We start from the raw sequence: 71,586 nt of genomic DNA, 5'->3' as shown, positions 1-71,586 counted from the left end.
GTGCTGGCTCTGAATGAGGTCAGCAGGAGCAGATGTGGCTGAGTGAGCACACAAAGGCACAGAGAACAACACGAAACCTGCAGGAATAACAAAGGTGCCACTCCAGCAATCCAACTGCTGAACAGATTGTGTTTGGGGAGGGTGGAAGGTCTGAACCCTCCTAAGTCAACAGCAGAGATAACATCACCAGAGAGTGGTGAATTCACAGAACATCACACAGAGATTTCTCTTCTTTGTTCCAGGAAGAAAATAGATTGTGCCAAGGGACTGTCCCATGGTAACTCTGGGCATCTCAGGCGTGTCATGTGGATGATGTGACCAAAACCTGGTTTGTCACTGCTAGTCAACAAAAGCCTCTGAGGGACATAAGGATGTTCATGGCTGGAGCCCCTCTGCTCTGGAGCCAGGCTGGCAGAGCTGGGGGTGTTGACCTGGAGAGGAGAAGGCTCCAGGGAGAGCTCAGAGCCCCTTGCAGGGCCTGAAGGGGCTCCAGGAGAGCTGGAGAGGGACTGGGGACAGGGGATGGAGGCACAGGACACAGGGAATGGCTCCCACTGCCAGAGAGCAGGGATGGATGGGATATTGGGAAGGAATTGTTCCCTGTGAGGGTGGGCAGGCCCTGGCACAGGGTGCCCAGAGCAGCTGTGGCTGGCCCTGGATGTAGCCATGATATTTTCTGAAAAATCCTTTCCTTAGGATTTTTTCTCCTGAGGAGCTGAGAGGCCTCAGGAACAAAATGTAACCAATGGTTATCTGCTGCTGTGGAATGCAACAGGTGCAGCTGGGATTGGGCTCATGTGGTTGTTTCTAATTAATGTCCAATCACAGCCAGCTGGCTCAGACTCTCTGTCCGAGACAGAAGCTTTTGTTATCATTCTTTCTTTTTCTATTCTTAGCCAGCCTTCTGATGAAATCCTTTCTTCTGTTCTTTTAGTATAGTTTTAATGTAATATATATATAATAAAATAATAAATCAATCCTTCTGAAACATGGAGTCAGATCCTCATCTCTTCCCTCATTCTAAGACCCCTGTAAACACAGTCACACCTGGATCCCTGGCAGTGCCCAAGGCCAGGCTGGATGTGGCTTGGAGCAGCCTGGGACAGTGGGCCTGTGGCAGGGGTGGAATGGGATGAGCTTTAAGATCCTTTGGACAGTGCTCTCAGGCACAGGGTGGGATTGCTGGGGGGTCTGTGCAGGACCAGGAGCTGGCCTGGATGGTCCTTGTAGGTCCCTTCCAGCTTAGGATATTCCACTATTCTGTAATCCAGGTGTGAAATCCATCACCATGAGTCCAACAGAATTTTCTCTCTTCTCTCTCTCCCTGTGTAGGGATGTAGGAAATATTCTGAAGTTCATGGGAAGGCAAGTTCAGGATCCCATTTGATTTACTGGAGAATGTTCAGGGAAGGAAGCAAAGGTGGGGAAATGGAATTTGGAGAGAAACAAAAACAGGGAAGAAAAATAAGGCCAAGGGGACAAGAGTGGCCAGTGCTGTGTAAAGAGCTTACTGGGTAGTGTGATCCTGATCCTGATCAGCCACTGTGACGTGGCTTCTCATTAACCTCCATTCCTAAATCCTTCCCTGGGTCAGGGGCTGTTTATTCCCTCTGCAGAGAAGTCTGAGAGCCCCCTGGAGTGGGACTGTGGCTGCAGGGCTGGTGTGCCAGGGGCTGGAGCTGTGTGGGTGTGTGGGGATGTGATCCCAGGGAGTGACCAGCTGGGTAAGAGCCCTGGGGGCCAGGAGTCTGCATGTGTGTGAGGGTGTGAAAACCAGGGGATTTGGCTACCAGAGGCTCAGAGGGCTCTGGCCAATTGCTGGAGAGGTCTTGGAGTCTGGAGGGGTCAGTGGGAAGATCCAGGAGCAGCTACTGGGTTCATGTGCAGCTACTGGAGATACACGCTCAGTGTTGCTGAGCCTGGTGGGCCTGTGGCAGCCTTGCCTCTGTTGGGGTACCAGATTTGCAGCTCCCCATGAGAAGCAGCATCAGAAAAGAGCCCTCAATTAAATTAGTCAGGGACTGTCTCTGAGAGTCACTTGTGGGGTTTGTGAGTACAGGATGTCAGGAACTGGCTTGGAAAAGAGCCTGGGCAAATGAATACAAATGAAACAGGAGCCCTGCCTCAAAGAGTTTATGGCAGGAATGATGTTTGTTCTCTGTGAAATAGGGGCAATTGCAGATCCTGGTTACTGAGACTGTGTCATTCAAAACCAACATAGGGCCAGGTTCAAAACACTCTCCTTTGTGGTGAAGTTTTATGGGTGTACAGTCAGGTGGTATCCAGGTAATTGGGGCCTTCTCTCCCACCAGCCTTTCATCTTCTCCTTCATAAAAATAACAGATCCATCCCAGCAATACTCTGGCAGTTGGGCTGGGGATTGTTAATGTTTATTACCTGATAAAGCTCTGCACAGGACTGTGACATGGCTGTTCCAGAAGCTGCCTACAGCAGCTGTGCCTGCTGTCCCCAGGTGGGTCACAGCAGTCCATGGACACCATCCCTCCCTGTGGGGATCCTCTGGGGCCCTGCTGTGGGAGGGCATGGCCCTCAGCTGGGTCACAGGGGTCTCTCCAGGACACAAGTCAGGGGAGGATCAGAAGAGCCTCCAGCTAGAGGGAGTCTTGGGAGAGAGAAAATCCCTGGGCTGGTGGCAGAGGCACCTAAGGCAGAGGAAAGTGAAGGAAGAGATTTGTACAGTGAGATTAAAGAGTGGAGTGTGGAGAGGGACAGCTCCAATCTCTGCTCTGTGACCAGGGACAGGACCCAGGCAAGGCTGGAGCTCTGTCAGGGGGTTTAGGCTGGATATCAGGGAAAGGTTCTTCCCCCAGAGGGTGCAGGCACTGCCCAGACTCCCCAGGGAATGGGCACAGCCCCGAGGCTGCCAGAGCTCCAGGAGCATTTGGACAGCGCTGTCAGGCACAGAGGGGACTGTTGGGGTGTCTGTGCAGGGCCAGGAGCTGGACTGGATGATCCTGGTGGGTCCCTTCCAGCTCAGGATGTTCTGTGATTCTTTGTACACCGGACACAGAGACAGAATCATGGAATGCTTTGGGTTGGAAGGGATCTCACAGACCATCTCATTCCTGCCCCTGCTGTGGACTGGGATCCTCTGCTCTGACTCCAGAGCTCACATTTGGAATGTGCAGCTCTGTGGGTGGGTTTTGCTTTCTTGGTTCAGTGCATTAGGAGTGGAAGGGCAGAAACAGAGGGTGCAAGTGCCACCAGGAGCCACAGGAGATGGGTCCCTATGAAACCAGAGCAGCTCACACGGCTGCTGGGCCACAGATCTGATCCAGACAGATCCATAGTGAGCTGCAAATCTATTGATCCAAGCAGATTTATAGTGAGATAAAGGTCTAATGATTCACATTTGGTGAGCTGCAGATCTATTGATCCAGATTTGTGGTGATCTACAGATCTATCTATGGATAGGTAGGTCCATCCATCGATAGGTCTGTGTGCTCTTTTGATCCACACAGATTTACATTGAACTACAGATGTACATTTTCTACAAAAGCAGAAGTAATTCTTTCCAGGTCATTCCTGGGAGGTGCTTGTCTGACTCATTCTTAAGCCTGACAGACCTGGGAAATTCTGCAATTTCCTCATAAATGTCCAAAGCTTCATCATGTCTGTTGTTGAAACCTTTTCTCTTTGAATCAACCCTTTACTGCAGTTCATAGAATCCCAGAATGTGTGGGTAGAAAGGAACACCTTAAAGCCCATCTTGTTCTACCCCTGTCCTGGGCAGGGACACCTTCATTGTCCCAGGCTGCTCCAAGCCCTGTCCAACCTGGCCCTGGACACCCTCAGGGATGGGGCAGCTGTGTCATCTTTTATCAACTCCCTACAAACCCAAGGACTGTTTTCATCCTTACCTCAATCATATCTATTTTCTGCTTTTTTTTTTTGGTCCTCTCTTATTTGTCTGTCCCTCCAGGGACACTTGTCCTCTCTGGAATCACAGCAGCTGTTGCATGTCTTCCCTGAGGTGCAGCTCTCTTGATGAATACAAAAGGATAAGATGATGGAAGGGGTAATGACTGTGAGAAGGACAGCAGGAACCAGAGTTTGACAAACTATTTAATTTAATTTAATAAATATTTTATTTTATTTTATTTTATTTTATATTAATTTGATTTAATTTTTTTTCCTGCCTTTATTTTTCTTGTAAGCCACACGAGGGCAATATTATCCTGTCATTTGTGGGAAATGAGCTGAAATTCCCTGATAAAGGTTAAAGAGGCTCTCAAGAGCTATTTCCTACCAGAGAGTGCAATCAGAAACATTCCTCTTGGACTGAAGATGCATTTAAGGGCAGAACTGAACGCAAAATTGAAAGGAAAATAATAAAAAAAGCTTTTTTTTACACTTTCCCTTGTTTCCTTAACAAAGCCCTGCTGGCTGCCCCAGTCACCTTCTTTTCCTGTATATGGCTATAAAATGCTTCCATGGGGATCCTTTTCCAGGACTTTCCCAGGGACTGAGCTGAGGCTGACTTGTTCGTATTTCCCAAACTTCCTCTTGAGTTTCCTCTGGAAGATGGGTGAGATGCTGAGGTTTATTTTTCAGGAGATTCCTTTTTCACCATGACCTTTCAGAAATGACAGAAAAGATTCCTGCAATGATTCCAACTGGTTCTCCCTGTGCCTTGGGATGCGTCCGTCCCATCCCATGGAGCTGTGTGTCCATCACACTCTGTCCCATCCCATGGAGCTGTGTGTCCATCCCACAGAGCTGTGTGTCCATCCCATGGAGCTGTGTGTCCATCACACTCTGTCCCATCCCATGGAGCTGTGTGTCCATCCCACAGAGCTGTGTGTCCATCTCACCCCATGGAGCTGTGTGTCCATCCCATCCCATCCATACCATCCCATGGAGCTGTGTGTCCATCCCACAGAGCTGTGTGTCCATCCCATCCCATCCCATGGAGCTGTGTGTCCATCCCACAGAGCTGTGTCCCCATCCCATGGAGCTGTGTGTCCATCCCATCCCATCCCATGGAGCTGTGTGTCCATCCCACAGAGCTGTGTGTCCATCCCATGGAGCTGTGTTTCCATCCCATCCCATCCCATCCCATCCCATCCCATCCCATCCCATCCCATCCCATCCCATCCCATCCCATCCCATCCCATCCCATGGAGCTGTGTGTCCATCCCATGGAGCTGTGTGTCCATCCCATGGAGCTGTGTGTCCATCCCACAGAGCTGTGTGTCCATCCCATGGAGCTGTGTGTCCATCCCATCCCATCCCATCCCATCCCACAGAGCTGTGTGTCCATCCCATGGAGCTGTGTGTCCATCCCATCCCATCCCATGGAGCTCTGTGTCCATCCCATCCCATCCCATGGAGCTGTGTGTCCATCCCACAGAGCTGTGTGTCCATCCCATCCCATCCCATCCCACAGAGCTGTGTGTCCCACAGACACCAGAGATCCCCAGCTGTGCCTCCCCCGCTGTGGGATGCACTCCCACAGATCCTGCCAGGAGTGTTTCAGGGCAGGCTCAGCAGCAAAGCTGGGGTGGGCACAGGGAGCACCTCACCCTTCCCATGTCTTCTGACACTGTGGAATAAGTGGTTTCACACACAGGTTCATTTTCTTTCCAGAGGCCACTGGATGATGCAGCACAATGATTCCATGCCCAGAGGAAGGTGCCAATGGAGCCTAAATCTGCTGGGATCTGAGTATGAAGGAGCCTCACTTCTGGTCTGGATTTAGAAAGGGATTTTTCAGTGCCTCCTCCTCTGTCAATTAGGTTATCTTTTATTAGAGCAGCCTTAGAATGCATTTTCCCTGGAAGTGTCCAAGGCCAGGGTGGAGCAACTTGGTTTAGTGGAAGGTGTCCCTAGGGTGGAACTGGATGAGCTTTAAGGTCCCTCCCAGCCCAAACCATTCCATAGTTCCATGGTTCCATGATTCCGTGAGGTGCTGCACTTGCGTTGTTCTTCAGCACATCCTTTCCTGGGACCAGATTTGTTCACAGGAGTGAAAGGGGTGAACAATCCTTTAACAAATGAAACTTTCCAGCCTCTGTGACAGCAAATGCAGCCCAAAATAGTTCACTGCCAGCAAGAAAATGCAGTCAATGGCTTCCTTCATTCCACAAACCTCACTGAGGAGCAGCTGGATAAACCTTTTCAGGTGTAAGCACTGAATTGGCCAGTGCATCCTTCTCCCCATGTGCAGTGAATGTGGGAAAGCAGCAGAATTCCCCTCATGGAAAAGAATCAGAATCGTGGAATATCCTGAGCTGGAAGGGACCCACAAGGATCAGAGCCCAGCTCCTGGCCCTGCACAGACACCCCACCAATCCCACCTGTGCATCCCTGGGAGCATTGTCTGAGCACTCCTGGAGCTCTGGCAGCCTCGGGGCTGTGCCCATTCCCTGGGGAGCCTGGGCAGTGCCTGCCCAGCACCCAGTGCCCACAGGAGGATTTTTTTGGCCTGTTGCAGCCCAGACTGAACAGTGCCATATCGAGCTGTGTGACTGAAGTAAGGTCTGCTTGCACTGGAGATTGACAGTCAAGTGCCAGTCCCAGCCACTGCTGAGAAAGCAGCTCAGGCAGGCAGAACTGCTGGGATAAAGAAGGAAACTGGGATATGATACCAGGGATCTAAAGCAGAAGCTCAGCACAGGCTCTCGAGGCCATCAAAGCACTCAAGAAACAGCTCAGGGGCTGATGTTAAACACCTGCAGATGTAAAACCTCCAGGAGCACTTGAGCACCTGGCTCTGAGCACCCACAGCTTAAACTGCTGTTCAGGGAGCCTTGGGCACTGATATCATTTGAGGGGCTCTAATTAATATCACTACAAAAATATTCCAGACATCACTGAATTGTTAGAGCAGCAAGGAGGGCTCAGCTCCCACATGCAGGGGAGGCAGGGCTGGGGCGTTGCTCTTTCTGTAGGAGGGATCCCACAGGGAAAGAAGGAGCTGTGTCCTCATAATGTAGCTCCAGGCTTTTAAAAAGATATTCTGCCAGATCTCTGGTCCCAGAGGGAAAATCAGCTCAGTGAGGAACCGCCCCTCCTGATCCAGAGTCCCTTCAGAAAGTGTGGGAAATTAGTTAAGACCTAGTTTTGGTGGGATAAGAAAAAGAAACACCACTAGAAGAGGGGGAAAAAACTACAGCTGTTTAGAAAGGATTTTGCTGCTTAGATTCCTGAGCACGAGGTAACTGTGCTGTGCATGGAATCGTGGAATCACTGAGGTTGGAAAAGACCTCTCAGATCATTGAGTCCAGCCATTAACCCAGAAGTGCTGAGAGAACAGAGGAACCAGGGATCACAAAACAAGCAGGAGATGAAACACTGACAGCTGAAATGGCATTTTTGTGTGGGGCTTTGGGCAGGCACAAACTCACTGGAACAGAGAAGGCCAAAGGGTCTGGGAAAGAGGCAGGAAAATCAGTTTGGGGAAGGTTGATGGGATGTAATGTCTCAATTCTAACACAAGAATGGGAGAGCACCCCACAAACCTGTGTTCAGAACACACCAAAGGATTTGTCTCTTCCCACAAATGATAATTAGCTGTGGATCTGTCATGTGCAGGGTCAGATGGCAGATATTTATAGGGGTTTAAAAAAGGAATGGAAAAGCTCATGGAAGACCAGCCCATGAAAGTCCACTGAGAAAAATACACATTCCATGGTCAGAACGATCACAGGATCAACTCTATAAATTTATCCTGTTCTTTATCTTTTCTTGATGCATCAGGACATTTTCCAAATGCCCTGACTAAACCCAGCCTCACCTCAATAATGTTTTCCAACATGCTGGACCCTCACAAACCATATTTCTACCAGCTGAGACATCAGCCACCACCATTCCAATGGCACTGAATGGGGACTGATGCCAGGGAATAGGGAACAGAAAAGCAGTATCAGAAAAACAGCTCATCCTGCAGAGTGCAGGGCCCAAGGATGAGAGTTTCTGCCCATTAGTGCAGAGGTTGAGAGGAAGTTACAAGAAAATAAATTATTATATATAACTTTATATATATATAAAAAATATATATAATATACATATAATAACTTTATATATGTATGTGTGTGCATATATACACACATGCGCACACACACATTTTTTATGTATATATGAGTACACTGAAAGCAAAAGCTTTAGATCCATAAGTGATTCTGGCACAAAAAAAACTTTTCCACAAAACAAAACCTTCAACAACAACAACAAGACAAAACCCAAACCCCAAAACAAAAATAAAAACCTCCAACCCCCCAAAAAACCCAAAAGAGCAAAAAGGACAGAAGCCTCAAACTAAAAGCCCACCCACACAAGCAAAAAAACCCTGGGGACTAAACTGGTAACCAAAAATCACCATCTAATAACCTAAAACAGGAGACTTTCCCACTAAATGAAGTTTTACACAGAATAAACTAAACACACAAGGGCCAATGATGAACCAACTTCTAAGAAGAATCTTTTAAAACACTTCTGTTAGAGTCCTAGATACTGAGAATTTTAGACTTTCTATACTGAAAGGTACAGACTCTCAAAAACCCACTACATTTAACTTGAGGTTGTGGAGAAAACATTTAAAACTAAATAATAAAATTAAATTATAAGTATAAATATGTAATCTAATTTAAAATGTGTAATATTGCATAATAAAAAACCTTAAAATTTAAAGTTTTAAAATATAGTCATATACGTAGGACACTTAGAAAGATTTTTAGTCTTAACTGGGCAAAGACTAAAGAGCAGAACACCCCCCCCATAAATACCTGACAGTTTTCCTGACAAGCCAGGGAAGAAACCTCAGGAGCAAAAGTACATGGTGGGTGTGGGGCCTCATAGTGCTCTGCCCATGCTGGAGAACACTTTGTGTCCAAAATGTCTCTCTATATGTCTGAATATCTTAGGAAAAGTTCCTGTTCCATTCAGGGGGTGGCTGAGTCAGTACAAGCCCAAGGACACTGCACAGTGATGTGGGAACAGGAGCAGAAGCTGCTGTGGGTGGTGGGAAACACAAACCTTATGCTTTAGGTTGTTTTAACTCCACCAGAATTTTCCCTTGTGAGAGCAGGGAACATTGTTAAAATCGTCCTGTAAGCTCAGCTGCTCTGAGAGGTTTGCTTGACACATTGTCTTTCTCTCATTTGGAGGGAACCTGAATTGATAGGAAAAACCCTTCAGTTGTGTTCTGAAGTCATCAATAGTTCCCAATCCCTTCAGATGATGCTCCTGGAGTGCCAGGCTGCCTTCCCTGCAGGCAGAGGACACTTTCAGCCGGGCAGGGCTCCACCTGTGCCATGTCAGGGCCACCTGGGCTGCAGCAGCTCCACTGGGATTCACTCCAGTCGCTGCCTTTCCACCAGGAGCCCCACAAGAGCTGCCTGAGATCCTTCAGCTGGGGACATTTTGCTGTCACTGCAAGGGAACAGGATGGTCACTACAGCTGAGTTCCAGCTTCTCCTCACACTCAGCCCTGATTTCAGCTGGGGTAGTGTTTAAATCCTCTCCTGAGCAGCTGGTACAGGGCAGTGCTCTGGGATTTGGGAGCAGTGACCCTGCATTTGGCAGCAGCTTGGACCAGGGGATCTTTAAGGTTCCTTCAAGCCCAGTCTGGGACTCTCTAATAGTGTTGGTCACACACAGATGTGTCAGTGGGTGCTGAGCTGTGCTCCCTAAATTTAAGGATTTTTCAGGGTCCCATGCTCTGCACAAGAGGCTGGGAAGGGGCATGGCCAGGACAGCTGACCTGAACTGCCATAGGATGTTCCAGACCAAGAATGTCATGTCCAGTACATAAACTGGGAAGAGTGGGCTGGAATCCACTGATCCATTGAATCCATTGTTGCTTGAGGATTAGCTGGGCAACAGTTAATGGGTGGTGAGCAACTTTATTGGGCTGAAATTACATCTAATTTGGGGCTTATTTATCTGTCTCTTGTTGCTGTTGTTATTATTGTTATTATTATTATTTCTACCAGATATTGAACTGCTCTCATCTCAGCCCATGAGATTTACCCTTTTTTTCCTGATTCTCTCCCCCATCTCACCAGGGAGAGGAGTGAGTGAATGTGTGTGTCGTGCTTGGTTGTCACCTGGGCTTTTCCATGCCCCTTCAGCTGTCACTCTGCAGCAATCTGCATGTGAGGGGGTGTTGGGATGGCCTGCCTGGGTTTGGGTACCAGGGGAGTGGTAGAGGTGGCTCCTGTGAGCAGCTGCCAGAAGCTCCCCCCGTGCCTGGCAGAGCCAATTCCAGCTGTGTCCAGGACAGAGTCACCACCGGCCAAGGCAGAGGCCAGCACAAATGGTGGGGACACCCTGGGGATAACTGAGTGGAGAAGAAAAAGCCCCCAGGTTATTGCACAGCTGGAACTGTGGCCAGAGAAGAGCAGGGTGAGACCATGGGAGGGGAACAGCTCTGCAGACTCCAGGGCAGGGCAGGAGGAGGGGCAGGAGCTGCTCCAGGCAGAGATTGCTCTGGGATTCCCTGGGGAAGCCCATGGGGAGCCAGCTGTGCCCCTGCAGCCATGGAGGGCTTGTGGGGAGCAGAGATGCACCTGCAGCCACTGGAGGAGCCCAAGCCCGAGCAGGGGGTGCCTGAGAGGGGCTGTGAGCCTGTGGGAAACCTGAGCTGGGTCCTGGCACAGACCCATGGAGAGGGCAGCCCACGCTGGAGCAGGCTCCTGGTAGTACCTGTGGTCCTGGTACCTGGTACCAGGGTTTCTGTGACCCCACAGGGGACCCAGAGTGCAGCAGCTCCTGAAGGACTGACCCTGTGCCAGAGTGACCCACTTTGCAGCAGCTTGTGGAGAGCTGCTGGGATGGACTCAAGCTGGAGGAGTCCATGGAGAGCTGTGTCCCGTGGGAGGGCCCTTGTGGTGGAGCAGCAGCAGGAATAACATGCAGTGAACTGAACAGAACCCCCATTCCCTGTGCTGATGGAGGGAGGAGGCAGAACTGGGAAGGAGGGAGGGGTGGGAGAAAGGTGTTTTTAAGGTCAGCTTTTCCTTGTCATTATCTTGCTCTGATTTTGTTAGCAATACATTCAGATAATGTCCCTGATTCCAGCCTGTTTTGCCCATGAGGGTGTTTGTTGAGGGATCTCTCCTGGCCCTTCTCTCAACCCAGGAATCCTCCATCCTATTTTCTCTGTCCTGTCCAGCTGTGGAGGGCAATGATGGAGAGGCTTTGGGTGGGTGCCTGGAATGCAGCCAGAGTCACCCTACTACAGCTGGGCACAGAGAGATAATGAATTAATTTGACTCTTTTTGTCCTTCCTGAGGAGAAGGTTCCCATTGCACCCAGCCACTGTTGTCATGGGGACCCTGGGGCTGCTGGGGAGCTGGACAGTGGTGCCTGCTCTGCTTTCCCATCCACAACTGCTCGTGCTGGAGGCAGAGCTTGTTGTTATTCACATGATAAAATAATTTTAAACATATCTTGTCAGCTCACTGTTTTTTTACTTCCGTGACATCATTACCATCCCCAGTAGACTCTTCTTATTAAAGAAGAAAAAAAAAAAAGACATCTGTGTACATTTTCAGAAATGCTGAGAACTCAGAATCTGTTCTCACCTTCGGAGACCTTGACAAATGGTTTGTCATAAAATCAGTGGGTTGAATATGCACAACCTGGCGATGGGCTGTTGATGAACCCATTACCAGGGCTTGGAGTAACTCTTAATTTGGGGGGAGCTGCCACTCCAAACTGTCAGGTTACACTTACATGAAGCAGATGTGCTGCACATTGATTTATTCATGTGCCCAGAGTGGAACATCTTTCTAAATAAAAGTGAAATGTAATTTTAGCCCAAGGTCATTATTAGTATTCCTTATTTTGTGCTTGTTATAAAAAGCCCATCGACTGCATCTCAGTGATCCCCAAACCTGCTTTGGGACTGTCTAACCTAGTCCACACCTTAAATTTCTTTGCCTTATTCCAATTGTTAAATTTCTAATTTTTTTCCCTTATGTTTCATGAGATGAAGCATTTTTTTAGGGTTCAGAGCACAGTGATCTATGCCATTACAGCAGATTTTAATATTCTGACTGGATAATCCTTTTTTCCCCTGGCTTTTGAGGTTAATGGGCAGCGCGGTGGATTTTTGCTGACGTGTCCCCCAAAGGATTTCTGGAAACATTCAGTGTAACCTGAGGTTTGGGCTGAGCAAACTTAAACGCAGGCATCTCCCTTATCCTCTGGGATGACAGGTTAGGGTTAGGAGTGACAGGTTAAGGTTATGGTTAGGAGTGGAGTTAAGGTTATGGTTAGGAGTAGAGTTAAGGTTATGGTTAGGAGTAGAGCTAGGCTTGGTATTAGGGTTGTGCTTCTGCCGAGGTCTGGGCTATGTTTGGGTTGGGGTTAGTTTCATGGGTAATATTACATTATGGGTTTTTTTTCTGGTGAGGGTCAACATTAGGTTTAGGGTTAGTGTTTCTTTTGTGTTAATGTTAGGGTTACAGAAGTATCAGAATGTTCTGCAGGTGCATTCAAGGTGATCTCCTTGCACCTAGCAGATTTGGCAGCTGAAATCTGTACAAAGCTCTTTTATTCATCACTGGGGTCAGTTTTCACATTTAGCCAGGATTCCTTTATTTGTGTTTTATTTTTTTACCTTTAGGTGAGTCTTGCCTAGGTCTTCTCCAGCCTGATCACATTCAGAAGCTGCTGCATCAAGTTCACAGCTTTTTATGTTCCTTTTCAAAATTTGGGATCAACCCCTTTGCATTCCAACAATCACTGGACAGGGGGTTTGAGCCTTCTATTTACCCTGTAGAGTTCTGGCAGCTTTGGAATAAAGGGGAGACACCTTTCCCTCCCCCTCAGCAGTGGTGGGACCTTTGCTGCAGCCCCCCAGGGCACAATTACAGTCACTCCCTCAGCAGGTTTGGGGTCCCTGCTGTGGCATTTCCCTGTCTTCTCTCAGTTTCTGCAGTGGCTTTTTCCTTCCTGGCCAAACATTTCCTCTCCAGCCGTGTCCTGCACACCCTGGGCAGCCTCTCCAGGGGAGCAGCCCTTGTCATGGAAGGGACAGGATGGCATCCTTCCTACCTGGGGATGAAGGATGGTGGGAAAGGGCAAACCCATGGCTGAGGCTGGGGGAGAGGAGCTGTGGCTGGAGAGGTGACTCCCCAGACAGGTGGGAATATTCCCAGACTGCCGGGAGTTTGGCAAACAAAAGCTGAAGGCTGGGCTGGGACTGCAGGGGATGATCCATGTGGCTTCCCTGGGCATGGAGAAGGGGCAGCAGCAGCTCCAGAGCCAGGCAGGGTTTCCATCTCTGGCAGGGAAGAGTGAGGAACTCACCTGGCATTGTTTGTACCCTCACACCAACCAGGTTAGTCCACAGAAGTGTGTTTATCACAGAATCATGGAATCATTTAGGCAGGAAAACCTCTCAGATCATGTCCAACCATCACCCAGCAGCACTGCCATGTTCACCCTAACCCCTGTCCCCAGGTGCCACATCCACATGTTTTATGAACACTTCCAGGGATGGTGACTCCACCACTGCCCTGGGCAGCCTCTGCCAGTGCCTGAGCAGCTGTTCTGTGATGAAATTTTCCCAACACCCAACCTGAACCTCCCCTGGCACAGCTTGAGGATGTTTCCTCTCATCCCCCTTGTTCCCTGGAAGCAGAGCCTGTCAGGAAGTTGGGGAGTTATTATTTAATAAACCATTAAACATCTTCTTATCTGGGCCCAGGGTAAAGATTTCCTATCACAGAGCAAATGAATGCCAAACAACCCCTGAAATGTTATTTTAGCCCCTTTTAAAGAACATTCCCCAGACAGCCCTGTGGATGTGCCAGAAAGGGGTCCTGTGACATGTTCAGAGCTTCCCAGATGCTGCCTTGAGCTCTGGATTAATCATTTCCCTTTCCTCCCCTAATTTGACTCGATTTTCCTGCTCCTGTTCAATGCAACTGTAGCATCCAGGAGGGGAACTCGATCCATGGGGGCCCCTTCAGCTCAGGATATTCCATGAATCTGTGATTCCATAAATGGGTGCTCACACCTGACTCTTCTCCTGCAAGCTCAGTGCCCCAGAATTCCTTCAGAGACCCTCTGGCATTCAATAATATTTAGCAATGGATCATATAGAAGGTGTTTAATGATTAATGGTATTTGGAAAAATATCATATACCCTGAGAAGTTTTACACTTTCTTTATTCCTATGCCAGCAAGTGAAGATTTGCAGAGTGAGGTAATTTTATTAAACCAACTGATAAAACTGGAAAAAAGAAGAGAAATGCTTTGGAAATTCACCATCTTCTTTGAGTCTTAACCAGAAACTGCAAATTTCTTGCCAAGTTCTGGCTGAAAATAGCTGTGCTGAGTTTCACCTAATTTTTTTAATCAGTTTGGAATTAAAGGATGGTTGGTGAAAATGTGGAATGTGATAATTATTGTGGAGTAAAAGATATTGCTGGAGCCAGGAGCAAAGAGTGGGAATCCAGAGTTGGTCTCTGAATTAGCTGCAGGTTGACCCTGGGGATCCATTGCCCATCAGCAGCTCTAGCCCACACCTCCTTTCACTTCCATCCCACATTAATTGTCCGTGCTCTGAAAGGAGCATCTCTGCTGCAGCTATCCTGGGCTCCAGAAGATTTTCTGGAGCTTGGAGAAGCTCTGTGAGTGCTACAGGATGCTTCACTGCCTGTGAACCCATGAACAAACTCCCTTTCCACACATTAATTATAGGTTTTGCTGAAGAAAGTCTACAGAAAGGCAGAAGCAGATGGGAAGAGATATTTAGACATTTTAACGATCTCTTCCTGTGTCTAATGGAAGGGGGTTAAATGTTGAATTCCATAACTCTTCAAACCCTTTGGGTAAGCACTGACTGAGGCAGTTACAAGTTGCTGCATTAACTGTGAAATTGTCCAGTCCCTGCTGGAAAGCCCTGACTTTACCAGGGCTGGAAATTCCCAGGGAGATGCTCCTTTGGTTGAAACACCTCTGGAAAATGACACCCATGACCAGGCAGGTTTTTATCTGTGGGTTCCACACAGAGCTCAGTCACCCAGATGGATGTGAGGGTACAGATGGGCAGTTAGTCAGATTAATAAAGCAAATACAATTTAAAGCCATTAAAAATTAACAGTGCTGTGCTCAGGATGTCCCAGACATTCCCTATGTGTGTCCCTGCTATCTAAGGAATATTTGCACCTCTCTTTGCTTAGGGACTGTCTGAAGTTTGGGGACTGGGTATGATGGAGTTTTCTTTGCTGCAGCAGCCCCTGAGCTCACAAACTCCTAGACTGGGATATCACTGATCAAAGCCCTTTGGCTTAAATAAACTCCACTTCCATCAGCCTTTTTGTTTCCGTTCTGCACTTTATAAACATGGAAACACATCCCAAAATCCTTGGTTTGCAAGTGCTGTGACCACCACATTTTTATCCTATGGACCATAGATAGAAGCCCTGTGAGGAATGACTGAGGGAGCTGGGGGTGCTCAGCCTGGAGAAAAGGAGACTCAGAGGTGCCCCCATCACTCTGCACAGCTCCTGAAAGGTGCCTTTGCTCAGGTGGGGTTGGGCTCTTTCTCCAGGCAGCACTGACACAACCAGAGCACACAGCCTTAAGCTGCACCAAGGGAAATACAGGTTGGATATTAGGAAAAAGTCTTTTACAGAAAGGGTGATAAAGTTCTGGAATGGCCACCTGGGGAGGTGGTGGAGTCCCCATCCCTGGGTGTGTTTAACAAAGCCTGGATGTGGCACTGGGTGCCAGGGTTTAGTTGAGGTGTTGGGGCTGGGTTGGACTCCATGCTCTTGTAGGTCTCTTCCAACCTGGGGATTCTGTGAATTCTGTGATTCTGTGAATTCTGTGATTCTGTGAATTCTGTGAATAGATATGTATTCCCTGTTTGGAAAACAGGGAAGCACTCAGTGAAATAGCCACCAAGCCAAGGATGTCCTGGGGATGCAGAGTCATTCCCTGGAGAATAGCCTGGCTTAGCAGGACCTGCCTTTAACTTGCTGGATCAGGCACCTTTTCATCAGCCTGAAGCAAGAGATGGAAGTGAGGCATCAGATCCTCCAGGAAGGTACTTTTGAGCATCACAGAGCTAAGGAAGGACCAGGAAAAGAGGTGTCAATCAATGACCTTGGCATGGAATCATCAATTTGTTTGGGTTGCAAGGGATCTTAAAGATCAGCAAGTGGAGTTTGCTCACTGCTGCATTGGCCAGAAGGGAGAAGCAAGAAAGGGTTTATGCCTGGCAGCGTCCAAGGCAAGGCTGGACAGGGCTTGGAGCACCCTGGGACAGTGGAAGGTGTCCCTGCCCATGGCAGGGAGTGGCACTGGGTGAGCTTTAAGGTCTCTCCCAACCCAAACACTTTATAATTCTCTGACATGATTCTACAGCACAAGTGTGAAATTTCATCTCAGCCACAAATTTCTCACAGTGCCTGAGCAAGAACTGGAGGAACTGCCTGGGAACAAATACTTATTCCTGTTTAATAGCTTTGCAAACCTTCCTCCTCATCGGGGCAGGCTGGGAGATGCCAGGCTGGGAACCTGGAGGTGAGAGCCCAAAAAACCACTGTGCTCTCAGTGCACATTGATTCTGTATGTAAGAAATCCACTCATTTGTAAGAAATTCACTCATTTTCTTAAAGACATTCTGGCAGTCATTATAGCAGTGATGGGCATGCTGCTACCAGGGGTTTGGGGTAAAGAAAAAACCACAAAATTCCCAGCATCTTTTACTTTCTTTGTCTTGCTGAGTGGCTCACACGTTTGGACTGGACTTGGTGCACAGCTGAGCATTAGTTTTTGTTCCAAAATAACAAAATCTAACAAACTCCTTGAGCCCAAGAAGCACAAATAAATTATTTAAGTGTTAGAACCCCTTTGAAGAGAGACTGAGGAGCACATTGCCTGTTTTTTTGGGGTGGTTTTGTGGGACTATTTATTTATTTTAAGAAAAGGGCAGAAATGAACATTCAAATTCCCTTCTGTAACTCTGGGTTTACTGATGTAAGAATCCACTTCTCCCAGGAGATGGCAGAAGACCCCCAACAACGGCCAAGGACAGGCACTGCTGGATGATGGATGTTTAAACACTGGGAAAAATCTGGGAGCTGTTGAGCTCTGATCCAAATGATCAAAATCTTACAGATTTACAGCCAAGGCCTTTCCTGCTGTCTGTAAATTCTCCTGCTCTGCACACAGTGATGTGTCAGGGCTGGGTTTCACATGTCCCTGTGGCTGAAGCAAAAGGAAAAATCTGGGAGCAGAGGAGGGTGGAAAGGGCTGCAATAACTGTTGGGGAGATGTTGGGCAGGAGTGATGGGATGGCAGTGTCAGGTTTGAGGTTAGGACTGGGACTGGAGGACTGAATTCCTCAAAATGAGATCACCATAATCACATTTTATAAGTCTGTGGGTGGGAGAGGACAGAAACTGGGATGGAGGGAGCCACAGAGCTCCTGCACCTGGCTGTGTGTGGAGTGGGGCTGTGCAGCAGAGCACAGAGATTTCAGGCAGCAGCACTGGCAGAGTGTTGGACTGGCTGAGAGTGAGCTGGAGCTGCTCCAGCTCGGGACTGACACCTGGAGTGTGACATGGAGGTACCTGGAGCCATCAGGCTGCCTGCTCATGGAGAGCCAGAATGGTTTGGGTTGGAGGGAACCTTAAAGCTCATCCTGATCCACCCCTGCCATGGCAGGGACACCTTCCACTGTCCCAGGCTGCTCCAAGCCCCATCCAGCCTGGCCTTGGGCACTGCCAGGGATCCAGGGGCAGCCACAGCTGCTCTGGGCACCCTGTGCCAGGGCCTGCCCACCCTCACAGGGAAGAATCCATTCCCAGAATCCCATCCAACCCTGCCCTCTCTCATCCACCAAGGAGCTGTGGCAGAGCATCGTGCCCAGCCCGTGGAGCTGTGACATGGCCAATAACCCAAAGGTGTTTTCTATGGCCAACACCAAGGGCAGGGAAATCCTCTTTTCTGGGGTGTTTCTCTGCAGCTTTTCTGCTGCAAGAGACTCATTCAACCCCCTCTGTGTCCTCAGCCAGCTGTGCCCCCTCCTGCTCACACACACTCTGCAACTTAAAGGCTGCTTCCCAGCAAGTTGCTCCTGATCTACCAGCCTGAGCAGTCTTTAGCTCCATGAATATTTAACTACTTCATAGGAAGCTGAATAACTTTAAGAGGCAGGAGAGGAAAAGGCTCATGGTAAGAGGCCTTAGATCTGCTGTTCAAGGGGTTTTGTGCAGGGGAGCAAAGACTGAATCTGAACAACTTAATTGTCTTCTGCAGTTTCCAAAATGAGCTCAGATTGATATTACAGATCTTACAGATATTTCACACATCCCCAACAAAAAGAAGGAACCTAAACACCAAGGGCATGTTTTAGACAAGTGCAGAGTTCAGCAGGCACCAGTGACCTTAACCCTGCCCTCCACTGGGGCTGTGATGGAGGAAGAGCCAACCCAACCTTCTTTATCCCACACTATAAAACCTGCACTCCCAGAAGTTGCTCTGTGGTTTCTTTATTTAAAAAAGTCAAGGTTTAACCAGTTGCCTTATCTGATGCATTATTTTTAAAAAAATGTTTCTTTTGTTTCATCCCTGAGGTCTTCGCATACCTTCCTCTGCTTGGAGCCTGAATTTAACGAATTCAAGAGTTTTCCAGAACATCAGAGGCAAAAGGCACATACTGAATGATACAAAAATATTTCTTTTCTTTCAAGGTATATAAACAGCTGCCCTTTCATTTGAACAAAGCCCTTCCATCTCATTTGTCATAGAGAAGTATAACACCACTGCAAATAAAGATCATGTGTGGAAAAAAATCTCACTTGCCAGATCAAGAATCTAAACTATGTAACTGTTTCCAAGATTACCGTGGAAACCAAATTACTACTAAAAGGACATTAATCTGTCTCTGACCCTGAAATGCTGTAGTGAAGGATTTTTGTTGTTACCCATTAGCTCTGCCTAGGAATTTCTTCAAGCATTTAGGAATTCAACATTAATTGCCTGTGAGGGTGAATAAGCCATGAAGTTACCTCCACAAACCCTTTCCCAGATCAAAGCAACATCCAAAACTAAGAGAAGAAAGAGATTTCTGGTATTTTCAAGCTGCAATTTGCGTGATTCAGGTGCAATTGAGTGTGGCTTTTGCATTGGAATATTTCTTCCAGAACATGATTAGCATCCACAGGCACCATGAATTTAACAGAATTTTACAACTGGATCAATCTCTGCTAAAAATGTTCTTAAGTGTAAAGAAATTTAAAATACAATTGTGTTCATCTGGCTTAGCATCCCTACTGAGAAACAATCAACCAAAGACCTCAGTGAAGAGAATCTTTGAGTGGGGAACAAAGACAACTGAAATATAAACTGCTTAATATATAAAAAATAATAGTTTTCTCTTAGAAGTGAAAAACCCCTTTCTGTATGTGCTTATAGACCCTTTTAAAACATGTTTTGATTAATTTTTGCTATTTTTTTCCTGGCTGCTCTCCCTGTCAGGGGAGACTTTGACTGGAAACAGTTCAGCGGGGAGCAGAAAGTGGTGTTCAGAAACCAGAATCCAAGTATTTTGTCAAATCTTTCCCCTGTGAGCCCATCTCTGTCTTTTGCTGTCACCAGTCACTTGGATTTTCTGCTTAGAAAAATAAGCTTCTAGATTTAATTTGGAGATTTTTTTTTTTAGCTTAAAATTCTTTCAATTTTCTTGGAGTAAGAGGTCAAAGCTGTGTGCAGGGGGGGATGTGCCACGGGATTCTCTGAGGCTTCATGTAATTGCTCTGGGGTGGAAGAGCATCCTCCCTTCAGGAGGAGATAAAATGTGCACGGGGAGGAGTCTGAGCTCAGCTGATGATGTTGTGGAAGGGGAATATGTGGAACAAAGGTCAGGAAAAAGGTCTGACAGGACAATTGGCAGGAACTGGTGCTCTCTTCAGCAGGAATCAGCCTCTGCTGGAGCTGAGGTTAATGACCTTCTCCCCCCAGCAGGAACCTGGGCTACAGCACGTCTGGGATCTGAGGGAAACACCTGGACAAGCAGCTCATTTATCTCACTGTATTAAACCCCCTCCTTCTGTCATAATGCAGAATCCTTAATTCCAATGTCACTTTTATTTTTGTTGTTTGTTTCTGGGAATGACTAAAGATCTGGGTCCTAATTCACTTGGAATCAGTTATTGTGAAAAACCTATGGAGTGAAAATGGTTCCAATGTCTGTGTGTTTGGGTGTGTGTGCACACCAGGTTAACCATAGTGGTCCCACTCTGGATATAAACTCTTCTTCAAGTGATCAAAATCCCAGGAAATGTATACTTATCATCATCACTACCATGAAAGTGATTTTCAGGAATTTCATACTTGATTTGATGGAGTAAATAAATTTATATTTGGAGATTCAAAACATAAATACACCTGTATAAACACATGCCATGTGATTCACTGGATGGTTTTGGTTACCCATTGATAATTCATTAGTTATTGAAAGAATTATTATTTTTATTGGGTGACTCTCAAATAAATGAAAAAATGTCACAAAGTATGTGAGCCTGTTTTGTACCATACACAGGAGTACAATTATAGGTGTTTGTCACAGGTGGACTGGTTGTGGGTGGATCAGCAGGAAGAAATTGATGTGAAAACTCTCAAACTGTCCAGGACAAAATGAGATCCAACCCCCTGTGCAATGCAGTGCAACTGAAAATGGGGTAAGAAAAAATAATTTCAGCTTCCTGAAACAGCAGAGAGGAGCTCCAGACTCACATCGTGGGCAGACATGTGAAAGCAGAATTATTTGTTCCACCTGTCCCACTAATGTTGAAAATTACTTTGTTAAAGGGAAAAACTAATCTATATTTAATTTTCAGTGGGACCACTTAAAATGAAATGGTATTGAAAACATGACATTTTGTTCTTGCTCTGTCTTTGGGAAAATGAAATTTTAGCTCCACTGTGGATTTTTCGAAAATCAAAATCGTGCAAAACACAGGCAGTGCCTCTTTATGCCATTATGGAATTGTGTGTCTGCTTTTTAGCTGACCTTTGCCAAAAGCATCCTGGCACCTGCTGGAAGCAAAACAAATGAGCAGAAACCTTTCTGCACTTTGTGGTCACTCCTCATCAAGGAAGGGAACATCACAAAAACATCTCCAGGCGTGTCCTGCAGGAGCTCTGGAATAACAACCCACCCAACTCAAATGGCAGATGGGCCCTGCCATGATCTGGGCACTGGAATCCTCCTCATGGGTCTCACTCATCCTCTTCATCAGTCATGTGCTGCAAAAAAAGACCTTGCCCTCCACATGTCCAGCCTACCTAGAATGAAGGAATAACTGAGGTTGGAAAAGACCTCCATGATCATCAGGTCCAGTCATTGACTCAGCAGTACCAGGTCCAGCCTTAACTCCTGTCCCCAAGTGCCACACCCAGATGTTTTTGAGCCCTTTCAGGGATGGTGACACCACCACTGCCCCGGGCAGCCTGTGCCAGTGCCTGCCCAACCCTTTCTGTGGAGAAGCTTTCCCTGATGTCCACCCTGAGCTGCCCTGGCCCAGCCTGAGGCCGTTCCCTCTGCTCCTGTCCCTGTTCCCTGGAGCACAGCCCGACCCCCCCGGCTGTGCCCTCCTGGCAGGAGCTGTGCAGAGCCACAAGGGCCCCCTGAGACTCCTTTGCTCCAGGCTGAGCCCCTGCCCAGCTCCCTCAGCCTCTCCTGGGGCTCCAGCCCCCCTCTTTTCCCTTCCCTGGACATTCTCCATGTCTTTCTTGTCCTGAGGACCCTAAAACTGCTCCGGGAATTGAGGTGCAGCTGCATCCCAGCTCTCTGGTGGAACGCTGCCCAATCTCAGCTGCTGGTCCCTCCCAGACCCTGGACAGCACAGACATGGAGTTGCTGCTCCTTTTCAGATCCCTGAGTGCTCTGGGAGCCTCCAGCCAGCCATTCATGGAGCAAGAGGACATGGAGAGGTGAGATGCTGACCCTGCATCACTGCCCAGCACACCCTGACTCCAGATCTGTGTCTTTGTGGGCAGCAGAGGATCCTCACTTGGGAAACCCAGAGGACACAGCCTTAGAGCTGCAGCAGGGGAGGTTTAGGCTGGGCATTAGGGAGAAGTTCTTCACAGAAAGAGTGATTGGGCACTGGAAGGGGCTGCCCAGGGAGGTGGTGGAGTCACCATCCCCAGAGGGGTTTAAGGTGAGCCTGGATGTGGCACTTGGTGCCATTGTCTGGTTGATATGATGGTGTTGGATCATAAGTTGGACTGAATGACCTCAGAGGTCTTTTCCATCCTAATTGATTCTGGAATTCTGGGGTTCTGGGGTGCTCTGCTCACTGGCTCAGCCCTCACAGAGACCAGCTCCTCCTTGGCCTTGCTGTTGGGGGCAGGGGTGAGCTGAGGAAGTCTGGGTCACCTTTTTACAAAGGTAACCAGAATATTGGATCCAACTGAGCACCTTCCAAAGGCAGAACCTGGCACTCCCTTTGTCCCATGTGCCTGTGGGTCACTCACAATGGGATCAGCAGAACAAATATGTGGAAAATCAAGCAGCACTGTCAGCCCCTTTTAGCACATGTGACTCTTCACTGCAAATGAAGATGATCTCTGGTTTGGGGGTTTGTCTTCCCCACCCTCTTCTTTCCCCCTTCTCCAGGTGATGGCACTGCCAATTCTATTGCTCCAAATGGAGATTTATTCCAAAACAGCCCATCAGTGCTCACTGCTGACCACGCCTTCCATGTCTTTGTCTTGGCAAGACCATCCAGGCTGGGAAGGACAAACCCAGGACCTGCTCATCAGCAAGGCTGGGGTTTTATTTTTCTATTAAAATTCCTAACTGAGATTTCACCTGTGCTTCTGTCTACTGAGATAATGGATATCATTACATCTCCTCACCAGGTCCCTGAGATGACCTCCTGAAAGACAAAGACCTTGTATAAAAAAAATAATTTAGCAGGCCAACAAATATTGGAGATGTAGCTGTTTTCATTCTTTTTATTTCACTAAAGGTAGAAAATCGAAGGGAAATTGGGAAGAGCATCCCAGGGAGCCTTGGCTCAAGCCTGTGGTGGGGCTTGTGGAAAATTGTTCCAGGTGAGAATCTTTTTATTTACATCTCTGTGGTGGGGTCGTTTAAGCATGGGGCTATGAACGAGTAGAAAGAGGAGACAAAAAGTGCATTTTTGTTTTGAAGAAGAGTGACATAAAATGGAGATAGGAAAGGGAAGGTGAATTTTTTTGTGAAGAAAGGTGACAAAAGATGGAGATGGGAAGGGAAAGCAGCCATTCCAGGTTCAGGCTTCAAGCACCTGCTTCCACAGCTTCTCCCAGGGCCATGAGCCTTTCTGAAAGGGGAATCTTTAATAATTAAAATAAGAAATCTGCTCACTGAGAGAAAGAATGAGCAGCCCTTACAAAAGATTGTATTAAAGCAGAGTTCAGGCTGAAGGAAAAGACCAGTTGGGGAGGGTTAAAAACCACCACAGGGATATTGTTGTGTGTGATAAAGTCAAGAAATTCCAAGGGAATACTACACATCAAAGTAATCCACTCATAGTTAGGGAAGAAAAGATGTTCAAGCTCTTCGGATTGCCCTAAATCGTACCAAAAGTGATGAGAAGTGTTTTTGTGGCTCTGCTGCCAACTCATGCTATCTTTAAAAACAAACCCACATGTTCTGCAATATTTTGAGCCTAAAAAAGTAACTCAGCTGTGAAAAAAGCCAGATCTGGCTGTGTGGATTGCGTACTTCCCACTTATCCATATTTGAATGTCTTTCAAGTGTAACCTTAACTGAATAATTTGAGTTTATTGTGCTTGTTTTGAGAAAATTATCTCATCACAGAGCAATCACAACATCCTTGTAAAGCTGATTGGAGAAAGCCATGTTCAGAGAGGAGTTAGGAATTGTTCCCTGTCAAACCAGGGTGTTGCATCAAGTGTGATTCTTCAGGAATCTGTGTGAGCCAGCAGGATCCAATATTTCCATTTAACACCTTGTATTGAACAGACTTTGCTGACATTTGCAGATGAAACCAGGCTGTGAGAGAGGATTTGTACAGGGAGACGTTTCAGAGGAAGAGTCTGTTCTGGAGCCTGGAGGTGCAGTCCTGTATTTTTAAAAGAATAACATGAGCAGGTAGATGCCAGGTAATCCAGCAGGAGTTCAGCAGAAGTGGAGCAGCTTTGCAAAAACCTGGAGATTATCATGGATTACATTTTGATGGGGGATGTGAAATTGAAAAAAAAAAAATGGGCAGGGACAGCTCCCACTGTCCCAGGTTGCCTCCAAGCCCTGTCCAACCTGGCCTTGGACACCACCAGGGATGCAGGGGCAGCCACAGCTGCTCTGGGCACCCTGTGCCAGGGCCTCACCTCCCTCACAGGAAGGATTTCCTCCCAAAATCCCATCTAACCTTACCCCCTGGCAGATTTATAGCACAAAAGTTATACAGCTACCTAGACTTCATGGCAATTGTCTGCAGGAATATTTGGAGAATGTACTCAAATACCTCATAATGACAGAAAGATTCAGACCTTCATTCTAAGCACAAAAAACACCTTGTACTCTGGGGACCACTTCTTGTGTCCTCAAAATTATAAATAATATTGACCCAGCAGCAGATGACATTTGCCACAAACCTGAAATGAAAGGAGGAAGATTCCTGGATTCTCTTCTCTGTGCTCTTTGCTGTTCCCCACAGATCCCCCTGAGAACGCAGCCCTGGTCCCAGGGTGAGCACAGGGCTTGTACTGGGGTTGTCTGTGAAAATCCCTGGGATTAACGGGGACAGAGCTCCAAATCCAGCTCCACCCAGTGATTGGTGTCACCTTCTGTCACCCTGTGGGAAGCTGCTGCTGCTCTGCTAATTCCCAGAGAAATCTGGACCCACGAATGTTCTGATGTAAATACAGTCCTCAGAGAGACACACTGGGGATAACAACCCCCTCCCACAAATCCTAATCCCAGCATCTGAAATTCCTTAACATCATCTTCAATGCTCCCTTGCGTGACCCTCCAAGGTGGAATAGCACTCAGCAGTTTTGGGCTTTGAACTTTGATTTTGTGATTGTCTTTTTTCCCCCTGAAATCCCTGTAAGATATGGTCACCATGATCTGCTTCACGTGCAGAGTCTGCAAAGCTCTTCCTCTGTGAGGGCTGGGTTGAAATTCTAATGTAATCCTTTGTGAGGCTACACAAGTGAGAAGAATAGCGGATTTGTCTTTACAAACAAGCTGTGGGTCTCCTGGTAGATAAAACCAGCGCTGAGAGATAAAAGAAACAATGGGCAGGATTCCACTGATTGATGAATGGAAAAAGATATTTGCTTTTACAAATAAATTTTAGGTTTGCTGATAAATGAAATTAGACATTGAAAGATGAAAGAAACAATGAGGAAGAAAAACCCCTAAATTCTGTAAGAATTAAAAATTAAAAGGGAGGGTTATACACTAGAGGGAAATCTTGGGTATCAGGCATATTGGGGAGTCTGTACCTTTCAAGCAGCTCAGCCAATGGGGAAAGAGAGAAGGGAAATGCAGCTGGGAAACTGGGATAAAAAGGAGGCTGCATCCTCCAAAAATTGGAGAGACCCCAGGGGAATGCCCCATGGCCTCTGCCTTTATTCAAATAAAGCCAAAAAGGACTCCTCTGTCTCCTTTTTGGACATAAACCTCTGGTGTTTGTGGATTAGTTTTCCTAACATGAGGAATGGTGCTCAGGAGAAGCATTCATCCCTTTTTGAGGCCAGGAGGAATGTGAGGGACAGGTCCCGTGAGGGTTCATGCCTCTGTTGTGGTGAGGTACAAAATACCAGAAAGTGACCTCTGGGAGAAGGAAGGTCACCTGCAGAGCCCTGGGGCTGTCACAGCCTCAGCTCAGAGCAGGGCTGGGCCACCCCAAAGGAGGAACCAGAGGATCACAGAAGGGTTTGGTGAGAAAGGACCTTAAAGATCATCTCATTCCCACCCCCTGCCCTCAGGGTTATCAGCACCTTCCACATGGAACCACAGAATGTCCTGAGCTGGAAGGGACCCACCAGGACCCTCCAGTGCAGCTCCTGGCCCTGCACAGAACCCCAACAGTCCCCCCTGTGCCTGCAGTGCTGCCCAAACCCTCCTGGGGCTGTGGCAGCCTCGGGGTCGTGCCCATCCCTGGGGAGCCTGGACAGTGCCTGCACCCTCTGGGGGATGTCTGGGTGATATCCTCAAACCATCTCTGCCTACCTGCAGCCAGTGTCACCATCATATTTTCTGAAAAATCTCTTTGCCCAGGATTCTTCTCCTGGGAAGCTGAGAAGCCTCAGAGAAAAATGAAAACAATATGATCTCATTTGCTTCTCCTGTGTTTTGGAATGTGGTTTGGACATTCTTTACCAGCTGGTCATTGTTTGGTTGGTTTCATGGGAATTGTTTTGACTTAATGATCAATCAGGGTCAGGCTGTGTCAAGGCTCTGGAAAGAATCACGAGTTTTTCATTATTATCTTTTAGCCTGCTCTCTGTATCCTTTCTCTATTCTTTAGCATAGTTTTAGTATAGCATTCTAGAATAGAATAGAATAGAATAGAATAGAATAGAATAGAATAGAATAGAATAGAAGCCTTCTAAGAACATGGAGTCAGATTCATCAATTCCTCCCTTTGACGAGGGACCCTGAAAATACCACACAGCCAGAGGAGTATTCGCCATAGTTAGTTCATAAAGATTTCTGAAATTGTGATTGTGAGACCAAAGTGAAATTACAAGTGGGAAATTGTGGGAATTTCTGCCACAACCTGCTGTTGTTTTATCTCTGTGGTGAACCACATAAACAACAGCAAAGAGATGCTTATGCCATATTCATCCAAACCACCCAAACACCTGAAACAGCATTTTCTTTGTCTTCAAGATACTATATTTGCATACATTTACATGAATTTACAGTTTTTATACACATTTATCTCCACAAACAAAAGATTTAAAAAATATATTTACTACAGTATCTCATGGTGTAGGTAAAAAATTGAGTTTGTTCTCAGCTTCCAAATGAAAAATAAGGATCAGAAAATACTTTCCAGTTGTTCAAATAAAATAAGCATTAGTAAAATACAGCCTAAACAAAGCAAGAAAAATACATCCTTATGCAACACAATTGAAATTTCCTATTTTAGTAAGCTTGGCTCTGTTGCCTCAGTACCTTTTCTTTTCTAATATTACAGAAAAAAAAAATAGGCACAGATGGCTCCTGAATTTCCATTGTAATAAATCAGGAGAAAAGACATCACTGTAAACACTTCTGTGGTAGATTTTTTCCATGTGCAAAACAGGAAAATCCAGCCTTGCAGGACACACAATCAAAGGACTCCTCACAATTAACAATCTCCTGTAATTTGTTTGGGGTTCCACCATCCAAATTGTCTCTCTGAGAACCAGGGGAGCTGTGGCTGCCCCATTCCTGGAAGTGTCCTGGACCTTGGAGCAACCTGGGATAGTGGAAGGTGTCCCTGCCCATGGACACCTCTACAACAGATGGAAAAGTGAATTTGTTAAGGTTTGTCAGTTATAAAAAAATAAAAAGCCAATTGGGAATCCCTTCCCAGGTGCTGAGCTGTTATAAATCTTCTGAAAGACGTGAGTCAAAACTGCAAAAAAAAAAAAACCATTATGAAAGACAACTGGCAGTGGGAGGTGTTGGGGCTCTGTGATCATGGACACAGCTCCCAAACCACCATGTCCCAAAGTGGGCTGAGAAATCCCCAGAGTTGCTTTGCCCATGGGGACAGCACAGTCTCTTGGACAGAAATTGGAGCTGCAGGAATTGCTTTGCCAGTATTTTGGGTACAGGGAGTCATAACAAATCTATTTTGTTACTCAGGAATCCTGTATTTTTCCTGCTCACTTTTTAAATTAAGAACTTTTAGGGAAATGCATGATTTTGCCAGAAATGTCAAAGTTTGTCCCGGATCCATGATGAATAATAGGGAATATAAATAGGGAAAATAAATAGGGAAATATAGGGAAAATATAATAGGGAAAATAAATAGAATTGTACAGAATGCCAGAATGACTTTGGTTGGAAGGGACCTTTAAGCCCATCCATTTCCACCCCCTGGGACACTTGGCCCCAGTGCCTCTCAGTCCTGACCAGGAGGATGAATCCAGGTCAGATCTTGTGGCCTTGATCTCCTCTCCACAAGAGCTCAGCTGCTCTGCACTGGGCACACTTTGGGTGCTGGGTTACTGACTGAAAGGGATTTGCATTTCTCTGAAACAAAATTTATGGGAAGTTTATGGTCCCTTTCAGAAAATATCTGATATTTTTCAATCAAGGCAAAGCAGCAATTAAAGGGGGTGGACACTTTTGTACTGCACTCCTGATGTTTTGATGTTTTGATGTTTTGCAGAGGTCACACTGCTCCCACTAATCTTCCTTTGTGGATGGGAACGGGGCCAGTTCTGGTTCATTTATTGTGCTGTGTATTTTTTAAAGCTGAATTGTTTATTGTGCATCGGATTTTAATTTGCTTAGTGGTTTCCTGGGATTCTGAGTTACATTATTTGTCGGGAAAAGGACTTTGTAAAATTATAACTGCTGGGCCCAGTGGAGTCCCTGATGTAGCACTTCAGTGCTGATATGCAGAGATTAGAAAATAATCAATCAATGCTCAAACAGAGCATTGTGAGGTGTGAGGATTTCCTCAAAGCAACTGGTATAGGAAGGAATTTCTTAGGGAGAAACTGCAGATAGCTGTGAAAGGCTGAAATCTCCAGCCCAGTCTTCAGCTGCTGCATTGTGTCTCCCTAGATGACTTCAATGTCTGCACCAAAGCTGGGCAGAGAAATCCTCCCAACAAGCAGCAGGTCAGGAGTTCCTGTGGTCTCTTACCTCAAAAAATACATTCCACAGAGGTAATTTAGTGCTGGAGAATTTTCTAGGACAAGATGGAAATGAGAAAGAGTCTGAGAAAAATTCAGTCTTCAATATCTTGTTGGGTGAAGGGAGCCTGTGGGGCTGAGTGGAGACTTGTCCCAGGGACTGTGTTGCACAGAAATTGAGGAATTTCAAAGTTTGCTGCTGACTTCTGAGGTCACCACTCAAATTCTGAGTCTGCTGAGGACCAACAGAAACCCTGGCATCTCAAAAGAGCATCCCCTCTGAGCTTCCCCCACATCTAACCATACTGCTAATTTTATATTTTTGGTAACAAAAGCCCCTTGAGCAGAGCAGCAGCAGTGTCACAGAGGAGCCCTGGTGTGGCTGTGAGCACTTTGCACACCCTGAGTCTTCCTGTGAGGGTCTCCAGGGTGGTTGCTGCCCTTAGAGGCATCTCTGTGCTCACCACTCAGCCCCTGCTCCTCTCAGGCCTGCTGGCACTGCCAGCCCCTCTCCCATACCTTGTGCTCAAATATTCTTCTCTTTTTACTTTTTCCTCCTCCCTTTCACCCTCCATTGATGGAACCCCCAGTTTTTATTGGATTAGTGTGTTGTTCCAAGCATTCCTTTATTCTCAGAGGGCTCCAGGGCCATCCTTGCAGATGGTCACAGTGTCACAGCCACACCTCAGCACACAGTGACTCAATCCCATCACAGGAGTTGTCTGATGTGCCCTGCCCTTGCGTGAGGGGGAACTGCTGATTGCACCCATGACTGTTTTGAGCATTTGTTTTCTGCACCAGGGAGCCCTGGGTGGCTTCCAGGACATGCAGCGTGGCCTGGCTTGCTTCCATCCTGCTCATGTTCCAGGCTATTGGAGCAGCAGATTAAATCCCAGCTGCACTTGGGCAGGAGCACTCGGTGGTGCCCTCTCCCCCCGTGCCTGTGAATCTCCTTGGCTCAGATTCCTTCTCTTCCCAGCTCCTCAGGGGCTTCTGCACTCCCTGAACCTGCTCCTGCTCTGGGAGCCCTGAGCTCACACCCCACACGAGCTCCTGCTCTCTGCCAGCAGCAGCACAGCTCCCAGGGCAGGGCATCACTCTGAGGACACCCCAATCACCTCACAGGAACCTCACTCTTTGTTTCAGACATGAGTGGGGTGTCAGGACAGATGGGTGTTGTGTTACCTGAGCTTCCCTCAAGCCCATGCTAGAAAAGGATAAAGACAAAATTCCTGATGCTGAAATCACTGACTCCTGGATGAATTAAATGCTCTGCCATGAATGGCTTCCCACTGCCAGAGGGCAGGGTTAGGTGGGACATTGGGAAGGAATTCCTGGCTGTGAGGGTGGGCAGGCCCTGGCACAGGGTGCCCAGAGCAGCTGTGGCTGCCCCTTCTCTGGAAATGTCCAAGGCCAGGCTGGATGGGGCTTGGAGCAGCCTGGGACAGTGGGAGGTGTCCCTGGCTGTGGCAGGGGGTGGAACTGGATGAGTTCTAAGGTCCTTTCCCACCAAAACTATTCCATGTGCTGTGATTCTCTAGATCAGCCAGCGTTGGCTGTGAATATCCAGGAAGGTTTCCATCCTGGGAGCCATCCCATAATCTGTGCACATCCTTTTTGGGGACACCTCCCATTTTTGAATTTTCTGTCATGGCAAACAGTGGCCATTACCCCAGTGAAGCCCAGCCCCTCCTGACTCCAAGTCAGTCAGGACATCTCAGCAGATACAGGACTTCATGTAGCATCACATGGCACAAGGAAGGCTCAGACTGAGATCTGACATCTTCCAGCTTGGACAAGCAAAAGGGAAGCTGGAGGCTCCTTTTATTTCCTTATCTCTTTATTTTTTCATCTTTGTTGCTCTCCAAAGCCCCTTGATTGGTCTTTTCCCCACTTCCCCAGATAAGTCTTTGTAGACTTGTGTAGTCCTTCAATGCTCTTCCCCTGTGTCCCACAGTGTGTCCCACCCTCCAGCCAGTAACTCCCATTAGTGTGTGAGGTGTTCCAGGGACATTTTATGTCCCACTTTGTCCCAGATTTCCTGGCAGGCACCAGGGAACCAGCATGGTGCTAAGTGATCAGAGGCTTTTCTGCATCCTCACAGGGAAGGGGCACTGAGGTGCAATGGCAGGAGGGGACCCAGAGTGACACCCCTGAGGGGCTTCATCTCTTACAATAAACACAGTGCCAGCAGATTTTTGGGAGTGATGGGGCTGAACCCAAACCAACAGCAACTAAACACTCTGGCCAAGAGAACTGACACTGGAATGGTGAATATTTCCCCAGTTTTACCAGCTCCCCACGTGGAGCTGTGGCAGCTTTCTTCCACAATTTGTGGGAAACAGCCTATTTGTCACCCTGGAACTGACCTGCTCTTCCCAGCAGAGCTCATTTCTCCCAGTTTGGGGGCTGCAGGGCAAAATATTTTCCAATTGCCTGTTTGGGAGCACTTTGCTCTCATCTTTCAGATTTTTTATTTAACCAAGTGCTTTTCTTACATCTTCATCAGTATATCTGATAATTAGCTGAAAGTGATTGGAAATTGTGGCTGGACATTTTTATATTCAGCTCCCTCTCGTGCTCATTCCATCCTCCTGCTGACTCCTCTCTTCCCATGTTTTTCCACAACCTTTTGCCAGCAGGATGTTCTCACATCTCACCCATGGTGCTCAGGTGGAGCTGAAATTAAACGAAATGTGCCTGCCCATCCCTAGCAGAAATATCACTCCTTGGAGGAATAAATTGGGAACTAAACAGGAGCTGCTGCCAGGCAGAGCTGGCACCAACCCACAATCCTGATAATTGGGTTTGCATCGGGAATGGCTGCCAGGGGAGGCTCAGCACCTGCCCAGAGCAGCTACAGCCAGAGCACGAGTGGGAAGGAGGGGGAGAAGATTCTTACCCTGTGCTATGGCACTGGGCAGCACCTGGGCTGAAGAGAACAGAGTGGGAATGACAGGGAAGTGTGGGAGACAAAGATGCCAGAATCAATTAGGTGGGAAAAGACCTTTGAGATCATTGAGTCCAACCTCTGACCTGACACCACGTTGTCACCCAGAGCATGGCACTGAGAAGGACTGTGTGACATCCCTGGGAGAGGCTGCATGGCACAGGTCACTTCAGACTTGCAAGCTCCACCCAAATTCCTTCCACGAAGTTTGGAGGAGCAGCAGGACTGTCCTGATGTGTAAGTGTTCTGGCTTGTGATAATCTTTGTGTCTTGGCTTGGAGTGAATGCCCAGAGTCCTCAAAATCCCATGAAGCCAGGAACCTTTGTGTGTGCAATGGGCAGGTCTGGGACACTCCCAAGTGTCCATGGTAAATAATTAGACCCTTAATTACAGGTTGCACACACCATCTCAGTGATAGCTTGTGACTATACTTCAACTATGCTGTATTCCCTCAATTCCTGTTTGTATCTGCAAAAGGGCCTGGAATCCTGCCCAGGGGAGAAAGATTTTTTTTCTTTCTGTTTTTATGTCTTTGAGTTTTTCTGGGCATGAAACATCAATTTACTTTTATTGTTTTTTCGTAATTTTTTGTCAGCTTGGCTAGTGCTGGAGACTGTAATATAACTGCATTTCAGCTCTGCCTGTGCAATAATTCTACCTGGACCATTAAAACCAAATTTGCTCATTAGCCATGAGGGGCTGGGGTGGGTGTGCCAGAGCACTGCATGTTGAGGAAAAAGCACTTTTCAGGACAGTGGGTGGATAATGTGAATAATGTGAATTTGTGGGATATAATGTGAATTTCCACTTCAGGCTCTGAGAGGAAAGGGATGAAAGGTGAGGGCTCCATGGGCTGGAGGTACAGGGAGCTTGGAGCAGTGAGGGCTGGGGATAAGTGGGACACAACTGCAAAAGAGAATGAGAGCAAAGTCCTCATAAATGAGATGTAGTTGCAAGAAAGAATGGGAGCACAGCCATCCCTTTATGCATATCAGATATCAGAGTGATCCTCACCTGAGCTGATACTGCTGAAGGCAGAGTCCTTGCAAAGGGGAAGAAGTCATCATAAACAATATCAGGTTAGAATGGGACCTTGTTGTGTTTTGAGCTGTTACTGTGACCCTCATGTCTTCAGGGCAATGGTGGTGAGCAAGTTGAGAACTTGTCCTTACCTGAGAGCAGGTTCTGGAAGTGTTTCCCTTCCAGCTGAAGAGGTGCTCATGACAGATGGGCCTGGGTTCATCCCCGCCAGCTGGGGGCCGGGGATTTGTAGAGTGTGATTCATCAATTTATCCCAATTTTACCCTTTGACGTGAGAGGAATCCACTCTGCTGACTGGAGTCATTAAAACTCACTAAGAAAGGAGTTCAAAGGGTTCGAAGTTCTGAGATGTAGGTGTTTATATTTTGCCAGATTATTCTCATTCTTAGTGGTCCAGAGTCTTCTAACTTGTAGAGTAACTACAGTTTAAGGGACACTGTTACAATATTATGTGGTTTCATTACTGCTCCTTAGGGCAGAATTTGGTCTCTTAAACCAATAAAGTGAATTTTGTTTTTGTCTGGTTTTGATGCTGGGAATGTTAATGAAGCATTTTCTATTTGTTCGGTTCCCCGATGAGTAATTCTGAAAACATTTTTAAGCCCTGTGTTTCTATAGGCTGTTACAAACACATTGAGTCACTTTTTAAAGCACAGATTCAGTGAAATGTGAGCAGATGGGCAGAGTTTGCATGTTTGTTGTACGGATTGTGGAGCCAGTCTCTGACACGGGTGAAATAACAGTGGGATATTTTTAAATTCAGCAGCAAGCATACACAAAACCTTATTCATAGTGGTAACTTAGATTCTGTAAAAGTTCAAGAAAAAAAAGGCAAATTCACACAGAGCTGTTAGAGCTGGTGTAAAACACCTGCTAATTGAGTCAGGTCACCCCTTTCACCCCCTGACCCCTCCCTCCCAGTGGCAGAGCAGGCTCTGCTCTTCTCAGGATGCTGCTTTGGCACCAAATTACAAAAAGACGTTTGGACTGAGGATTGTGACTCTGGCTGCTCTCCATGACTGAGTGGACTACCCCAGAACTCCACCTTTTCCTGTCTGCCATGCATGGCCTCTCCCAAATCCCCTGGACAGATCTTTCCAGGTCCCTTTTTGCCCCTCTGTGCCACACCGAGTTCCTGTTCACCTTCTCAGGGTGACCCAGGCTTTGGTGAGATAAGCTTTGCTATTTGACTCAGGAGTGGTAAAGAACATGATTTGCTGTCAATGAGAATGAATTAGAGCCCCCAAAAGTTGGTGAACAGGTGTAAGGGTGACTCACTAGAAAAGACTTCTTGGCATCTGTGTTTCTGATGGAAAACTAAAACATCCCCAGCTTTCCATCATCACACAGATGGAGGTTGTCCAGTGTGGTGTATCCTGGCCAGTGAGTGACATGGGATATAAATCCTAATTTTTCTTGGAAGCTTTTGTGGGTAAACAATCACTTCTTTTGTTTCAAAGCAAGAAGGACAGCCCCTCACTGGCTCATAGCCCTCACTCAAAAGAACCAGCATTGGACCACTCCAGGATCTTAGAATAAGACATCCCATCCCATGGGCTTGTCTGTGTCAGGAGTGTCATGGCAGTGATATTGTCCTCAGGAAATCAGCACCAAATGTACCTGCACTCATCCCTCTGGGTGTGACCACACAGGACAGTGGCATTTCCACAGGATTTATTGCTGTTGCTAGAGCCCAGACTAAATATTGAACATACGGCATTGTACAAGGTATGAGATGTGATCTTCTACAAAGTCCAGGGGAAATCAACACAGCAGCAGCTCTGTAAGGCAAGGTTTGCATGGTTCCAGGTGCTGATCAGGGAACTGAAATTATCTGAGAAATGGCAGGGAATTTCTGAGCCTTCAGTGATGATCTCTTCATTCAAAACTGAAGCTGAAGAACAGCCCACAGAGTGAAAGCACTGAGAGAACCAGAGAGAAGGGATTAGAGGGTTTTTTTCTCATCCTCTGAGACATATCCACATCCAAGAGTCTGTGTGGACCAGCAGCAGCAGGATATTGCTCTGCAAGAGGATACACCTCATACCAGAACATGCACTTGGAAGGGTCTTTGATTGTGCAAGTTTCTATAAGACCTTGTGCAGTGCCCCTGTCACATTTCCCTCTGGATTTCCATGCTGTGCAGCCTCTGCTATGCCCTGCAGTTTGGATATGCTCTTTAAGGTCAGAACTATCCTGCCCTGCCCCTCTGCTTGCTTTTATTTCAGCTCCACCCAGGGCTGAAACCATAAAATTCCCTAATTTTGGAGAGGCATAGAGGAGCCAGGACTGTGCAGTTGTGATGGTCCTGTCTGTCCTCATGTCTGACATTGTCCTCATCACAGAGAGGTGGTGTTGGCCATTGACAGCACAGAACCATTGATTTACTGAAGCTGGAACAGATCTTCAAGGTCATTGAGTCCAACTGTTCCTCCACCACTGCCAGGGCCACCTCTACACATGACCCCAGGTGCCACATTCACACATCTTTTGAACACCTCCAGAGATGGTAGCTCTACCACTGCCCCATTCTAATTCCAACACTCTTTCTGAGAAAAACATTTCCAAATATCCAACCTACATTTCTGTTGGTGCAACTTGAGGGTGCTTCCTCTCCTCCTGTCCCTGTTCCCTGGGAGCAGAGCCTGAACCCCCGGATGTCCCCTCCTGTTAGGAGTTGTGCAGAGCCACAAGGTCCCCCCTGAGCCTCCTTTTCTCCAGGCTGAGCCCTTTCCCAGCTCCCTCAGCTGCTCCTGGTGTCCCAGACCCTTTCCCAGCTCTATTCCCTTCTCTGGACACACTCCAGCCCCTCAATGGGGCTTTCCTGTCATGAGGAGCCCAGAACTGACCTAGGATTCAAGGTGGGGCCTCAGCAGTGCCCAGCACAGGGGGACAATCACTGCCCTGGTCCTGTGGTCGCACCATGGCTGGGACAGGCCAGGTGCTGTTTGTTTTCTTGGCCACCTGGGCACACCTGTGCTCATGTTCAGCCACTGTCACCAGCACCTCCTGGGCAGGAGTCCAGGCACTCTGCCCATACCTGGAGCACTGCCTGGGGTTGGTGTGACCCATTTCGCTGTCCTGCCTGCCTTGGCATGGCGTGGGCACAGGAAGAGATAACAAAATGCACCAGTGACTCTGCAGGTGCAGGGGCACTGTCACCAAGGTGGTGCTCCCCAGGCTGATGCACTTTCCCCCAGATCTTCACTCCCAGCTGCAGAAACCCAGTGGGTACGTTTGTATCCAGACATCCTGCCCAAAACATACCGAAGTGTTCCCATGATTCCTGAATTTCCACACCATGGTCACACACTTTCCTGGATATTGACACCATTACAGAGCTGAGTCCAGCTGGAACACCCCACCTTATGTTCCTGTGCCCCTACGCCCAGCAGTGAGCTTCAGCTTCTACACTGTTCCCACATCCTTTGAAGGACCAGCCAAGGAGCCAAGACAGAACCACACTGCTCTGCACTTTTAAAAGTTTATGATCCAGGAAAGAAACAGACCCTCACTCCCCAGGGATCCCAAGCAGGGCCTGGTGTCAGACTGGCGCCATTTTTTAGCACGTAATGCTTTCGGCAAACCCAGGTAAGGGATCTTGTTTGTGATAGACAGGCTCTTGAAAAGCCCTGGAAAAATCCTTAGACTGCCAAAGAGACATTTTCTGAGAGAACCAGGGAGTTCTCAGCCCTTTGATGATAGTAGTTGATCACCACAGTAGTCATCAAACAGATAAAATAAGAGTGGACACTTTAGTGCCTAGCTTTTTTTATGGCATCCAAACACATCCATCCAGCACATTCCCATTTCTTTTTCCTGCAGGTGTGTCCAGGTGCCAGCAGGCCTGCTGTGCACTGCTGGGAGCCAATGACAAGTCATTAAAGTAATCTTAAAAATGGGAAGGATTTATTTGGCAAAAGAGTCATTTGCCTCCATCCTTCCCTTTTGAATGGCATCCACAATGCCACAGAGGCAGGAGAGTCTGGTAAGACACAGATTTGGAGCCAGCTCCCAGGAGTGGAGGGAAGAGCATGGAATGTTTAGCTGTAGAACACGGGCTTGCGCAGGACACGCACCACGTTGTAGGTGTTCAGGCCCGGGGCATCAAAGCCAGGGGACAAACCCTTGCGGTCAAAGGGGTAGAAGTTAAAGAGCTGCCCATTCTGTGTCTCCAGTGAGATGGAGGCAGAGCCCAGGTGCAGAACACATGGGAACTCCTTGTCAAAAACGACTTGGAAAACGCGATCTTCCAGGTGGTGGAGCTTGATTGTCCGATACTTTTCAGGGATCAGCTCTTCCACGTGAGGCCCAAACTGCTGCATGAGCAGCACCCCACCAATTCCAACTTTGATCTCATAGAAAGTCAGGTTGGAATAGGTGTAGTAGCCAACATAAGGGATTGGGTTTGGAGGAGGAACCAAGCTTTTGTCAGCCTCTCTGAATGCTGTTTCCATGGCAGGGATGAGATACTCGTATGTCTGAGTCACAATGTCCCCACCCTGTGGTCTGGGCCCTGCCATCAGCACAATGAAGCTCAGGCGGAGCTTGGGGATGAGAGAGAAGGTTGCTGAGTAACCATCAAGGTCCCCATCCTTCCTGATGACATCATATCCCAACTGCTCGTTGATCTCCCAGGGTGTGCCTGTCTTGTTAGCAAAGTAATCCACAGAGCATTTCAGCAGGGGTGTCAGCATCGTCTTCACCGTGTCGGGCTCGAGCAGCCGGCGGTGGTAAGTGCCCAGGAAGACCATGGCCAGCTTGGCCAGGTCGGCAGCCGTGGAGTACATCTGGCCAGAGGGCCGGTACCAGCCCAGGTCGTAGAGCGGGGCTGGCTGCTGGCTGCCGTAGAAGCCCACGGCCATCTGGGAGCGGACGGGCGCCGTGATGTCGAAGCCCGTGTCCTCCATGCCCAGGCGCTCCAGGATGTTCTCCGAGATCCAGCGCTGGTACTGCCCATCGGCCGCGTGCTCAGCCAGCACGTGGGCCATCAGGGAGAAGGCCAGGTTGCTGTAGTGGCATCTGGAAGGAAGAGGAATATATTGGGATTAGCTGTTCATCAGTGATATGCAAAATCAGTGGCTGGGTCTCTCTTCTTTAGGGAAAAATTCACATTTTATGGAATGGCAGATGAAGGGGAGACAGAGAAATATCACCGGCTGGGGGCTATGTACAAGTCATGAACAGGATGGGACTGCTGAGGGACGTGCCTTGAGCTGTTTTATTTTCCAGAATCAGTCTCATTACATGGTGATGACAATGGGAAGATGCCAGCAGTTCACATCCCAGGCAGCAGACCAAGAACTTAATGTTACAACTTACTTTAAAAGTTTTTGATCCATCACACAAACCAAAAGCATATTGACAGTAGTTCCATCCAACCACTATAAGCACAGGTACCTTTGATTAAAACAATGCTTGCTTATTTTGAATACAATACCTGCTTGTAAGCCTTAAAACACAATGCACAGAGCTCCATTATTAAGCTTAAAACTTCCAAATATCTTGCTAGATATATTTTTCTGCAGCTTAGGGAGTTATTCTAGACAACCGTTAATACACAGACCATTGTTCTATTTGTCCTTGCTTTTCTACTTTTTCCATAATTTTTCTGCTGACCTATCTCATGGCTACTGCTTAGCTCTAAACATAGTTCTGCTGTCTCTGAAGCCTGCCTTTTCCAGCTTTCCCAAAACCCTCTGATTTTATGGATTCCCACAAGAAAAGCTGCATGTTGTTGCCATGATTTGTTGTTAAATCAAGAAAGAGAAATGTTTTACGGGAACATCAGCAGAGCTGTTTAACCCTGATGTACAGAGAGAGCAGTAGATGGAAAAGAAACAACTCCTCTATATTTGCATAGCCTGACTTGCTGTTTATAATTGTTCACCATCCATTATTTTTAAGAGCAGCATGGGGAGTTCCAGGTGCTCACCTTAAAGGTCTCAAAATCCTGCATAAACCTCTTTGGGGATTTGCCATGGGATAATCACTTAGATACCTAAGCTACCTTAAGATGGTAAAAGCACTTAAAGAGCACTTAAAAGCCCACAAAGCAGCATCCAGCAATGTGGAATCATTAAAGAAACTTGAGTATGCCAGTCTTTAATAACCATCAAGTGATTTATGTCTTCAGAGTTGAATGAAGTTTAATGGCATGAAAACATGAAGGGGCATTTTTTAAAAACGCATTTTCAAAATTCATTAAATTTTCAACCCTGTTGGTTTTTTTAATTGTGTGGAGCCACACATCTCATTGAGACCTATTTAGATCATAAATTTGGTACCACTTCAACCTTTTCCAGCCCATTTAGTTGAATAAAAGCATGGTGAGCATATATATTCTTACCCTAAGAACAATCACATTCTGTATGTAAAACCTTGTATCTGAAATGGAGCTGAATTTCAACACAGAAAAATATGTTAAAACATCTGTATCAGTGAATGTGAACTTCCTTTGGGAAGAATTATCTGTTAGCTGGGAAGCATAACCAGGAACAAGGAGAGAGAGTGAAAACTACCAACATATCAATTAATAAGAAATTGAGAGACTGTGAGGGGATGTCCTTATTTATCTTCAGGGGGATCATAAAATAAAGATACCAATGGAGATAAGTTACAATTAAGATAAAAATCCAAAGAAGATGATGGTATTAAAATCCAAAAATCCTTTAAGGAATATCTGTTGTAGCCTCCTACATGACATGGGACAGAACTAACAAAAGTGAGTGGTAGATCCTCAGCCATCCTGGGTAAATTATTTCAGGGTGTAATTAATTACCAAACAATTTTGCAGCCTTAGAAAGTTTCTTCCCAGTTAGTTTGAATCCTTTCCCTCATCTGTTGTCCACTGGATCCTGTTGAAGGTTGTGGGGAAGTGTCCAAGGCTGGGTTGGACAGGGCTTAGAGCAACCTGGGATAGTGGAAGGTGTCCCTGCCCATGGCAGAGGGCGGGAGAAAAATTATCTTTAAGGTCCTTTCCAACCCAAATCAGTCTGGGATTCTATGATTTCATTATATTTTTGAGTGGTTGCAACCCAGGTAACAGACTTTTAACAGGATACAGGAATTGAAACAAGCATTCATAGACCTTTTTGATAATTTAGAGACACACAACTCACCCCAGGCATGATTTTACCTGAAACCTGTGGTGATTTAAACCATTTAAAACAAAGTCCCTTTCCACTTTTGAAAACCTGCATCATTTAAGGTTCATAAAGTGAACTATAGTAGTTTAATTTGGCTCATCTAGGCTTAAAACACCAAACCCAACCCTGACACCCCCAACAGGCTTTTTCCCAGCCACTGCCAGGAGTGTGGGGAGATGGCTGAAGCTCCCTTTGGGAATAGCTGCCTTTATCCACCAGCCATGGAGGCTGGGGATGGGGCTGAGGGTGGGGAACCCTGATCCAGTCCAAAAGCTCCTAAAGGAACGTGTCTGACCTGGTTCCTGGGTCAGCCACCAGGACGTCGTCTTTGAGCAGCGTGAGGGCATCCTGAGTGCTGCCCTTCCAGAGCAGGCTGGTGGATCGCAGCCTCCTGGGCAGACCTGGGCCACAGAGAGAGAGAAATCATGAAAATGATGCCTCTGGTGAGGACAGAACAAAGGCAAGATTCAATGGCAAAATAGAAGCACCAGTGGTGGACATGAAAGCTCTGGAAACACAGCCAGGAGCTGCTCCTGCTGGGCTGCAGGACATGGCATCAAGGACTCCTGACTGCAGGACATGGCATCAAGTCATGGATCCTGACTCTGCCTTACATAGGTCCAGCCAACATCAACTCTGGGCTGCTGCATCTCAGTGAAAACACCTTGAGGAATGATGGAAATTATCCTGGATCTCCAAGTGTGGTTTGGAAGAGAGGGGCAAATGGGGTGTTAGGATATCCCTGTATTTCCACGTGACTGCATTCCCTGGTCTTCAAATGTGTGTAACAGCTCCTTTTAACAGGATTTCATTCTTTACACTTCACCACAGAAGGCCTAAGCTTCTCTGGAAAACTCCAGGCTTGGCCTAAAATATTTTTATCTTCCCCCTCATCTTTAGTATCATTTATTCAGGGTTTCTGAACGTAAAAAACCAGGCCTCTTGCCACTTTTAATTATTCAGGGTTTCTAAATGCAGAAAATACCAAGTTCTTTTCATTCCCCACTGAACATGGATTCCCTAAAATTTTTTGGTCAGTACTTTTTAATCACCAAGCTCCTCTGCACAGGATCTATGGCTTGCCTAGGCCAGAACTTGGATAACTTTTGGAATGGAATCCTTGCTGCCATTTGCAATGGGCTTCAATGTGGATGTTTGGGAGGAAATTGGGAAATGTATGTTTTTGACAGAAAAATGACTCACAATCGTGTGCTCAGTGATCATGTCTTAATCATGGATTCACTACGATTGGAAAAGCCCTCCAGGATCATGGAATCCAACCATTAACCCAGCACTGTCCTCTCCACCACGAACCCATGTCCCCAAGTGCCACTTCTCACATTTTTTTAATGCCATCCAGAATGGTGACTCCACTACTTCCCTGAGCAATTTTTGCCAATGCTTTACAACCCTTCCTCTGAAAATTTGTTTCCTAATATGTGATCTAAGCATCCCTTGGTGGAACTTGAGGCCTTTTCCTCTTGTCCTGCATCCTGGAAAGGCTCAATGAAGCCCCATTCTTTTTTGGCAGCAACACTTGTTTTTCTCAGCTGGCCTGAACTTGGCATTTGAGCTGGAGTGAGAGCACTGTTCTGCCCCCTGCTCTGGGGTTATTTGTGCAGCTGCACGAACAGATAAGAGATGCAGACGTCTTCCAGTGGACAATGGGCTCCTTCATTATGTACTTGCCCCAGTGACAGCAAAGAAAATGTTGAAGCAGTGGGAGAGTTCACCAGCTCTGTGACAGCAGTGCAGTGTCTCCTTGAGGTTCATTGGAAATGATAAACCAGAGCATAAAATAATCCAGAGTCATTGATTTCTACCTCATGGGCTGCTAATTGAAGTGACAAGCACGTTGTTAATAATTTACAATCACATCCCATCCTGTCATTCGTGTGGACTGGAAAATCACGGTCTTAACAAGCTGGAGCTTCCCTCCAGCAACGGGCCCATCGAGGGCTGAGGAGAAAAACCTTTGGAGTTACTTCTGTAATATGCAATGGAGAGACCAGATAATGAGGATCTATTACAGATCAGTTTCACTGGAAGAATTTAGATGAAAACCACTTTACAATGTGTCATGCAGTGGCTTTGATCCCAGTGCTAAGCAGAACTTATTCCTTTTTGGGGTTTGACACACAGCAAATGGAAAGTGGAACTGGAACATTCCTTTGATTTGCAGTTGGGATTTTGAAACTGTACACCTCCTTCTGCTGAATTGTCAGGGTCCAAGGGTTGGTGTGTCCTCTGGGGGTGCTCTGGGAAATTTGGGCCACATTCTAAAATCCAAAAATACACAGGAGCATAAAAGGAGCTGAGCAGGGGCACAAATCTAACACAGTGATGGAAGCAATGGAAGGGCTGCACAGTACAAGCAATTATGCCACAACCAGGTACTCTCTTGACTAATGCTCCTTACAACATTTCTGGGGTGCACGTCACACCTCCTTGGGTGACAGGAGCAGTCAGAGCAGCTTCAGGTGCTCAGGATAGTCAGAGGGGACCAGGCAGAATTGGTTCCCCTGAAGACAACATCAGGCTGGATGGAGCCACACCTTGTCTGCAGGGAGAGGGGCTGGGCAGGGATGTGGCCACTGGCCACTTTGGGTTGTTTATCTGCTTCTTTCCAGGTTTCAGTATCATTCCATTTTGGGGAGCCCTCATTTTCATATTGGCTTTCTTCAGATGATGCCGTACCCCATCCTGAGGTCCTGCAAGTTGCAGCCGTGGTATTTTGATTTTAGGTCCTAATTTTAGGGCATTTATTCTAATCAAGAAAAATGCAAGTGTTACAGAGATTGACCAAAATACCACATGTGATATCAATCTCTTTGGCCATTACTTTTTGTAATCCCTCGGTCAAGTATTAGCAGCTTTGTTTCAGAGAAAGGGTAAAGTTCTTAGTGCTGTGAGCTCCTTCTCCCTTGATGTATGAGTTCCCCAATTCTAAAGGTAGCAGCAGATTAACACTTCTCTGACAGCAAATGCCAAGCTATAAATAGCTCAGGAATCCCGGATCAGGAACCACACTGACAGCTAAATTTAGCTCAGCAATCAAGGTCTTTCTATTCAAAGCAAAGGGATTTGACCCTCAACTCTACATCTCAGAAAAATGAGAGTGCTCAGGGCTGGAGTACAAAATACTCTTGTGCAATTGGAACCTGATTTCAAGTCATGGTAGTGAGGAAAAAGGAATCTGTGTTCACCTGAAAGGAATCTGTGTTCACCTTGCAGAGGAAAAAACCTCATCTCAGCCCCTTTCCTGGCAGGTGTCCTGGACAAGAGTTCCCTTGGAGCACTCCATGACATTGCTGACACCCGGCTTCCCAGAGCCCTGCCTGATCCCTGGGAAATGCACAGTGCAGGGTCCAGACTGGGAAACAGCCTCCCAGCAGCTCCTTTGTATTCCTGGAATATGGTCTGCTCTCTCTGAGGTGTCTTTCCAGGGCAGAGAGGCCCAGGGACACTCAGGGAGCTGCCTCACCTGAGAGCTGACTGGCCATTCTGCGCAGGGTGACCAGGGATGGCTTCAGGGGCACCGAGCCTTTTTCCAAAAACACCAGGCCATCTGCTGTGTATCTCTGCTCTGAGTCCTTGAGCCTCCCCAGAGGGTTCTTGATAACGAAGTTCTGGGCATAACGCTCCAAGGGGTCATCAAGGGATGTGACTTTTCCTTCCTCCCACATCTTGTACAACATAATGGTGGGGAAGATCTTGGAGACACTGGCAATTCTGTTAGGGAAGAAACATTTGGAGAAATTTAGCATTAAGAAGCCCATGAATCAAGAGGAAAGAAGAGATCACTGTGATTTTACGTGTTACACCTTTTCTCATTCCAGAGGGAATGGCTAAAATACAGGTAGGAAGTTTGAATTAATATCCTTAAAAGTGAATCTTTATAGGCTGCAACATAACCTCTGAATGTCTCCAGCAGTGCAGTGGGCTGCTGATCTCTTTCTATTCACTTGGCATTTATAAAAAGACATAAATAGTAAATTACTGGTTAGTAAATACCATAAACACTCTCATGTAGTTTATTGGAATTTTAAGGTTAAAATCACAGAATCATTTAGGTTGGAAAAGACCTTTCAGATCATTGAGTTGGATCATTTACCCAGAGCTCCCAAACTGTCCCTAAATGCCAGATTTCTATAGTTTTTGTGGGCATCCAGGCCGTCCCTGTGGCGCAATTGGTCAGCGCGTTCGGCTGTTAACCGAGAGGTTGGTGGTTCGAGCCCACCCAGGGACGTGGCCCTGACTCCTGCCCCAAGGCAGGGGGTTGGAACCTGGCCTTGAATGTCCCTTCTCAACCCAGATAATTCAATGGAGGAAAAATAGCAGCAGATCATTTTTCCATTATACAGTTGGGGATAAGAAACAGATAATCCCAGCTGCTGAAACTGTCCAAAATTGTTCATTCCGAGGACAAAAGTCTATGCTCAGAGCACAGCCTATGTTTCTTAGATAACACGGAACAATTCACTGAAAATTGCACTTTAGAGGAAGGAAGCGTTTCCTTCATCTTGGTTTTTTTGGTTTTTAGCACACATTAAGAACTTTATTCTGTCTTAACCTAAAAAATAACAGCCAATATGAATTTGACTTCACTGGAACAATAAATAAACTTATGGGTCTGCTTTATGCATTCTGCAGATATTCATCCCAAACATCAGTTTTTCCTTAACCATCATTTATTATTATTTTTTTGAATCCTGTGGCACTGTCTTTTCTCTGCTCTCCAAATCTGTGCCAGCTCTTGGTCTTCAGGTTTGTGCCCTGGACATGAAGCCATTCCCATGTAAGGAACAGCATGTTTTCAGGTTCTTTAGGGTCATTGCTATTCCAATTTAAAATATTGCCAGAATTAAATGAAAAAATACATAAATGAATCCAAAGTAACTCAGTAAGCCACCAGCATGTAATAATCTGGGAATTCTCTTTGTCCCACAAAGATCCATTATAAGCCAGCAGAGTTTCCTGTGTGGACCTGCAGTTTGTGATGGTGTCTCTATTGCAGGTGCCTGTCACCATCATATTTTCTGGAAAAATCCCCTTGTCGAGGATTCTTCTCCTGGGAAGCTGAAAAGCCTCAGAGAAAAAGAAAAACAATATTATCTCATTTGCTTCTCCTGTGTTTTGCTGCTTTGGAATGTGGTTTGTTGATTGTTTATCCAACAGGTGACTGTTTCGTTGGTTTCTGCTGTGAATTATTTTGACTTATTGGCCAATTATGGCCAAGCTGTGTCAGACTCTGGAGAGAGAGTCATGAGTTTCATTATCTTTTATCCTTCTGTAAGTATCCTTTCTATATTCTTTAGTATAGTTGATTATATTTTAGTTTAATATTCTTTTTTTATAGTCTCATAAAAAAATTACAAATTAGCCTTCAGAGAACATGGAGTCAGATGCATCATTCCTCCCTGCCATGGGGGTCCCTGTAAATCCAAGAGGCAGCAGCTCTCCATAGGTGTGTTTGCCCTTTCCTGGCTCTCACACGGTGCCAGGTGCCTCACCTGTAGATGGTGTACTCGTTGGGCGCCCCCGAGGCAGGGTCGGAGGCGTTCCTCTTGCCGAAGTTGCCCGTCCAGAGCACGGTGTCGTTGTAGATGGCGATGGCCGACATGGCCGGGAGCCCGGAGCTGTGCATCTTCTGCCGCAGCATCTGGTCCACCTGGGCAGAGAGGGAAACCATGAGCTCCCAAAACAAGAGTCTTACAATGCATCCACTCTGTACCAAGCAATAGAAGGCTCAGATCACCCACCCTCATCACTCCCAAGCACTCGAGAGTGATCCTATGAACGGTGTTCTGGAAAAAAATGTATTTTAACTGTTTATCTGTTTCTTCTAGAATTGCTTCTGTTGAATTATCCCATGTCCTTTTTCAGTCTACATATCCACTGTGTAGATGAATGTGGTGCTTATGCTTGTAATATTTATGACTAAAACCAAATATCAACATGTAATAATTGCAATTTCTTCTTTTAAAATTTGTATTCTACACATCTGTTCTTTGCACTGGTATTTTAGGGTAAAAGATGTATGAGAAAAAGGTTTTTCAGATATCCCATGACACTTCCCATGCCATGAAACACTCTAGAGCTTGGGCTCTTATTTTTTCTCTTTCATTCATGAATGGGACAGAACTGCTGGGATACGTTCCTTGAGCTTTATTTGCAGCATCAGCCGCATTACATGGCTGAGACAATACAAAGATGGCAAAGCTCACATACAGCCAGCAACAACCAAAGATTTCTTTGTTATAGGACTTTCTAGCCAATAGCATATTGCTAAAGCTTACAGACAATTGTTTCAGCCAATTACTAAAAGTACACATACACCTACTTCACAAAATGCTTGCTTGTCTTCTTTCTATTAACAATACACAATGCTCCATTACTAAGCTTAAATCCTTCTACTGTCTTGCTAAACATACTTTCCTACAGTCTTGAGGTCTATCTTAACCAAACCTAAGATTCAAGCTATTGTTTAGTGTCCTTGCTTGCTATACAATTTTAACTTTTTCTACTTTCAGACTTTACAGCTACAACTTAACTCTAAGTTTTCTGTTCTTTCTATTTCTAAAGCCTACTCTTCCCAGTTTTCTAGAAACCTTTTTCCTTTACTATTTCCCACAGGCTTCTGTTTAAACCACAACCTGAGAAACAGCTCTGAGCAGCTGAAGGGCTGTGATTGCTCCTGGCTCCCTGTTGTACCAGGGCTGTGCAGAACTCTTCACTGAGCTGTACAGAGCTCCTCATCAGCTCTGCACCCACCTCCTGCAAGCAGAATGCATCAGTCTTGTCCTTTTGGGACTTTTTCAAAGCTATGTCATCATCTTGCACACATCATTTGCATTTTCAGGCACACGTTTTGTTTTGCACACCATGATTAAGACATAAGAAATGCACTTCCAGACCCAGAATGTGAGGTAAGAAAAGCCAAACTGAGTCATGTCCTTGGGATCTCTTCACTGAATGGCCAGGGGAAGTGCACTGAGAGCAGGGTTAGATGGGATATTGGGAAGGAATTGTTCCCTGGGAGGGTGGGCAGGCCCTGGCACAGGGTGCCCAGAGCAGCTGTGGCTGCCCCTGGATCCCTGGCAGTGCCCAAGGCCAGGCTGGATGGGGCTGGGAGCAGCCTGGGACAGTGGAAAGTGTCCCTGCCATGGCAGGGGTGGCACTGGGTGAGCTTTGAGGTCTCTTCCAACCCTTGTCAGTCTAAGATTCATGTCAACAATCATGGTCCTCCTTTTCTCAGAGTCTGACCTTTAGACCTGCCTGGACCTGCAGACAGGCAGAGACTTCATAAAAGTGGATGTGAAGTGGTGGGAATTTAAATTCAGTGTGGATAAAGCCATGTGTGTGCAGGGAAACTGCCCAAACCTAGTCCTGAGCTCTCAGCAGCGGGACCTCAGGGCTGTGGTGGATGTTCCTATGGAAACATTTGCTCAGTGCCTTAAGGCAGAAAAAAAGGCAAATAAAATAGGAGGCATTATTAGAGAAGTAACATAAAATACAACAGAAAACATATTTTTTTCACTGTATAAATCCCTGATTCACTTGCACGTTGAATATTGTTTACAGTGCTGATTGCCCTCTACTTGTGAGAAGGAGACAAGTGAGAGACCACGTGAGAGGGGCTAAAAATAAGGAATGTCCTGTCAGAGCATGATTATTCTTATGGTCCAGACAGTCAGAGCAATGCTGCAGTACTTCCTCAGAGCTCATGGAGCCTGCCAGAAGTTCAGGCAGTGCTAAAATGTCAGATCCATCTCATACTGAGAATATCATGATGGTGTATCACACCCTCTTCCAGACAGATGCAGACCTTCCCCTTCCCTTTTCCTCTTCCCCTTCCCCTTCCCCTTCCCTTTCCCCTTCCTCCTTCCTTTCCCCTCCACTCCCTTCCCTGGAATTATGTATAAGCATCTTTTTAATTTTTAAACAGGGCTGTGGGGAAAGCCAGCAAAGAAAGAAAATTTGGTCCTGGCTGATGAATTGGAACCAGAGAGCACCTGAGCCAGGTACTCTCCAGTTCATGAGGGCTGCCTAATACTGGACCAGATGCAAAGAGCCATTATTTTTTGCTGGTGGAAGCTCACCATACCTTCTGATGGACCAGTGATGATGTTTGTCCATCCCAGCTCACCCTCTGGGCAAGAGAACTGCTCTCTGAAGGAGTTCACACACCCATCTCTAGGTTTGCATGTTCTCCCCCTCCTCAATTCCCCACCTCCTTCCCCAGGATGGCAAAATCCTCCATCTCCCCTGGAGAAGAGCAGCCCAGAGCTGTTTGTCCCTCTGCTCCCTCCTCCCCACAGACCTTCTCCAGTGCTTCCTTCAGGATGGGGAGGGGGTGGTCCAGTGGCACTGGCTCAGGGTAGCGGGGACACATCTGCACAGCTTCTGACCTCACCTCCATCACGGATGGATCTGGAAAACAGTCCAGGGTGACACAGGTGACCTCAGCATGGGCAAGCTTGAACCTCACCCAGCAACCCCCATGAGCTTTCTTGCTTGTGTTGGCCTAAGGGATATTTCTGTACAGGGAAAGGACATTGCTGAATTATTTCTGTCTGATGTAAAACAGGGCTGGCAGGGCACTGTGCCCTGTTATTGCTTATTCCAACATGGGATGGACACAGGATGTACTTCAACTAACTCTGCAACGTGGGACAGTAAAGAACTGGGGCTGCAGAAGACTCTGGAGTGCCTGGCAGTGGGTTTAGCCCCCTGGAAGGGCCTGCCCATGTCTAAAGGAAAGTGTGAGCTGGGGTTCAGGACAGCAGTGGCAAAGAGTCATCCCTGTATCATAACCTCAGAAATGGGGCCAGGAGTGACCTGTGAGTGCCACCTGAAATCCAGCATTACCACACTTGGTAGGCCCCACACCCACTCCATTGTCTCCTGAATCAGCTGCATCCTCCATATCCCACAGACAACTTAAATTTTTGTGGCCAGCAAAGATCTTTAAACTTTGAGAGAGATGGGACCTCCCTTACTTGGAGGCACTATTTTCCCAGCTGATCCCAAGATGTTCATAAATACAGATACCCTGCTCTGACAGCTGGGGACAAAATACCACCTTCTTGCAGGTGAACATGAAGCATTAGAAATTTGGATTAGGAGAGAAATGGAAATCTTGGAGATGGACAGGCATGGATACACACAGCCTACAGGCAGTCCGGTACTCTGAGATAAAAATGTGTAGTTTGAAACCTTCTCAACCCTTGGTCGCTGAAATACTTGTAGCACCTTCATAGTGGATTTTATGACAACTTTCAGCTACTTAAAACTCTGATCCATTGACACTGTGTATATTCAATCCTTGTTCATGCAGTGCCTTGAGTGGATCAGTTGAGTTTCCTATAATCAACAGAAGAAGCCATGGAGATGCTCCATGGGCTGGAGCCCCTCTGGAGCCAGGCTGGGAGAGTTGGGGGTGTTCTCCTGGAGAAGAGAAGGATCCAGGGAGACTTTAGAGTCCCTCCCAGGCCCTAAAGGGGCTCCAGGAAAGCAGGAGAGGGACCTGGGACAAGGGATGTAGTAACAGGACAAGGGGAATGGCTTCCCACTGCCAGAGGGCAGGGATGGATGGGATATTGGGAAGGGATTCCTGGCTGTGAGGGGGGATGCTGAGGCCCTGGCACAGGGTGCCCAGAGAAGCTGTGGCTGCCCCTGGATATGTCCAAGGCCAGGCTGGATGGGGCTTGGAGCAACATGGGATTGTGGAAGATGTTGCTGCCCAAGGCAGGGGTGGAGCAGAACGGGCTTTAAGGTCCCTTCCAGCACAAACCTTTCTATGATTCTGTGATTCCATGAATTCTAGTGTGAACCAGAGGGCTTAAGCCAGGGCAAAGATTTGGGGAACAGGAAAAAGAACAAACCCTGAAGTAGATGGTAAGATATAAAAAAACCTGTTTCTAAACTGGAGTAACTAACTGGAGTAACAACAGGAAAAATAAAAGATAAATAATCTAAAATAAAATGCCTCTTTAGCACTTCAACAGCCCCATCCTATCCAAACCTAGGACAGGAGTGATGGAGCTTCTTTGGACAGCAGCAGAGTGACGTGGTGCCTCCATTGACCCAGCCTTCACCTCCTCTGTGGCCTTGCCTTATTCCTCTCTGGGGAAATTTCTCTTTGGGGGAGTGCTCTTTGGGAAGAAAGCTTTTATTAGTCTTCCAAATCTCTGTGGCACACCATGACCAAGGTTAACCCCCCTACTCACTGGGCTCCACCTTGGGGAGGCTGTACTGCCACAGGAAGCAGCCGGTCATGGCCACGGACAGCAGGAGGAGGAACACGACCAAGACATGGATCCACTTCAGCTCCATGGCAGTGAGCTTGAGGAAGCTCCGGCTGCAGGGTGCCTGCTGGGAATGGAAAAGGAATGGGCTAGGAGAGAGAAAACACCTGCTGGGTCAGCTGGGAGAGAGGCCCCTGTGCTGGAGAACAAAGCTGCTGCAGGGACAGGACTCACCTGGTCTGGTGGAAGTGTCCCTGCCCATGGCATGGGGTAGAATGGGATGAGCTTTAAGGTCTCTTCAACCCAAACTATTCTGGGATAATTTCAGTAACATTCCTGCACCAGGGCAGGGCAGACCAGCCCCTGTTGGGGTAACTGGATCCAGAAATTACTTCCTGACTTTCAGTGAGCTCTGTGGGCCATTAAATCTCCTCCCCTTGCTGGTTCTTGGGGAGCACCAACTACTCCTTTTGCCTTCTCCCTTCCCTGCAGGTGAAGCTCATCATCCCAGCCTGGCAGGAGTCTCAGTTACAGCTCTCACTTCCTCCCTTCTCAATCACCATGACTTATTCCTGGATATCTTTCCAGTCCCTTTTTCCAGAGTCCAGCATCTGTTCATGGCAGCCACCAGCCAGACCATCTGAGCAGATCCAGCTTTTCTAGATGAATGATGGAATTTTTCACTCCGTGCTGCCCTTACCCTTCTCTGTTGTGCCTGTAAATCCCATTCTATCACGTACCATCTGTAAGCTTGGCATTTACAGATGCCATGTTTTGGAAAACTGCCTGATATTTGAGTGTGTGCAGCTCTCACAACACTGGAGACCATCCAGGTTGGTGAGAGAACCAGATCAATGTTGAAGAAAAACAAGGAACAGATGACAAATGAGGAGGTGCCTGAGCCTGAGCTGTGCTCCTTCACTGCCTGCAGGAGGTCAGGAGGGTGCTTTTGAAAGTTTGGCAATTAATGTTATAAAACATATGGCCTGCCATTTGCATCCAATATGCTCCACATTCCTATGCTGTTTCAGGTTGTCTGGACTCACTTGTAGGATAGACAGATTGAAATATTCCCTTTAGATTTCCACACAGCCTTTTTCCCCCCCTGTTTGGAGATACAGGATAGCTCATGCAAAAGCTTCTGCAAACCAACTGAGCCTTGTCACTCACAGCCAGGGAATCTGCAGAGCCTCTCCCAGACTCACACATGGTTCTGTGCATCCAGCTGGGTTTTCCAGCCTTCACTGGAACTCTGAGTTGCAGTTCCACTTTCTGCATAATAACAGAAATATATCATAATTTTTTCTGAAAACCTTCAGCCTGGTCAGGCATTCCTATAGGAATTTCTGAAAGCAGCTTATGTCAGGCTCTTCCATAACATAATTAAAATTCAAGGATGGCTTAAGACTGTGCAGATGCCTGCAGACCCAGTCACACCTGAGCCTGCCTGAGCACTCCAGGTCCCTGTTCCAGCCTGTGACTTGTTTCTAAATAGGGGGATTCCATCCTGACACCAATCCTATCTTTGTTTGGATATAACAACCTCCTTCAGGGCCTTAGCAGGCAGGAGATTCCATCACCCAAGGAAAAGCCTGTGCTGAGATCTCTTTAATCCCCTCACACTGTGGCTCAGCATGTGTTTAAGGATGTCACCCAGAGCTGTTTTCCTACAGCAAGGAGTGGGACAGGGCCCTCTGCCCTGGAGTGCTCATGGGTGACTTCCTTGGATTTAGTCCCATCTTAATAACATTGATTCCTCCACCAATTTTCAGTTCCTCTGAGCATTTTCTTGCCTCTTTCCTTGCTTCACTGAGAAGCCCTGTTTCCTGAGTGCCAAAGAACAAGGGGAGAAGACTATTTTCTGGTCTATTCCCCATCTCATGGACTCCAGAGTCCCTGGGCCACTAACTGAGGACACAAAGATACCGACTTTGATCTCATCTTTAGTCAAACCTATCCTTCTGTCCAAACTCCCCTTTACTTCATGTGGATCATGAGTGCTCTGAAAGGGTTTTTTCCTTCTCTGCCCTGTGATCTGGTGGGAATGCCAAGAAACCCTGGCAATGCCATGGATTAGAGATATGGATCTCCCTTATTGATGGGACATCAGATACCCAAAGGTGTGAGAAATATTCCTCCACCCGGGGAGATGCTGTCCCCTCCAAACTACTTTCCAGGAAAAATACCACTTTTCCCCTGCACCTGGGAGACTGTCAGGCAAGCAGATGGATAGATCCCTGTAAACCCTCCTCACAATAACCACGCCAGGACCTGTCTGGTCTCACCTTCCTCTGGTTTCCCCCTGACTCCTTGTCTCTGTGACTGTCACAGCTCACAGCACAGACACAGCAAGGCAGGGGGAGGGGGACACCGAGCACTTAAACACATGCAAATGAATGCAAACACTTGCAGGAATGAGTGCACACAGCTTCCCATGGGGACAGCCTAGCAGTAGGATACATTTTTTTCCCCAGAGCTTTTCAAAATTAAGATGGGGAGAAAATCTGGGGATTCCCATCGGACCACCCAGGTCACAGTCCTGCCCCACCAGGGTTGCTCAGCCAAGGCACAGCTCAGCAGGGATTAGGGAGAGCCAGAAACACCCCCAGCCCCTCACGTACCACCTCCAGGAGCTGCCTCAGTCCCAAAGGCTGTTGTCCTTCCTCCAGGGGTGTGGGCACTTGAGCAGCCCCATCCTGGCCAGCCTCAGCCCGGGCAGGGGGCAGCAGGAGCCCTGGGCATCTCCCAAAGGCAGCTCTGCCTCACGGGCAGGCGCTGCTCTGGCACCGGCTGGAGCTGCCCCCTTTCTCTCCCCACGGGTCCTGCTCCAGGTTTATCTTCCCAGGAGTCCTGCTCTGGCTTTCCCCATCCATTTGGCCCATCCAGGCCCTCCAGAGAGTGCTGCTGATCTCCCCTGGGAAAGGAGCTTAAGTGACAGGGACAGCATGGCATTTGCACAGGAAAGTGCCTGAGAGATTGGATGTTAATTCTTCCTAATGCTTCTGTGCCATGTGTGTGAATCACAGCTGAAACCAGGAGGGCTTCACCATCTATTTATAGCAGCTTCATCTCCTCCTGACATCTGAACAGGAGGCGATTAAGCAGGAGAGGGCCAGTCCCTGAGTGCCTCCAGCCAGCCTGGGGAGCTGCTCACGGGGAGGGGACACGGAGAGCTAAGCCGGGAGCTCAGGCACTCTCTGGGCTTAATCCTGAACAGCCTCCTGGAGTTCTCCCACAGTGACAGACAAGGGAGTGACTCCCAGCTCCCAGGCTCACAGGACAGAGATGGAGCTGGGATTTCTTCCTCCTTCTCTGCCAGGCACTCTGAAGGATAGTGGGAGGTACATGAGGGCATCCTTACCCGCAGCTGTAACCCCTCCATGGCTGCTCAGGAGGCTCTTCTCATCCCCTGTGCTGCTGGTCCCCACAAATAAAAGGCTTATAAACCCCTGTGATGGAGAGAACACAGTTGGTGCAGGAAAAAAGCAGTCAGAGCAGAGGTAACAAAGCCCAGCTCAGGTAAGAAGAGCTGCAGGGACAAGACTGGCTTTGGGGTCATGGGGGGTTGGAATGAGGTGGTCCTAGGTGGTCCTAAAGGCCCCTTCCAACCCAAACCATTCTATGAGATAAAGCACAGTAGCCACAAAAGTCCTCACCAGGACCTTCCCTCTCTCTGCCTCTGATCTGGCAGCATCTTGTGTTTAGCCCTAAGCTCTGGGAGCTCCCATTTCTCTTGACCATCCTCACCTCTAAACACAAGAAACTGAAGCTTTGAGACCTTCAGGTCTGACACATTTTCACTGTGGCTCCTCCACAGGGTCCTTCCAGCCCCCCTGCAAGGCTCCTTTGCCCTGTTCCCTCTACACAGCCAACAACACCCCCTTACCCTTGGCAATCCCAAACACAGCCAAGGGACTGCATGACACGATTGGGAGTGCCATGGTAATAGCACCACCACCATGTTTCCCACAAAATCTGCCATAAAATCTCCCTCATCCATCTACCTGGCAGCAGCATTCAATCCCCAACCCCTCAAAAGAGCTCTTACCAGCCTTGCTGCTACCTCCGGCTTCCAGCTGAGGAATTGGGGGCTGTCCTGCAGCTGCAGATGTTAAGAGCATCTGAAGCACTAATCCAGCTGCCAGCCTCTCTGAGTACAGATTAATGGGCCAGGCCTCACCCCTCCACAAGCAGCACAGCATCTGTCCAGCCATGCAGCCAGAGGGAGGATTGCTGGTGATTTCCTGGCTCCAGTGGTACTGCAGAGTGGAAAATGGGGAGCTGTGGTATGTGGGTATCCATAACATGCTATGAACTGGAAATGTTGATAATAGACTGCTATTATATTAATATAATATAAAATTATTAATATAATATTATATAATAGAATATAGCATAATATAATATAATATTAAAATATATATTGTATTATATACTATATAATATACTATACTATAATAAAATATATCAATATAATATATATTATATATATTATGTTATATTATATCATATTATATTATTTATAAAGTACATAATAAATGCTCTCTAAGGAGGAGGGCATGGTTGTGCACTCAGTCACATTCCAGATCCAGGGGACTGTGCACCTCAGGAGATCCTGCCATCCTATTCCTTTTTCAGATCTTCACAGGTAGGGGCTTTCTCCCCAGTACCATCCCTTCCTTCCAGTATCTCCAATAGCAGCCCAGAATCTGACAGTGTCCATAGTATCCAGTGGAACCTGTGCCTGTGCCCCAGAGCTGTGCCCAGATTTTGGTGAATGGAGCTGCCAATGACCTCCTCGCTGATTAGGGAAGATCAGGCTCCTCATGGTTTTGTCATTCTCCATTTCTGGGAACTCTGGTTTCCTTCTGTCCCTGCTACCAACGTTCTTTATGGTGGCCACATGGCCAGTTATCCCACACCTACCAACAATCTCTTTGTCCTGGGAACCCAGTCAATGCCTCAGAAATGTGAGTCTGTGCTGTCAAAGGTCCCTTGTAGTGGCCACTGCTCTGTGGGGCTCCATCTCTGGTTATAAATGGCCTGTCTCCTCCATATTAAATATCTGTGTGCTTTTCTGATAGACCTGCTGTGCCAAAGATTCTCTCCACAGTTTTGTAGTACCTCTGTTAAAGGCATTCCTTTCTCAGTGCTGGGTCTATTTTCCCATCATTTTCAGGAATTAAGAGGGATTTAAATCCTTGTATGCCTTGTGCTGATCAGGCTGTGCCTGGGGAAGCAGCAGGAGAGGGGTTCAACCCCCCAGCCCCAAGTATAAAGAAACTCCAGTATTTTCACCAAATCTACTGATGGAATTTTAACACTCATCCTTTGGAGCCTGGGTCCTGGTTCTGACCAGGACAGTGTTAGTTTTTGCAATAGCTTGGAAGGGGCATGACCAGGACCTGAAGGTTGCACTGTACCACCTCGTGGAATCGCTGGGAGCAGGGAAAGGGACTCTTCTGGGAGAAGGGGGAAAGGGATCCCTTTCAGTTGAGGAAGTGGGTATTGTCTATTATTGGGTGTTTTTTTTCTCCCAGTGAATAGTTTCTTACACCCTTTGTCTTTAGTATTGTTGCTGTTACTGTTCATTTTCTTATCTCATGGCTGTTTCCAGTAAATTGTTCTTATCTCAACCCACCATCTTCATCTTTCATGACTCCAATTGTCCTCTTCAGTCACCCACAGGTGGAGGGTGAGAGGGAAGCAAGGGGCAGCATGGGAGTACTAAATTGGAGAATTCCTTTCCTAAATGGCCACAGCCTCCCATGCCCAAGGTGCCAGGGGAACTCACACATTGCTGGTAATGGATCTTTGGAGGTGAAAGGATCCCAGATTGTGGTCTTGAGTCCCACCTGAGATGTCAAACTGTTAAAAAAGTTTCTTTGCCCTTGGCTCCCTGCATCACAGTCTCAGACATCCTATTCCTGGAAAAAAAAAAAAAAAGAAAAAAAAAAAAAAAGGAGTGCTACAGCAATGGGAGCAGCTTGAGCTGGGTGTCTCTGCAGAGGGACCCTGAAAAAAGAGATCCCTGGGCTTTTCTACCCTCACAGTTTGAGCACATGCTCTTCATACCTCCAGTGGTGATTTTTGGTCTGGGGTCTTCTAACACCTTACTGGACTCCTGCTGTCCCCACACACACAGCCCATTGACTTCTCTTATCTTGTGGAGTTGCAGCTTCCACTGGTGGCTGGAGCCTCCTTATCTCCTGCTCTGTGCTTCCTGAGCACTCGCTGAGCCAGCAGAGCTTGGGAGCCCAAACCCTTCCTGATTTAGGGAAAACATTGCCCAGCAACAGCTCAAACAGCAGTGTGTTATCAGCTTTATCCTCCTACTGCATTCAAGACACAGCTCTGTACCAGCTACAAGGAAAATTACTGGAAAAATGAACTCCATTCCACCCAAAAGCACATCTGGGTGAGAGTTCAGAGTTTGTGACTTGAGGCTTCTGCAAATCCAGCTACTCAGACCAAGAAAGGAAAGCTAAGCATCTGCTAAACCACACAATGTTATAGCTCTAAGTGACCTATTCTGATTTAAAACTTACTTATTAAGCCAAACACCGGATATTTCTAAACCCATCCTTGGGGGGCCTGAGGTTTAAATGGCCTCCATTAAATGGTTTTCCACTGGGTCCCAGCTTAGAGAAACCTCAGAAGGGGCATAAGAAGGTGTTGTGGTTTCCAGGGCAGCCTCTCCCTCCTGCTCCCAGGGCATCCCTGTGACCCAGGGAGCCACAGCCAGGAGGGAACATCAGGCAGGCACTGTAGCCAAAGGATTTTGTGTTTCATAACACCAAAGGGCTGCAAAGGTCAATCTGTGGAATAGCTCTGAGCAGGAGTCAGTGGGATGGGGAATGACCAAAACAAACAGCTGGCTGGGGGCTGTTCAGGCCTCTCCCCCCACTCAGCTGCAGATCAACACAAAGATCTGCCCAGGTCCAGAGCTGTCTGTCTGCATCTGTCTCCACTGCCAGCCAAGGCAAGCTGCATTCTAAGGTGTTTTACACAGCTTGTCCTGCAGCAGAGAGCCAGAATGCCCATCAGGCTCCTTCCAGCTGAATTATTTTTCCATCCCTGCCCAGAAACAACCTTTGGCACTAAGGTGACTGTTGTAGAGACTTTGGAAAACAGGAGTGTGGGAAATTCCCTCCCCACAGAGCGCCTTCCCTCCTGCAGCACCTGCTGGGCCCCCCACACCTCTCCTGCTTCCAGAAACTCCTCCTTCTCCTTGAGTTCCTCTCCCATCCTATTTCCCTGGCTGAATTTGGGGGTGCAGCCATCCCACATGGGCTTTCACAGGAAGGATTTGGGGGGGTGAGGTGTGCAGTGGGGGGGTCCCAGCCAGCAGAGCCCCCTCAGGGGCCTGGTCCCAGTCAGCTCTGTGGCCAAGGCTGAGCCACCAGTGAAGCTGATGGTGCCTCTCTGGAAACATTTCAGAAAGGGGAGGAGATGCCAGATGGGAGGAAGGAAAGAACACAGTGAGAAGTGAAAGAGGAGCAGCAAGGTGGAGCAGGAGGGGCTCAGTGGGGCTGTAGATTTTCCCTGCAGCCCAAGGAGGACTCAGAGCAGGGCAGATGTTCCCTGCAGCTGTGGATGGGACCATGCCATGGTAGACACTCACACAGCATCCCATGGGGAACCACTCAGGGGAAAATGGATATTCCTGATGAAAACACAGCCCAGAAGGGACCACACTGCAGGAAGTTTTCCTGAAGGGCTGCAGCCTGTGGGGTTCCCGTGCTGGAGCACAGGAAAGGTGAGGAGGAAGGAGGAAGAGGAAGAAACCACTCTGTGCTGACCTTGACCTGCTGCCCTCAATGTCCCTTGCACAACTTTTTTTGGAGGGGGCTGATTAGGGGATGGAGTAAAGAAGCAAAACTGAATCTGAGAAAGGACTGGGGAGTGAGGAGGAAACATGCTGGTTTGATGTTTCCCACCACTCAAATTTTAAGGCAATAAATTAAATTACTTTTCCCCAAATTGTGTCTGTTTAAACCTATGACAGTAATTGGTGAATGCCCCATCTTATCCCAGCCCGTGAGTTTTCTTGTCCCTTTTTTCCCCCAGTTTTAGGGGAAGTGAGCAGCTGGGTGGTAGTTCTGCTCACCCAAGGTTCTCTCATCACCACAACCATGGCAGGGGTTGAAATGAGATGATCTTTAAGGGCCTTTCTATCCCAAACTATCCTAGGATTCTATGATTCCACGATCACATAAGAAAAATCTCTCCCTTTTGGCTTTCCCCCAGTCCTGTTCTCCAGTATCTCTGCCTTGAAGAATTCCTGCCATTTTCCTGCCAAAAGAGGCACCTACAGCTCTTCATGAAGGCCCCAGCTGCTGCCCAGCCCCTAGCTCAGAGCAGGTCCCCACACAGGGAACATGGCAGGGTCTGGTTTTGCTGGCTAGAGGGGACTGAGGGGGGGACTGATATTTTGTGGTCAGATTTTTTTATTGGCAGGAAGAAAAAGCACCTCAAATGAAACAGACTGGGCAGATGAATCAGGTCCAGATGCTTGAGCAGTTAAAGAAGAAATTGGGAAATGAACAGGGAAGGCTCTCAGGGGTGCAGGCCCTGATGGATGCCAGGAGAGCAGTGACATGTCCCAGGGACAGGGCTGGCTGTGCTGTCCCCTCCTCCCTGGGCTGTCAATCTCTCTCAGTGACACCGGGGGTGCTGGGGGAAGGCAATTGCCAGCTCTAATTGCCCTTCTCTCCTCGCTGCCCTTTGAACCAGGAGGGGGGTGAGGGGGGCTCTCCCCCTCCCACGGCCCCACATTGCAGAGCCCAGCCAGGACTTTGTTGTCCCACTGGGTGTCCTTTGTGTCCTAGCAGGCACCATTGTCAGCCTTTGTGTCCCGGTACCAGCTGGTTCATTTTATTGATGGTTTTGTGTAGTTGAAGTGAGCTTTCAAAGTCAAAAGATGGAATGGAGTTGCAGAGGGGCTCCAGCTGCACGTTCCTGTGTCCAGGATTAGTGGCAATGGGGTGGCTCAGATGGCAGTGGAGGGGTGGCCAGCAGTGCCATGTGCTGTCATTGCCCAGCTCAGGGAGTCAGGAAGTGAGAGTCAGAAGCCTGAGAGAAAATATTCCATATTGGAGGCAGCCAGGACATGTTTTCAAAGGTTTCTTCAATGTAAGTAACACAGAGGCACAATGGTTTTACTCCTTTTTTCATATGTCATGACCCCAAGACCTAGAGATGTGGGTTTTTTTTTGAAAACAGATTGGTGATAAAATCAAACTAAACAAGGAACACTGCTCCCTGCTAAGGATTGGATATGCCTCATTTCCAGGGGGATTTGCCAAGGCCCTGGGAGTGCCAATGGCCTGGGCCAGCCTCACCTGGAGCCTCCCCTCTCCTCCCTGCCTGTTGGCCCGAAGGGCTGAGTTTAACTCCAAACCTGAGCCTTTGATCCTCACCTGGGATTTGCTGTAACTGTGCTGGCCCCCAGTGCAGCTGTGCCCATTCCTTGGCTGTGGGTTCCACTGATGCTGACCATGGTGTGTGAATTGATGCTGGATCTGCCTCACCATCCCCAGCCCCCCTGAGGAAGGAGGCTCTGGGTTTCCCCTCCCCATGGGGCTGGTGCTGCTCTGCTCCCCCTGCTCAGGTGCCATGGGGCTGGGGCAATCCCTGACTCTCTGGCCACAGCACCATCCCTGGGTCCCAGCTCATGGTCCCTCAGGAAGCATGGAGCCCTCTGGCTCCTTGACAGGAGTACAATTCATTACATACATTTCATTATATACATTTTCTTTTATACATTTCATTTATTTAATGCATTCACACAAAACATGTATTTTTTGTCTTTCTCAATTTGCCCACATGTTGAGATGAAAATTCTCCCTGCTCCTGGACCTGCACCCAGAGGGCAAACAGACCTGTCCTGGATGCCACAACCTCCCTAATTATCCACAAGTTGTCACACACTGGAGAAAGTTCAGTCTCTGTGCCACTGAAAAACTCCAGGCTGCCTCTGGGCACGGGGAGGGGACTGCTCTGAGGGCTGGAAGAGCTGGGGTGCTCATCTGGAGAGGGATCAGGGAGGCCTCAGAGCCCTTCCAGGCCCTAAAGTGTCTCCAAGAAGCTGGAGAAGGATTTGGGACAAAGGCCTGGAATGTCAGGACAAGGGGGGATATCTTCCCACTGCCAGAGGGCAGGGATAGATGGGATATTGGGAAGGAATTCCTGGCTGTGAGGCGCTGAGGCCCTGGCACAGGTGCCCAGAGCAGCTGTGGCTGCCCCTGGATCCCTGGCAGTGCCCAAGGCCAGGCTGGATGGGGCTGGGAGCAGCCTGGGACAGTGGAAGGTGTCCCTGCCATGGCAGGGGTGGCACTGCATGAGATTTGAGGTCCCTTCCAACCCAAACCATTCTGGAATTCTATGATTCTATGATCAATCTCTGCAGAAAATCCCCTGTGCTGGCTCCAGCAGGGGCTTCCCTCAGTCTGTGCAGCAGCAGCGAGGCCTCCCCAGCCCAGAGCGGGGCTCTCACAGCTGGGCCCAGCCTGGGCTCCCTCTCCTCTTTCATTGCTGCTCTGAAGCCTGCAGGGAGCTGGGTTTGCACTGAGCCATTTCAAAGCTCCTCATTAACTGCTTGCCAGCAGCCAGCTCTCCGATAATGGGGATCGCCTCTGGAAATTGCAGCCCCATAGCAACAAGGAGTTTAATGGCTATTATTCCTAAACGAAGGACACAGGTCTGGTAATCCACCTTGTGCCTCCAGCAAAGGCCCTTGGAAATGATGATTTCCCATTGCAGGTAAGGCAGGAAAACATACACAATCACAAAAGTGTTAAAATGACATGGCCTGGCCCAGCAGAGTAGTTTTTAATGTTTCAAAATACTGGAGTTTTAAAATATTTTAAAATATTTAAATATTTGATAATTTAAATATTAACTATATATATTAATATAAAATTATATTAAATATTTAATATTTAAATATGTTTAAATTTAATTTTTTTAAACAATTCTTTTTCATGGAGTCATGAGAAACATTTACAAGAAACCTTTATGTGTTTTAAAAATTGAAAGTTATTAATCTTCCTCACAAGAAAAAAAGGGAAAACCTGCATTCAAGGACAGGACTCACTTCACATGGTCTGCAGCAGAGATTTTTGGCACCCTGTGCTTGTGCTTGTACACTTCCAAGCTAAAGAAGTTTTCCTGTGTGCAGTAATACAGAACCCCTAAATCCCAGACTGGTTTGGGTTGGAAGGGACTTTAAGCTCATTTCATCCTCTACCCCCTGCCATAGCAGGGACACCTTCCACTGTCCCAGGTTGCTCCAAGCCCTGTCCAACCTGGCCTTGGGCACTCACAGGGATCCAGGGGCAGCCACAGCTTCTCTGGGCAACCTTTTCCCATTGCCACTGTCCCTTCTCTGCACACCCAAATCTGGCTCCATCCTTTCTCCATCCTTTCAGGCAGTGGAAGGTGTGGTGGGCTCTCCCCTCATGGGTACAGTTCTCCAGCTCCATCCATCCCAGTGATCTTCCCCTGGATCCATCAGGGAGCCTTGGTGCAGCTCCACTCAGCCCTGTTCCCATGATCTTTGTGCTACTGGCTCTCACCATTTCCTTCTCCATCAGTTTAAGAAAATACACAGCTTGCCACTACAAAGGCCTTTTTAAGCATTAAGGAAGGAGAAGCCAGCTGGGGGTTGGGCTCTGCTCTCAGGTAACAAGTGACAGGAATAGGGGAAATGGCCTCCAGTTGTGCCATGGGAGCTTTAGGTTGGATGGGAGGTAAAATTCCTCATAGAAAGGGTGCTCAGGCACTGGCACAGGCTGCCCAGGGCAGTGATGGAGTCACCATCCCTGCAAGGGTGCAAAATGTGGCATTGGGAGATGTGGTTTAAGAGCAGGCCTGACAATGCTGGTTGAGCATGGAGATCTTAGAGAGCTTTCCCAACCTTAATGATTGGGATTATTAATTATTTAATTAATTGAGTCCATGATTTCTACCCACCCAGCAGCTCAATCACCCCTGTCATGGCCAGCAGTGGGTTTCTTGGAGCTTTGTACATGATCAGGGTAAGACCCTGACTATCTCCAGCCAGGGTGAGTTAAGAGTGGAAGTGGTCCCAGATGTCCCTGTGACAGGTGGTGGCATCATCCTGCACGTGCCCACTGTCACCCACCCCATTAGTCCTTTTCCCTGCCTCCCCTGTGCTGCCTTCCCCCACCCTGTCTCCAGTGACACCAGAAGAGTTTGGAGCCATGGAGTGGCCTGGGGAAGGGGAATATCAGTTTGCTTGGGTGGAGAGAAAATGGTGAGAGAGGCTCCAGGGTGATAGGGAGATGGGAGCCTGAGGGAAGATGTGCATGGATAAGAGAAACCCTGGAGAGGGCTGAGGGCAACCAGCAGAGAAGGTACTGGTGGATTCATGCCTGGCCATGACTGGCTTAGGGCCATGAAGGTTTTAGGAATGTTTCCCCCTACAGCTGCCTTTTGGAGCCCTTGGGATCACATCCACTGCTTTTTTCTGTGGGGCTGCAAGAACTTTCTGAATGTTTTCAATGAAAGCAGCACTTCTCCCATTGTTACCAAGGGACTCCAAGTGCTGGAAAAGACTGAATATTATAACAGATGTGATAACCTTATAATATAATTGTACATGCTCTATAGGGTGGATGGGAGGCTTGGGCTCTGTGTCTCCCTGAAGTCACCCAGCCCAGCCAGGCTATCCCCGCTGGTGACCAGCATGACCCCAGGGAGGGGGCTCAGCACAGCTGTGCTTCTTCTCAGCAGAGCTCCATCCCCTGGCACATCCCAGGGTGCTGGAGCTGCTCTCTGGGATCCTCCCAGCCTGACCTCCAAACCAGAGAGGGACCTGACCAATACTGCAGAGATTTGGTTGTGTAACCAAGAAAGAAGAGTTAATTTGAGTCTTAAAAGCCCAGTTTGGAAAGCTGCAGCTCCAGTGGCAATGAGTACAGGGAAGGTTCCTCTCCCTCAGCCGCCAGGGGCTGGGGGGATTTGGGCAGTGTCAGAGGAGGGAGCCCTGGATGCACAGGATGGGCTCTGTGACCCCTGGGCCAGGTTCAGCTGTGTTTGTGCAGCCCCTTCCCTGCCCAGGTACCTCTGGCCCCCCAGCACAGAGCCTGCCTGGGGCCATGCCAGCAGCACCACCCTGCCCACACTGAGAGGGTGCTGTGGGTGCCCTGTGCCCCCACAGAGGTGGCCCCAGGACGTGTCACCACAGCGTGACCTGGCTGCCAAGGGCTGAGGCAGCAGCGACCTGCTCTGCCCTGCTCCGGGTACTTTAAATAGGTCAGCAGCAGGTGACTGGATGAAATTACCCTTCATTTTATTGTGAGGGAGCTGCAGTCGAGGCCCTTCCTGTGGCTAACAGCAGGGATTGCCAGTGACAATGTAATGATTTTAATCCAGCAGTTTTCATTAACTCCTCACGCGCTGTGGGCCTCGCCACGAGGCAGCACCAGCTGGGTTGGGAGGATGGTGCCACTGCTCTAAACGTGCACAGGGACACATCCCAGACACCACTGTGGGCCACAGGGGTACAAACCCAGCTCTGGGGCTTGGTGCTAAGCCCAAAGCCTCTCCCTGTGCTCCCCTGGGTCAGTGAAGAGCCCAGCAGCTGTGGGGGGAGCTCTGTGACAGCAATGTGCCAGTTAAGCCCAGGGATCTAAATCTCTCAATTTCTGGAGGTAAACACAGCTCTTCATGTGTCACTGTGTGCAGTTGAACTTTTATTTGTCAGACGGTAAAGACATGACTTGTGCATCAGGGTATGGACATGGGACACAACAGGACAGCAGGGGAGACAGGGGATTGAGTGGTGGAGAAAATGATGGCAGATCATGGGTGAACATGAGGGCAGGGCTGTCCCACTGGCCAAAAAAGCAGGCTGAGGGCTCAGAATGAGCCCAGAGCTGGAGCTGGCTTGTGGTGCCAGGTGCTCAGTGAGTTGCATGGGGCAGAAGGACAGTGAATCCTCTTGGTGTGACTGAAAGAGGCCAACTTGTCTTTATCCCCTGAGTTCTGATGGTCAGTCCAGCTGCACTTTCCCCCAGTCTCCAGCAGGCCCTTTGGAGAAGCAGGGCTGGCACAGGAAGCTGCTTTTTCAAATCTTCTGTTGAGAACAAACAAGGTCCCCAATGACTGTGCAGGGACAGTGCAGGCCAGCCCAGTTTGTACTGGAAGCAGGGCCAGAGGAGTGATGGTGTTTGGGGTGGTCCCAGGGCCAGAGGAGTGATGGTGTTTGGGGTTTGGGGCGGTCCCAGAGCCAGAGGAGTGATGGTGTTTGGGGCGGTCCCAGGGCCAGAGGAGTGATGGTGTTTGGGGCGGTCCCAGGGCCAGAGGAGTGATGGTGTTTGGGGCGGTCCCAGGGCCAGAGGAGTGATGGTGTTTGGGGTGGTCCCAGGGCCAGAGGAGTGATGGTGTTTGGGGTTTGGGGCGGTCCCAGAGCCAGAGGAGTGAGTGATGGTGTTTGGGCTGGTCCCAGGGCCAGAGGAGTGATGGTGTTTGGAGTGGTCCCAGAGCCAGAGGAGTGATGGTGTTTGGGGTGGTCCCAGGGCCAGAGGAGTGATGGTGTTTGGGGTTTGGGGTGGTCCCAGAGCCAGAGGAGTGATGGTGTTTGGGGTGGTCCCAGGGCCAGAGGAGTGATGGTGTTTGGGGTTTGGGGCGGTCCCAGAGCCAGAGGAGTGATGGTGTTTGGGGCGGTCCCAGGGCCAGAGGAGTGAGTGATGGTGTTTGGGCTGGTCCCAGGGCCAGAACAGACCAGCAGTGCAGCTGGGGGGATCCACTGTCTCTGGAGCTGGCACACTCCAGATCCCAACAGTTAACCCACAAAGCAGAGAGGAAAGAAGATGAAACAAGGGCAGTTCAGGCAGTGGAGCAGCTCCTGCCACCGACAAGGGGAGGCATCCTCTCGTCTTGTTTGTCTTCCCACCTTCCCCACTCTTCCTTGACCCCAGTCCTAGTTCCCCCAGTATCTCCTGTGCTTGTCCACCTTTCTGCAAAGGGTTTCAGCTCCCAGACCCACTCTAGGAAATCCCAGCACCTCTGAGGTGTGTGCTGAGCACCTCTGGAGCAGTGGAAGGTAAGACAAGACCTCCCCCTTGTGCTGATCTGTCACAGCAGATTTACAGCTGCAGCTCTGGACAAATGCTGCAGGTGTGAGATTAATAAAGGAATGGTCTTTTAAGTCCAGAGAAGAAAATTCCTTTTATTTCAAAGGTGGGATGAACTTCCTCATGTTCTGGAACAGCTTGGGGGAGACACTGCACCCCCATGAGCTGTGCCTGGGCTTTTTCATTTTTTTTTCCTAGGATGTCCTTCAGAGTAGAAGTATGTCCTGAGGTCAGGAAGTGATTTGGTCTAACCTACAACTCAGACAAGTGTCAGCTCTGAGGTCACACCAGGCTACCTAAGGCTCTTTCCTGTAAGGTCTTGGAAACCCACAAAGTCTTCTGGTCTTCTGCCAGCATGGGAGAAGAGATTCCTGGGATTGTCCTGTAGGGCAGGAGTTGGACTCAATGATCCTGGTGGATCTCTTCCAACTCAGGACATTCTGTGACTCAATGACCTGGTGCTGTATCACTTTGGCTCTTTGGAAGGTTCCTTAAGGAAGATGAATTCCTGAATGAGAGAGACAATGACTGCTGTGTCCCATTGGTCTGCCCTTCAGGGACATGACTGAAAATCTTATTGTCCTGTCCAGGTGATGGCCTGCATGCAAGCAGAGGCATTCCTGCCTCCCAGGCCAGGAAGAGGGGGAACACCACTTTTCCATGTCCATCCTGCTGGACATGGGTGAAACTGAGGCAGGGAGGAGAGGAGGGCTCCCTGATCCCCTGTGGCACAGATGGGACACAGTGACAGGGACAGGCCTTCACACAGGCTTCCCATGGGCCAGGGCCAGGGCAGGAGCAGGCTGGGTGCCCAGAGATCCCTGTGCTGCTGACGGGGGGGCACAAACACATCAAAAATGGGGAAAACCTCAGAGCAGCAGTTCCGCTGCAAGCTGGTCAAGCAGTATGACTGAGACCCTGGGATGCTTCCCACAGCTCCCAGAATATAGCCAGGAACAGCCAGCACTTAGGAGCCAGCCTTGGCTCTGTTTGAGCTGTTCCCTAAGCTTCAGAGTAACTTTTACTATTCATAAGTTTCTGAGGTGAGGCTGGAGAGAGCGTGGAGCAACCTGCCCTGGTGGAAGGGGGGTGGAACAAGAGGAGCTTTACCATTCCTTCCAACCCAAACCATTCTGGAATTCTATGACTAATGAAATGATCTTGATTTATGATAAATATGGCCCTTTCCACTTATTTTAAAAAATAATTTCTCTTGCATTTGCTCTCATCTATGGTAAATATGGTCATACTGATTTCTTTTTTTTATCATTTCTCTTGAGTTTGCTCTGCTTGTGGCATATGGGAAGGAAACAAGCCATGAACTCAGGTGGCTGAAGTGCTGAGATGTGAAGATCAACTCCTGAGGTCCTAGAGCAGTGCTGGGCTCCTCTGCAGCCTGTCACAGGGTGCCACTGACCACACTGGGCTGTTCTGGAACTCACAGCCTCAAGAGGGTTATCCTTTATCTTCTAAGGCAGTAAAGGTGTTGATACCATGTCCAAACCCTCAGAAACAGCATATGGAGTTTGTGAGCCTCCGACTGATTCCTTGTGCTTCACCTGTGTAACAGGGGAAGTGTAACTCCAGCCTGTCCACGCCAAGCTGTTTATTGTTTGCACATGTTAAAAATATCAGAAATGCAGGAAGTGCAGAGTAAAGAGGAGCCCAGTCACAGGCTAATCCTCAGCCATGGAGGACAGACCTTCCCAACTGTCTGCAGCACTTTGAGCTGGGGCTTCCACAGAGTCTGGCTGGGGGTCATTGAATCACAGCCTGGGTTGGAAGGTAACTTCAAATATCATCAAATCCTAAAATCAGAGTTGTTTGGGCTGGGAGGGATCCTAAAGGGATCCACACCTGCCCAGGGCAAGGACAATTTCCACTAGACCAGGCTGTGCCAAGCCCCATCCAACCTGGCCTTGGACACTTCCAGGCTTTGGAAATAATATCCCAGAAACTGCCAGATGAAAGAAGCTGAACAGCAGGTTTAAATGGAAGCTGTGCAGTTCTGAACAAAACCAGTACAGGGGAAGGAGAAGTGAAGGAATAGGACCCTTTAATTTAAAAATTGCTGATACATTTGTGACCCTCCATCATCCAAAAATAGCTGTACCTGGATCATAAATCTGGATGACCTGATGCAGTGGTTGGCATCCCTGCCCATGCAGGGGGGTTGGAAGCAGGGCCCTTTCCAGCCAGTCTGTGAGCAGTCTGTGATTCCATGACACACAATGCAGGGGGGCTGGATCTGGACTCCCCTTCCAGGCATTTCCAGGCTGTATCAATATCTCAGGATGGGGCAGGAGTAGGGAGGATTTGGCTCTTGATTTGGGAGCTCAGAGGCATTTCCAAAGATGGAGCAGACTTAAAAATAATTTGGTCCAAGCCACATGTGAGCCACCAAGAGAGCCTAGCTGACACCTTGCCTTGGCATCCATGGGCAGCCTCAAGTGCCAGGGGACACAGGACTGGGGTTCATGCCTGTGCTATCCAAAGAACAAAGTCTCCTTAACAACATTGGGCTGGGATTGGGATTTTTGGGCCCACTGGGATTTTTGAGGGTGATTGTCCATTGGTTTGTGGCAGAGGAACAGTGTTGGGCTAAAGCTTTGAGGTGTGGGGAATTCACCTTCAAATCACACATTCCATAAGCTCGAGTACAGCTTGCCTGGGGAATTATTCCTATTCACAAATTTATGGGGTAATTTGTTGGAGGGACTTGAGGATGTCTCTGCTCCAACCTCCCGCTCAAAGCAGGGTCAGGTATCAGGTCAGAAAGGACTTCTCAGGGCTTTTTCCAGTTCTGCCTCAAAAACCTCCAAGGACAGAGACTCCACAGTCTCTCTGAACAAACTCTTCTGACATTTGATTCTACACATAAACCCAGCTGCACGTTATTCCTTTATTTGTGGAGCTCCTAAATGCATGACAGCATATTTATTTAAAATATAGTCCTAAAAATATAAAATACATATATAAAATATATGTTTATGTGGCTATATAAAAATATAGCCCTAAAAATGTTCTTATTATTTTATAGAACCACAGAATTATTAAGGTTTATAAAGACCTCCAAGACTGTCAAGTCCAACATTGGACTGCAACTATAAATCTTGGTTTCTGCCCTGTACTACTTCCAGTCCCTTTTCCTGTCCTAATAGACAAAATTCTGAAGGTGAGCAGCACCACAGGTAAGCGTGGGACGGTAGAAAGGATTGGGAAGATGCTCAGATGGTGTTCAAAGCTGGTGTTGGTACTGACAGACGCTGCCCAAAACATGTGTCTAAGTGGATTTGATGTATTGGTAAATGATGAGTAACTTAATACATTTTAATACTTTATTTTCCCAGAACAATTCATACAAAGCTGTTTCAACAAAGCAGAAGGAAGAAAAAAAATCCCCTACAAAATACCCCAAAAGCTGACAATAAATTGCTATTTTCCTTTGGAAGAAAGAGAAATAATTTAGTCCTGCTGCTTGGATGTCAGTAAGAACCAGTGGTCTCAGGAGATAAGGATGAAGCCCATAATGAAGAACACTCATAAATGTTTCATTCTGACAGAATATATTTTAAAAAGTGATCTGGGAAGAAAAGCAAAGAATAAACAACTATGAGCATTTCTTTGTGTGGGTGTGAGGAATGATGCTGGCAAACAGGAAGTGAATCCTTAAATGCAGAGAAGTCTAAAGCACAAGGAAACGTGAGTGTGAGAATAAAAACACAGACACTTCTGAACAGGGCTTGGAGAGGCCAAAATACAGAAGATTTCTGTTCACTCAGAGGTAAAATTAATGGAGGAAGAAGGACGATGACCAGCAAATTGAACTGCAGGTGTCAGTCCCTGCCTTGTTCCTGTGCTCCAGCTCCCTGTGGCCCTGGACAGAGGGAGGAGGTGCTGATAGTGCAGGAGGGAGAAAAGGGCAGCAGGAAAACAGCCCCAGTGCAGCCAGCCCCGTCCCAGGGCTCTGGGTCCTGCTGGGGGGGACCACAACACTTCCACAGCCCTCATCCTCCTCAATCCCTCCTCAGTCCCTCCTCAGTCCCTCCTCAGTCCCTCCGGCTCCAGCACAGAGACGCTGGGAATGTGCCAAGAGACTGATGGTATGTGCTGATTTGCAGATGAATTTGCATGAATTTGCATACATCTCCCTCTCAGTTTGCATTCATTCCCTGAGATGCCTTTAAGAACAAGCAAAACATTGTCTGCTCTGAATGAGTCAAATTTTCTACTTTAGTTTTCTTTTTTGCAGATACACAAATGTGAAAAAATTCAGCTACTGGTTAATTCATTTTCTTCCATTTCTATTGCTTTTCCCACCTCCCTTCCACCCTCAGCTACTATAGTGATCTATTCTTCTTTTTTTACATTATATGAAAATTGTTATCATAAATTATTCCCTCAGTTGTGCACAAAGCAGCCAATATCCCAAACTGTAGCTTTAACTGTCCCATTTGCACAACACTGATGGTTCACAGACTGATCTTAATATGCTCCACTTTTCATTTCCTTTCCTGGAGGAGCAGGTCTCAATACTGGCATCTGCTTGGTGAGAAGTTTCAGGTAAACAGAATTCCACACAATTTAATGTTGAGGGACAATTATCCTGGTAGCTCTTTGCTGTGCAGATGAGGGAGTTGGATGGAAGGCCATGGTCTGGAATGCTCATTCTGCAGGGAGCACTGGGACTCTGGGGAACAGCAGATATTTTGGGAAACGTTTGAGAGGTTCCCCTTAGCCCAGATCTGAAGTTTATTGAGGTTCTTCTGGGCTAGAGCTCTGCCATTCTTGTGCCTGTATCTTTTAATTAGCAATTTACTCTTCTGTTTTTAAAACTCTAGGAGGGCAAACTGTAAATCTGATCTCTAGGCAAGAAAAAAAGCCCTACTCACCCCTCAAAAGCTGTTCCTCCTGCTTCTCTGGAATCAGACTGTTTTGGATGTGGCCTTCTTTTTCTCATTTCACTCTGGGACCTGATGGAGTGAGAGCTAATGTTTTGTTGGCATTTTTCCCTCATATCCCACCTTGTTGTCTCCTTGGTGTCATTCTCTAAGTGCCCTCCAACAGTTTGTGGTCTGTGATCTCCAAGACCTCAGCATCAGCTTTGTGTGACAGCACAAACCAACTCCTTCCACCTGTGCAGGGCCACGAGTCAGAGCCTGGCAGCTCAGCCACCCCCTGGCAGCTCAGCCACCCCCTGGCAGCTCAGCCATCCCCTGGCAGCTCAGCTGGCCCCTGCCACATCTCCTGTGTGATTCTGTCACACCCTCTTGTTCTGGGTGGAGAAGGGGGCTTGGGAGATGGACAAGAACCGGGGATCCCAGCACTTAGGAGAGGAACTGGAACTCCTCCCTTCTGGTCCCAGTCCTCGTGAAGCCCAGTTTGTGGTTTCCCTGATTTGCCATGAGAGTGCACTGTTGACACATGTTCCATCTGTCCTCCTGGTCCTTCCCAGCAGGCTGATCCATTCCTTCCCAGGCTGCGCTGCTGACCAGGGTTACCCTGCCCTGGCCCGGGGCAGTTTGAGAGGCTCTCCTTGGCTCAGATCTGAAGTTTGTTGAGGATCTTCTGGGCTAGAGCTCTGCCATTCCTGTGCCAGCTGCTTCATCCCTGGTGCTGCCTACAAACATAATGAGGCTGCACCTGAATTGTCGCCCAGAGAGCCCATGGAGTTACTGAACTTGCCCAGGACACTGCTAGCCCTGGGGTGTTCAGATTGTCCCCATTCTGACTGTGCCCACTGCCCTTCCTTAGTGCTTGTCCATGGCACAGTCTGTAACCCAAGATTTTTAACTCAGTGTCCAGGCTGTGTCAGGGGAGTTTAGGCTGGATATCAGGGAAAGGTTCTTCCCCAGAGGGTGCTGGCACTGCCCAGGCTCCCCAGGGAATGGGCACAGCCCCAGGGCTGCCAGAGCTCCAGGAGCATTGGGACAGAGCTCCCAGGGATGCACAGGGTGGGATTGCTGGGGTGTCTGTGCAGGGACAGGGGTTGGACTGGATGGTCCTTGTGGGTCCTTTCCAGCTCAGGATATTCCATTATTATATATTCCATAATTCCATGTCTTTTCTGACATTAGTCTTCTGTTCTACCACCTTCAGGTTACTCCAATTCCTTCATTCCACTGCTTCCCTTCCACTTAACTGAGTCCCCACCTGCTGGATGCCCTTCCTGGCTGGAGTCTGACTCTTGCCCTCCTGGGGGCACTGGAACATGGCCTGTGGCTCTGGGCTCCCTGCCCTTGGGATTGCTTCTCCTGGCAGGAGATGGGTTTGC

The 71,586-nt window shown here is 47.9% G+C and overlaps 1 protein-coding gene and 1 non-coding gene across 2 annotated transcripts; one reads left to right on the top strand and one right to left on the bottom strand.

The window, feature by feature from the left end:
* Positions 1–36,853: 36,853 nt before the first annotated feature.
* Positions 36,854–53,614, bottom strand: LACTBL1 (lactamase beta like 1). Its single transcript, XM_054647991.2, is given in 7 exon segments — positions 36,854–37,832; positions 40,254–40,359; positions 43,443–43,690; positions 45,472–45,629; positions 48,282–48,391; positions 50,191–50,335; positions 53,570–53,614. Coding segments are annotated over 7 exon segments (1,791 nt in total).
* TRNAN-GUU (transfer RNA asparagine (anticodon GUU)) lies at positions 44,134–44,207 on the top strand. Its single transcript has one exon. It is a non-coding gene; the product is annotated as a tRNA-Asn (tRNA).
* Positions 53,615–71,586: the final 17,972 nt, after the last annotated feature.

Source organism: Agelaius phoeniceus, chromosome 24, assembly GCF_051311805.1.
Source record: "Agelaius phoeniceus isolate bAgePho1 chromosome 24, bAgePho1.hap1, whole genome shotgun sequence".
NCBI lineage: Eukaryota > Metazoa > Chordata > Aves > Passeriformes > Icteridae > Agelaius > Agelaius phoeniceus.
Note: the sequence above shows the minus strand (reverse complement) of the source record. Positions and strands in the feature narration are given on the sequence as shown.